The sequence below is a fragment of the Thalia democratica genome, chromosome 6 (genome assembly GCF_965202585.1).
Source record: "Thalia democratica chromosome 6, ktThaDemo2.hap1.1, whole genome shotgun sequence".
In the NCBI taxonomy this organism is placed as follows: domain Eukaryota; kingdom Metazoa; phylum Chordata; class Thaliacea; order Salpida; family Salpidae; genus Thalia; species Thalia democratica.
The window spans coordinates 56,524,482-56,596,570 of NC_139170.1; the positions used below are offsets into that span (position 1 = coordinate 56,524,482).

Here is a 72,089-nt window from a genome sequence, read left to right on the forward strand (position 1 = left end):
CGTTCATTCAAGAAGAAAAAATGCGTTAATTTTGCTAAAAGACTAAACTTGTTAGTAACGCTTCTATTTATTAAGAAAAACATCAACGCGTGTTTGATAATCGCAAGTTTAAAATACATGACCTTTTAATGTGAGTTTTTGTTTTGCTGCGCATAGCTGAACAAAAACTAAATTAGTTTTATTGCTCAACGCTAAAAACTCAAGTGCCGCTGAAAATAATTTAATTGCTTTGTAGAATTAGTCATCGCTCGGTTTGTCAGCGTAATTAATCGTGAACTTGTATTTTACGCAAACTTATAAGGTTGGCTTATTTTATTTACTGGCTCATTGTAAATAATGTTTCGCTGCTGATATCGCTTAAGATGACGTATATTTTTAAATGGTTTACTTTTGGACGAATTATTGTTTACAAGTAATGAACTTGAACTGTAATTATTTTTAGAAGGATTGATACAATCTGTATTGTCAATAACTTCAGAATTTTGATACGGTTCTCCGGGACGTTGTTTTTTTAGCTCGTTATTGACTATATGCGTTTCTGCACTTGTCATATTAACGGATTTTACGGTCGGCACGGGTAGCCTTTCCACAGTCGAAGGCTGCTTTGTTATGACGTCACAATAGGCTTCTGCGCTATTAACCTCGTTACTATCTTCAACCGGCGCGAAAGACGTCGACTGTTGTTCAGCATCAACCTGAACATCATCTGTCTTGCTAAAATTTTCTGACTCTGTTAACTCGTTTTCCGATTTTAGAGAAGTCTTAAGGTTACTAATATCGCCGCTAAGGTTCGTTAACTCGGTTGATTCTGAGTCGGAATCAGTTTGCTCAGATGTTTTAAACACACAGCCGACTGTCTTAACAAGAGGTGGATCTCCCCTCTCCTCCCTACCTCTTACTGTCGGGAGGAGGGGTGCCCGTTTTTTGGATTAAAGGAGCCCTGCCGAGTATGAAAATTTTGGTTGTTTGGGGGATGCCCCTGACTTGGTAAGTTGGTTTGATTATTAAACGGAGGCCCTTGACTTTGGAAGTTACTTGGACCATGGGTATACCCTGAATTATTATATCTATTGTTAACCTGAACGGGGTTCTGGTTAAAAACTTGGCCGTTTGGTGGTATTACATTCTGATACTGCATATGGTTCGGCTGAATGTTGCCGAACCCCATGTTATTGTTCGCTACGTTCTGATAGTTTATATTACTGTCGTAACGCGCGTTTTGATTATTATAATCGTTTTTGTTGATCGTATTCAACTTGATTACTTTGATTATGTCTATAAGGGCGACGCGAAGATTGCTGTACATGCAAATTTTTATTATTATTTTGTTTCTTTTTATGAAAATTCTGCGATCTTTGCTCATAATGAAATTCTTGAGCTTTTTCTAGAACCTCCGAGTGAGATCCAGAGTAAATCTGTTCAATTTTTACTAAAAAATCATCTATTTTAAGCGTAAAAGCTTCTTCAACTTTCTTTTTTAGTTCGATTGGACATATAGCTGACATAAAATACTTTATCATACTATCCTTATCAGCTTTAGACAACTTTTCAGCTAGGCACTTATCTGACTGGAAAGACGCCTGCCCTAAGGTACTCTGTTTAAATCGAAGTATGTGTGGCAAACTAGATTTTTTGCCAATAAGATAAGTTTTTAAATTAGAGTAGTTGAAATGACACTCGCTATTAGTTTCGCGAAAATTAATTATGTCATCTCGAGGCCAAATATGGATTAATAACTCAAGTTTCTCACGATCGCTATCGATATTAAACGACTTACAACGTGACTCAAATAATTCGAGTTCCGCGCGAGGTTCCGAAATATTTCGAAGTTGTCTAAATAGCTTAGCATTTTCTACTATCTTTCGGCGCAATCGATCTTGTTCAGTTTCAACACATCGAGCGCCATTTTCTAAATTATAAACATTGCTATTATCTGACAAGGATTCTGTCATTAGCGCACGTAACTCATTACGTAAAGCGTTTGTGCGACGATTTTGTTTTATCGTTGCTATTCTTAGCTCTAAATCTGTTTGGCTAAGGTTTTCTATATCGTCCTGCCTAAAACTAAGGTGCGGACTAGCTTGAACACTTTCAGCTGTGTTTCTTGGATAAAGCGAAGAGTGCGAATTTTCCACGCTCGCTGTATACAAATCGTGCGTATTTTGTGGACGCAAAGAGGCGTTATAGTCCTCCTTTGCTCCTGGTACGCTATTAATATTTTGTTGGTATGCAGAGGCATCTGTGCTCTGCATACCCGCTTCGCAATTCTGTCTTCTCGATAAGGTTTGCTTTTTGGTTATAAAAACGGGTTCGGACCCGGGGAGGACGCCACTGTGACGATCGCTCGGCCCTTCGGTACTTTCCCTAAACGGAGCCGGCGGTCGAGACTTCTCTGTTTCGCTAACAACGGGTTCAGGCGCGTTGGCTGACTCAGAGCGAGTAGTCATTTTGGCCAATTTCTTGGCAACTTGTTTGGAATTCATATCGCGCTACTTATCGATTAATATACCGCGAATGAATGGTCAAGTAGTATAAGTTAAAACAACAAAAACGTATAAACACAATTATTTATTAAAAGAACTCACAACATAAAATATAAAACACCAAATACACTCTATAATCGTAAGTAAATGAACACAAATATAATATAATACTAAACTAGCAAAAAGTAAACACTGACTTTTGTCTATTCGTCTATGCGATCATGAAGCGCATGCGATAAAAAGCGACGTAATCGTTCATGCGTAGTATATATAGTGCTTTAACAACCCCTTTTTCCCAATTCTCTCAATTTATAACAGAGCATGTCTGTTAGACTGCTACAATATAACATGATAAATTATGTATAAATAAATTATAGAAATAGATTATATATACTTTTTTCAATTATCTGAATAAGACTGAGTAAGCCTTATTAATTTAGACATTTGACTTTCAAGGTTTTAATTTATTTCAAAAACGCACAGCAATATTTTAGTAATGTTTTAATCGTTAAAGTGTTAAAAAAGTAATAGCTTACATGTTTAACTGACATGGAAATAGATAAAGATTATTTTTAAAGAACTACTAAGAAAATAATAAGGCAAAAATAAACGGAATTACTTTTATAGGACCTAGTTACAAAGTAATAGATGATTAAAGATATATAATTTTTAATTAAAGTTGTGTTATTTTAAAGTGGCTTAAAGTCAAACATCATTGGAAGCAGAAAAAAATAACAACTTTAAAGTGTCATTTAGTAGGAACTCAATGACTATAAACTCATTTACCTTTTTCTCGTTTCTTTCTGTCTAATGACAAGCACAGACTTAAGGAAGCCAATCTATAATTGTGCTATTTATTTACACAGTATAAACATTAAAAAAAGGCTTGAATAAAGTTAAGATTTAATTAAAACAAAAGTTTAAAACTTCAAGTGGTACTTGTGTTTTAAAACATTCTTACATCTTTATATATACATACAAAAATTTCATTTTTTAAACAATAAAAATCTATTGTACTGTATAAAATTGTTAAATTGTAGTTGTTAAATTACAACTATTTTAAATTCGCTGAACTTTTTTCTGGTGAAATTGAAAATTTAAAAATACTTTTTTAGGACTATCATTGTAGACAATTATGTTTTAGCTTGAAAAATTAGTAGACACTCTATAATTTCTTATATGTAGACAATCTTATAATTTTACTCAATCTTTTTGCATAGGCTATTTAAAATTCACAAAATAAAAGATGTCACAAACAAAATGGCTTATTGATAATACAAAGCAGAGTAAAAACAATTCCTTAAATAATAAAATATGAAAACTTTATAAATGTTGGTTTCATATTTATTATAAAAATCATGCTCAAGTAAGTGTGTGGCAAATTTTCTCAAAGAACTTTGTGAACTATCGTTTAAAGTTTTTTACGTCATTAATATATATTGGTCTTAATTGCTGCTCGTAACATGCTTTAAACTTTTTTGAGATATACAGGGTTACTCAAAGCAGTTTTCATTTTATAAAAATCTCAGACCAGTTTGTCTTTTTTGATTTTAAATGAGACTTAGTTGATAAAATTTCAATGTTTTGTTTTTAATATCCAACTTAAATAAAAATAATTCTTATAAATTATTGAATTTGTACATAATTTTTTATTTTTTTGTTTAGTTTAATAAATAAATAAATTATTCTCACGTTGTTGATTAATCAACTTTTTTTAGCAGAGGTTGCCACGGATCAAGCTGAGAAAAGTTTGCTGACTTTTTACTGACACTTTCCTGACTAGATTATTCTAGAAAAAAACACAAGTAATTTAATAATCTAAGTATAAAAGTTTATTATTAACTAATTACTATATTACTTTAAATGTTTTTATGTTTATTTCATTTCCTTATAATGACAAGGACATAATAAAATAAATTAATCTGTAGCTGCCCTATATAATTAAACAATACAATTCTATTTCTAGAAAACGACTTGTAAAAAGTTAGGTATAATAAAACTAGATTATAAGTGTCAATTTGTACAAAAGATATTTTATTATTTTTTGTACATCCTTATGTCTTTATAACTAGGTTAAAAAATTTTGATAAAAAAAATCTCTACACAATATAAAGCTATTAAGTTCTAGTTAGCACTTATATCTACTTTAAATACACTGAACTTAGTCCATTGAAAACAAAAAAATTAAAAATATATTTTAGAACTCTGTCCGTGTAATATATGCTGTATTAGATAAAAAAAATAAATTAAAAACTACAATTTTATTTAGTCTTTGGTATAATTTACTTAGAAAAAATTACAAATAAAAGTTGTAGTGAAATGATGTTTCTGACAAAATGGCTTATAACAAATATGCAGTTGCAACAATTCCTACAGCAACTAGTGATGAAGACTGAATAAATGTTGGTTTTATTAAAACTTTAAACATTATTCTCGAGTAATTTTATGGTGGTTTACCTGTAGAAACTATATTTTGAAGTTTAGAACCTTGCTAAATATATTTCGGTTTTAAGTGCTGCCCGTACCATGCTTTTATGTTATGTTGTTTGTGCCCTAGAAAGGTTGCAAAAAAATAAATATCTCGCCCGCAATAAAAATTTTGAGTTTTTACTAAATATTCTGGAAATTATATAACAAGGCAAAAGGACTAAATTTTTATGTACATATATTATGAACAGATCAGAATAATCTGTATTTTGGCCTATTATTAGAAAAAAAAAGCAAGATTTGCAGCAGATATATTCCTTTTAAATTATAAAGTCTTAAATAAAACTTTATACTCTAATTAAAACATTTTTGGTATAATAGTTGGATTTAGTTAATGAACACGTTAGATAAAACATGATATAACAAAAAACTTTTATAAAATAATTCTATGACATTTCTTATACCTTAAATTAATGTTATATAAATATACTATAAAATATTAATGATATATAACAAACTAAAAATAGTAAAATAACTTAAAAAATCTTCAATCTTTTAGTTTATTTAATACAAAGAAAAATTAAGTATTTTGATTGCAATAAAAATCAAATGCTTTGTTCTTCCATTTGCCAGTTTTTTATTTGTTTAATTTTCGTTTGTTGTTATTATTACTGAGTGAAATAAAATGAAAACATTAAAAAACTCAGTGATTCTATTTAAATTAAAAAAAAGTAGTATCTATTAATTTTAAATAATATTTCATTTTAATTTTGTAATTTGACCAATTATTTTTTAGTGTTTAATTTTTTTTCTGTTCAAAATAATCTTGTAATATTTTAGATGCTCGTAGTTTTGCCTTTTTAAAATTTGATATAGATCTCGAATAATCAACTACTTTTTGAATTTATTATTTTTTTTACTATTAATCTCTGTAAACCGTCATTAAAGTTAAATAAAACGTAATTAAATGGTGACTTTTTCAACAATGTCTTGAAAAAACTACCACACAATAACTCGATAATAATGTTTTAAGTTAAGATAAAACCAATATTTTTTAACTGTTTAGAACTGATTGTTTTAGGAATTGTTTTTACTCTGCTTTAAATTATTTATAAGCCATTTTGTCAAAAAGTTTATATTTTTACAACTTTTATTTGTGAACTTTTGAAAGTATGAGTAAAGTTACAAGTTTTTACTTTATTATTGTTTTTTAATCTAAAACAGCATTGTCTACAGGGACAAAGTTCTCCTTTATTTTTAAGCTTTTTTGTTTTTATCTGGACTTAGTATAATTATTTTAAAATAGGTTTAAGTACTAATTAGAATTTAAGAGCTTCAAATTGTACAATGTTTTAATAATTGTTTATAAAACTAAACTTTTGAATGAAGTTAGAAATAAAAAAGGACGTCTTGAGTCACAAAATTAATAATTTGTTAAAAACGCAGTTTTAATATTTAAATTTTTGTTTTACTTGAACCTTAACTTTATTTTTTTAGAACTTTTAAATAAATAATGTTTATACTGTACAAATATAAATGGCAGCTAAATATTGGTTGCTTTAGTCTGTGCTTGTCATTATCTAGAATAAAGCACAATATAAAAAAATCAAATTTATTTTTTGAAAAAAATGTTTTTTGAAATAATTTTTTTTTATTATGGTTTATTAGTTATAGTTAATGACAGCCTAATCATAAAGAATAAATAACAAAAAAAAAACTAAAATATTGTAGTGTGATGTTGATATGATGCACCTATTCTAAATTTCTAATGTATTCTTACTTTTTAAATGTTCTATTTTCTGCTTCTAGTGATATACAACTTTAAACCACTAACTAAAAGTAGAAGTCTTTAGAAAAATTTTACATGTTTTATTTTTAGTATTTAGCAATAATACTTATTAAAGCAGATTCTATTTTACCTTTTCTAAAATATTTTTAGCTTTAGTTATTTGTTTATATACATTTTGTTAGCTGGTCTATATATATTTTTTTATTTTTCAAACACTTAAAATTATCCATGACACTTTTGTTTGTAGGCTATAATGTTTTCCACATTTCCATATTTTTTTCAAATTAAAATACTATTAATATTTTGTTCCTTTATAGTTGCAAAATAATTTAGTACCATAAATAACAAATATTTTTAAAATAAATAAGCCTAACTCAGGCTTGTTTAGGAAACTTATGAAAATTTAGATATTTTTTTAATTTAGAATTCAATAAGTTTTTTTATATACAGGGTTGCTACTTTATCTGGTAAAACCTTGAATTTAAGAATTTAGGCAAAAAAAACCTGGAAATACCTGCAATTTGATAAATTTTGAAAAAAAAAACCTGGCATTTTGAACAAAAATAACTTAAAAACATGGAAAAACCTAGATTTTTAAACAGTTATTACACTTTAAGTAGTAAAATTTTGATTTTACAAAAAATTATCTACCATAAAGATAAAAAATTTTATCATCATCAAAAGTTTTTTAATTAAACATCAAGTTTAAAGTAGCTTTACAGTATATTTTCAATGTTTTTATACTATTTAACAAAGTTGCTTAAGTTTAAACTAAAAATATACTTAAAAACAAGTACTTATAAATATCTGGACGAAATTTTTAAAACATGGAGAAAATTTTCCAAAAGTCAGTGGCAATCCTGTATTAAGCATCTATCTTCATAAGTTTATTGGTAGAAAGACTTTATAAGAAATATTACGAAAATATTAGAATCTTCTTATATTTATAGTTAAAGGGCTTTAATAAAAATTAAATACAAAACTTATTAAGACAATTTTAAATTATTCTATACCAAACTTTTTTTAACTTATTTTTAAGATAACAAAATATCATAATGTTTTAAGGTATTTTAAATACAGTCCACTAAGGCAAAACTTATGCAGGTTAGTAATTGCTTGAACACAATTTTAACTCAAATAGAGTTGCATCAAGGTCAGAAAATCAAGAAAATCTGGAAAAGACAAAGGTTTGACATTGTTTGAAAAAATTTCAGATTTCGTCTATTTAAATTTACAAAATTCCCTATTTTCTATAGCCTTCAAGTGGCAAAAAATTAATTAAAAATCCTCTAAATAAAGACTAAACTGGATAATTTTACTTAAAAGTTTAAAATTACTTCTTTTTAATGCCAAAGTTTTTCTTTAATTTTATTGATCAGGAACCATACTTGAACAAATATTTTTGTACTTATTTTAGTATTGATGATCTGTGGCAAGACTTCTATAGTGATACTGAGATATATAATAAGTTATACAGGGTTGCTACAAGGTCAGGAAAATTCAGGAAAAACTAAAGAAAAATTACAAAAGTCAGGTGAAAAGGTTTTTTTTTGAAGTAGAAATAGTCTCATAATGTGCACTTTTAAAATTTTGCGTAAATTTTGAAAACCTAAAAAAAAATTATCAAAATCATTTGGCAATATTCAGTTTATATAAAATGTATATTGTCCAGACAAAATTACTTACTTGTGTTTTTTCTAGAATAATCTAGTTAGAAAAATGTCAGTAAAAAGTCAGCAAACTTTTCTTAGCTTGATCTGTGGCAATACTGCTAAAAAAGAGTGGGATTTCAAAATTTCCGCCAAATTTTAAAAGTACACATTTTAGAGACTATTTCTATTTAAAAAAAAAACATTTTCCCCTGACTTTTGTTATTTTTCTTTAGTTTTTTCCTGACTTTTCCTGACCTTGTAGCAACCCTGTATAACTTATTATATATTACAATTAAACTATGGAAGTCTTGCCACTGATCATCAATACTAAAAAACATACAGAAACTGCTTGTTCAAGTAGGGTTCCCGATCAATATATTAAAAGAAAAACTTTGCTGTTTTAAAAAGAATATTGTACTAATTTTTACAAGATAAAGGCATTATAAAGAAGTAATTTTAAATTTTTTAGTAAAATTTTCCAGTTTGGTCTTTATTGAGAGGATTTTTAATTAATTTTTTACCACTTGAAGGCTATGAAAAATAAGAAATTTTGTAAATTTAAATAGACGAAATCTGAAATTTTTACAAACAATGTCAAATTTTCTGTCTTTTCCTGATTTCCTGACCTTGTTGCAACCCTATTTTAGTTAAAATAGTTTTTATGCGATTACTAACCTGCATAAGTTTTGCCTTAGTGGATTGATTTTAAAATACCTTAAAACATTATGATATTTTGTTATCTTAAAAATAAATTTAAAAAGTTTTGTATCAAAATATTTAAATTGTCTTAATAAGTTTTCTATTTAATTTTTTTTGAAACCCTGTAACTATTAATATAAAGAGATCTTTTCTGCGTAATATTTTTTATAAAGTTTTTCTACCAATAAACTAATGAAAATAGATGCTTTATACAGGGGTGCCATTGACTGTTCGCAAATTTTCTCCGTGTTTTTAAAAATTCGTCCAGGTATTTATAAGTACTTGTTTTTAGGTATATTTTTAGTTTAAACTCAAGTTTAAGAAACAACTGTGTTAAATAGTATAAAAACATTGAAAATATAATGTAAATTTTATCAAAATCATTTGGCAATCCTCAGTTTATATAAAATGTATATTGTCAAGACAAGATTACTTACTTGTGTTTTTTCTAGAATAATCTAGTCAGAAAAATGTCAGTAAAAAGTCAGCAAACTTTTCTCAGCTTGATCTGTGTCAACCCTGCTGAAAAAAGAGTGGGATTACATCAAACTGACAATGACTTTTTACTATTATTTGACTAAGCTAAAAAAAAATTATAAAAATTTATGTACAAATCCAATTTTTACAAAGGATCTTATTAAGTTCAAAACTTACAAACACATGTGACAATATATAGGGTTGCCACTATTTGAATCAAAAACTGCCTTAAATCACCATGAGATTTTTATAATCCAAAATAATTAAATAAATTTTCATAAACATTAGATTATTTTCAAAAAAAGTTGGGTTTAAAAAAACGAAACATTTAATATTAATCAACTAAGTCTTATTTAAAATCAAAAAAGACAAAGTGTTTTATTTAAATTTAAAAAAAAAAGTAGTATATATATATATTTTAATTTTTTAATTTGACCAATTATTTTTTTGGGGTTTAAAATTTTTTCGTTCAAAATAATCATAAAATACTTTAGAAGTTTGTAGTTTTGTCTTTATAAGATTGATATAGATCTCGAATAATCAACTACTTTTTTGAATTTTATAATTTTTTACCATCCATCTCAGTAAACCGTCATTAAAGTTAAATAAAACATAATTCAATGATGACTTTTTCAATAGTGTCTTGATAAAACTACCACACAATAACTCGATAATGGTGTTTAAAGTTTAGATAAAATCTTTTTTTTTTTTACTGTTTAGAACTGATTGTTTTAGGATTTTTTTTTTACTCTGCTTCAAACTATTTAGAAGCTATTTTGTCAAAAAGATTATTTTACACATTTTTCTTTTGGTAAACTTGTGAAAGTATGAGTAAAGTTACAAGTTTTAACTTTAATATTGTTTTTCAATCTAAAACAGCATTGTCTACAGGGACAAAGTTCTAATTTTATTTATAGCCTTTTTTATTTTTATCTAGTCTAAGTATAGTAAATAGAAAATAGACTAAAGTACTATGTAGAACTTAACAACTTTAAATTGTACAATCTATTTATATTTGTTTATAAAACTTAACTTTTGAATGAAGTTATAAATTAAAAAAGGACGTTTTTAGTAAAAAAATTAATAATTTGTTCTAAATAAATGTTGAGATTTAAATTTTTGTTTTACTTGAACTTTTTTTTTTACTTAACCTAACTCAGGCTTGTTTAAAAAACTTAAGAAAATTTAGATATTTTTTACTAATTTGGAATTCAACAAGTTTCTTATATACAGGGTTGCTACTTTACCTGAATACCTAGAAAAACCCGAAATTTTAGAATTTAGGCAAAAATAAAACCTGGAAATACCTGCAATTTGAGAAATTGAAAAAAAAAACCTGGAATGTTTAACAAAAATCAGTTAAACACCTAGAAAAACCAAGAACTTTAAGCAGTAATTACATGTTAAGTAGAAACATTTTGATTTGACACGAAATATCTTCCATATAGATAAAAAAGTGTTATTATTATCAAAACATTTCTTATTAAACATCCCATTTAAAGTAGCTTAATAGTATCTTTTCAATGCTTTTATACTATTTAACACAGTTTTTACCTTAAACTTAAGTTTAAACTAAAAATAGACCCAAAAACAAATACTTTTAAATACCTGAAAGAAATTTTAAAAACCTGAAGAAAATTTGCCAAAAGTTAGTGGCAACCCTGTATATAGCATCTATCTTCAATAGTTTATTGGTAGAAAAACTTTTAAAAAGTAGCAAGCAGAAAGAATCTCTTATTATTTAAAGTTACAGGGTTTTAATGAAAAATAAATACAAAACTTATTAAGACAATTTTAAATATTTTGATACCAAACTTTTTTTAACCTATTTTTAACATAACAAAATATCATAACGTTTTAAGGTAATTTAAATTCAGTCCACTAAGGCAAAACTTATGCAGGTTAGTAATTGCTTAAAAACTATTTTAACTCAAATAGGGTTGCAACAAGGTCAGGAAATCAGGAAAAGACAGAAAATTTGACATTGTTTGTAAAAATTTCAGATTTCGTCTATTTAAATTTACAAAATTTCTTATTTTTCATAGCCTTCAAGTGGTAAAAAATTAATTAAAAATCCTCTCAATAAAGACCAAACTGGAAAATTTTACTAAAAAATTTAAAATTACTTCTTTATAATGCCTTTATCTTGTAAAAATTAGTACAATATCCTTTTTAAAACAGCAAAGTTTTTCTTTTAATATATTGATCAGGAACCCTACTTGAACAAGCAGTTTCTGTAAGTTTTTTAGTATTGATGATCAGTGGCAAGACTTCCATAGTTAAATTGTAATTTATAATAAGTTATACAGGGTTGCAACAAGGTCAGGAAAAGTCAGGAAAAAACTAAAGAAAAATAACAAAAGTCAGGGGAAAATGATTTTTTTTTTAAATAGAAATAGTCCCTAAAATGTGTACTTTTAAAATTTGGCGGAAATTTTGAAAACCTAAAGAAAATTTATCAAAATCATTTGGCAATCCTCAGTTTATATAAAATGTATATTGTCAAGACAAGATTACTTACTTGTGTTTTTCTACAATAATCTAGTCAGAAAAGTGTCAGTAAAAAGTCAGCAAACTTTTCTCAGCTTAATCTGTGTCAACCCTGCTAAAAAAAGAGGGATTAATCATCAAACTGAGAATGATTTTTTACTATTATTTGACTAAACTAAAAAAAATTGTAAAAATTTAAATTTAAGTACAAATCCAATTTTTACAAAGGATCTTTTTATATTAATAACTTACATACATATGTGATAATATACAGGGTTGCCAAAGTTTGAATCAAAAAAACTGCCCTAAATCACCATGAGATTTTATATATTTCGAAAAAAAAGAGAAATAAAATTTAGATTTAAAAAGAATTAATTTTTTTAACAAAGTTGGATATAAAATAACAAATCATTGAAACTTATTCAGCTAAGTCTCATTTAAAATCTTAAAAGACAAACTGGTCTGAGATTTTTATAAAAATTAAAACTGCTTTGGTCACCCTGTATATCTAAAAACTTTTGAAGTATTCTCAAAACAACAAAAAAAGTAGTTTTTTCTATAACTTGAAGCTTATTAAGGTGTTTTTTTTCAATATACTTCTACCATTAAGTTTAAAGTTTGTATATATTTTTTTGCTTATCAGAACACAAAACTTAGCTTTTAACATCTAGTTTAGAATCATTTTGTTGAACTTATTTTATACAGTTTTAGTTCAGCTACAAATTCTCTTTTACTAAATTAAAAACTTTTGAGATTTGGTAACTCATACTTAGAGAACACAAACGAATTCTTATTGAATGGAGATCTAAAACTATAAGTAAATAGAATCACTTTAAACGTTTGTTCTTATTTTTTATATATCAAGCATCGAATTTTTTAGAGATGTTTCTTTTGTAATTAAATACAATTTATTAAAACTGATTTTTACAGCACTAAGGAAAAAAAATGCTTTGTCAAAAAAAAGTCGTTTTTTTAAACAATTGTGTTTTCTAGTAAAGTTTGAATATGTAGTTCCAAAAAAAAATAATAGGCTGCAATAATTTAAAATAAATAACATTGAAAATAAAGAAAAAAAGAGTATATTTTTTTAGTAAATAGTATTTTATTGCTGTTTTATTTTGCTCTTTCAATAATAAAACTTTTGCACTCTCTTACTTAAAATGGCAGTATCTAAAAGGTTAGTTTAAAATTTTATTTTATTGAAAAGTAACTGTTAGCTTTGTTAAATAATATTAGTAAGAACAACATGTCAAAAAGTGCTTTATCAACTTTTTTTAACAGGTCAATATAAACTATGAAAATTGAAACTGATATATCTTTTAAATATGGTTATACCAAACTCGATCCCGGATCAGAGGAATTCAAATTTCTAAGGAAATATTTCGACACAACATCAAAAGTACAAGTCGAACTATACAAAGTAAATGAACGTGATCATGAAAAAGTCAGTGGAAGAAGCAACAATTTAATGTTGTTTCACGGTACAAATGAAAAAGGCGCAACCGGTATTTTGAAAGAAGGTTTCAAAAACTCTGAAAGAGGAAAACTTGGAAATGGAGTGTACATGACAAACTGTTCAGCAATAGCATGTTTTTATTCTATAGAGAGGACTCCCCTTCCCCACGATAACATTGAGTACTACATATTTGTTAACGAAGTCCTTGAATCAGAAAAGCTTCAAACATTTCAATTTCCTACCAAAGTTATGCAAATTGTTAGCACTAAACCTAAAAACAACTTTGAAAAACATACCTACGAGTCGTGTTCACAGCCAGCTGAAAAAGACTACAAAGTAGACCTTTTAGGAAGAAGATACGTTAATACTCAAGAAAAAAATGCTAAAGATGTGTATATCGCTGAAGCAAGTATCGTAATACCAAGATATCTGATTGTACTTGAAAAAAATTAACTATAAGAGTTTTTGGGAACAATTTAAACTGCGTTTTTTTCACATTTGTTTCTGCCTATAGTTAATTTTTAAATTTAACTGGTTGTTTTGTTTCGACAACAATAAAATATTTCTATAAACGTTGTATAGTTTTTTTTTTCTGTTATACTACCATTAGGAAAACTAAAAGTTAAAGATTTTTAAGGATGCTTATTATTATTATTTTTGTAAAACTATGACTTAATTTTTTTTTTTTTACATTAATTAATAATAAAGCAATCTACACGAAAGCTTATATTTGAAAAAAATAAACTTGATAATTAAAACTTTTTTTTTACTTACTAACTAAAGTAGCAAATACCAAAAATTAAATTTTCTCCCCTAATTGACTACACGACTCGGTAAACTATATATTTAAGGAACTATACTACATACCTAGTTTAAATTATACAGTGAATTGAAGACTCTTATTTTTTTATACTTTACGTAGAAAAAAAAAGTTAAACAGCATTATTTCTTAAAAATATTTTTTTCTTCTTTTATTTGTAAGCTGCTTTTATTTCTTATTTATTAGCTACAACGCAACAAAAAAAAACATTTATTAGTTATATATAATTAATGTAAGAAACTAAAAATAACGCGTTGAACCTATAAGGTGAGAGTTATTATTAATTAGGTTTGAATTATAAAAACGCACTAGATTTATAACTAGTGCATATATTTTTATATTTGAGGTTCTAAGTTGAACAAAAATACTTCTCAACTTAATTAAAAATAAGGAGACAGATATACAAGATTAATTATTCAAGACTTTTATTTGCAAAACAAAGTTTTGCCCTTCAAGGAATCTTCAGTTTGGATTTAAATCTGAAAAATAACAGTTAAACAAAAATCGCTTTTATAACAATTATGGTACTCAATTTTTTAGCAAGAACAAAATTATATTTACCTAGTATTATTTTTAAATCGGTAAGTTTTGCATCTTAAATACTTTTAAAAAACTAATCCTAAAAATTTTTTCCTACATATAAATAATTTTAAAAAGTAACATTGTAAGATAATTTAAAAACTAAAATGCATATTAAATGTGTTAATAAAAAGTAGCTTTATATTTTATCACCTACCACAAAATTTTAATATGAAGAATAATATTTCAAAAAGCTGTACTTTTTCAACGCTTCCAAATTTACGATACAACTTTATTACTTAAATCATAGGTTGGTTAAGTGTTTAAGATGTTAGAATCGTTGTTTTATAAAGTAAAAGTATAGTTTTTTATCGATGTAAAAAAAAGTAAAGTGATTAATCAAAATGGAAGCTGCATTGGGTTTTGGTTAATTAATTGTTTAGAATATTTCATTAGTAATTTTATTTTGCCTATGCACTTTTTTAAATATATATCAAGTTGTTTGGTCCTAAGTTCGATGTTATCTAAACCACTTATTTCTACGTGTTTAAAATATTTGGTCCTCAAAATATTTTGTCCTAGAACCTGGTGCACAAAGAACCTTTCGGTATTCGGATCGCACGCCACGGATACCTTTTAACGTCTTTTCAAGGACAAGTTTTATCTATAACTTAGTTAAAATTATAAAAAAGCAATTTGTGCTTTCGTTGATGATATAAGAGATAAATTTAGACTTCTACTTAACAAGACTTCGAATTAAAAATTATTGGTTTGATTTATAATTTTTAAGTTTTAAGATTTTGTTTTATATTTTTCTTTTAAACTCGAGTTAGGTAAAATTTGATAAAAACGCTCATTTTTTCTAAGTGGCACACACTAAAAGTCAAGCCTCAATCAAGATATTTTTTTAATTAAATACAAAGGAACGTTCTCTAGAATAAAAAAAAGATTTTATTTAGCTTTTAAGATAAGAAAAATAATTGGGTTTAAAGTTTGCATTTTTTTTTAATTCTAGAAAAATGTTACAAAACTAACTTCACACTCGTATTTAAGTAGCACAAGTATGCTTGAAATTTTTATTTCATAAATGTAGAAATGCGTTTATATGTAAAACATAATAAGGTCATAAAAATGACCAATCTTCTCAAGTTGCAATCAATACCTTCCTACCTAACCCACCTTACCCAAACATATGAAATACAAAACATTAACCAATAAGAAGCGACCTTAGAAGTGCAACCGAGACTGTAAAATATTGTTTAAACATAGTAGTTTCTAAACAAACAATGTGTAGTTCTAGTTCTTAATAGATTGGTAAATTTAGGTACTTTATTTATAAAAACGTTTAACAATAGTTACTATAAAAATAAAGTAATTATAAAAAGATACCAAAAAACCAATCTAAGGTATTTTTACTGCCTTTAACAATTGCATAATGTATAACTTCTTTTATGAGTAAAAGGTCTTAAATAAATTTAAACTTTAGGTTGAAAAAAGTTAAAAACTGTATTATTATAGAGTATATAATAACTTATATTCTTTTAATGTTATAACTTCCTTATTTTTTAATTACTAAAATGAAAAGTATTTTGTATTTTGTAATAGTTAAAAAATTTACTATATTGTTTAAAGTAATAAAGTTCTAAATAAGGCTTAAGTAAAATTTTAATTAAATTAATTTAGACCATGCTTAATAAAAAATAATAATGTTATTGTTTATATTTTGTACTAATAGACACCAGTGGCGTACCGTGTTACTTTGGTCAGGGGATGCGCAATTTTTTTTTGTCAAAAATCCCATAGCTTAAGGCTGTTGTAATTAGCTATAAAACGATCTTATAACTTAAACTTCAACTGGGGACTAAAACCATTTTGGTTTCAAAATATATAAACAGCTAGTTTAGTATACTGACGTAAAAAAATATCGAAGATATCTATTGTATCAAATATTTTTGTAGTATGAGGTTTTATGTAATCGATTCATTAACTAAATCCAACTGTAACTCAAAAAAAAACAGTTCAATTAGTGAATAAAGTTTTATTTGAAAATGATTATTTCAAAGAAAGCTTGTCGGCAACAAATATAATTCTATTTTTATCCTCATAATAATTGATTGTTCTGATTATTTTATGAGATGTACATGAGATGTCATTTTGCTCTTTTATATGAAGTCAAAAATATCTATCAAAAGTACCATAATTTTATATTCTTGCAGAATTTATCTTTCATGGGCCACAAACAAAATAAAATAAAAGCATGATACGGGCAGCAAGATTTTTAAACCGAGATATATTTAGTAAGGTTCAAAATAATTGCAACATTTTTACGATAAAACTGCCACACAGTTACTCGAGCATAGTTTTGAAGTTAATTTATATTCAACATTTATTAAGTCTTCATAACTGATTGTTTTAGGAATTGATATCACCCTGTATCATGTTAGTTATAAGCTATTTTGTAAAACACATCTTTTTATGACCATTTTTAACTTGTGAACTTTTCAAAGTAAATTATGCCAGAGTTACAGTAAAATTAAAAACCTTTATTTATTTTTTTCCTCTAAAACAGCATTGTCTACAAAAACAGAGTTCCAAAATAGATTTTTTGGTTTTTAATTTTACGTTAATTAAGTTGAGTTTATTTTGAGTAGATTTTAAGTAGAACTTAATATATAACAACAGATTTTTTTACTGTTTACTGAATAAAGTATTACAATGTAGTTTTAAAAGTAAATGAATGTTCTAACTTAAAATATTAATAATTGGTTTTCGGTACAATTTAAAACTTGCATATTTTTTTACTTAAAACTTAACTTTTAAAAAAATTTTGATAAGAAGAATGTCTATACTATGTAATCTATATAGGGTAGTAACAGTTTGGTATGCTGAAGTATGTGCTTGTGATTAGATAGAAAGAAAGCACAAAACAAACTAGTTTACTGAATTACTTAAAAATATATTAGTTGATGAAAATAATATTTCTAAGATACTATATTAGTTCATAGTCAATGACAAACTACTCAATAAAAATTTTTTTTTTAAATAAATTTAGCTTGATGTTGATATGATGCTCTAATTTTTCTATATTCTACTTCTAGTGATGTATAATTTAAAGCCACAAATTTAAATAAAATTTTAATCAGAAATTTGTTTTTGTTTTTTTCTAGTATTTCAGAATTAGACTTCTTAAAGTGGAATTCATTATGCTTTTTCTGCAACTATTTTAGCTTTAATAGTTTATGTGTCTAAATGTTTTCAGCTTCATTGTTTAAAATTATAAAAAAAAAATTATAAATAATTTAGATTATCCATGTCATTTCAACTTGTAGGCTGTAATGTTTTTCACATTTTAACATTTTCTCTAAACTGAAAATAGTATTAAAGTTGTGTTGCTTTAAAGTATAGATACTATAATGGCAAATTTTTTGAAAGAAATCAGGCTTACTCAGACTTTTTTTAGAAATCTGAAGAACTTTTTAATTTAATTATGAATTTAGACTTCATAAACTTACTTTTACAGCTGCTTTCTTCAATATACTAAAAATAAACTACCTTATATAGTTTAGTTGAAATATTTTTTTATATATTTTTTAACTTTGGTATATTAACCTTTGGTAGAAAAACTTTATATAAACTTACAGGCAGAAAAATCTCTTTACATTTTAGTTACAGAGTTTTTATTGAAAATTATCTAAGTCAGACCAAAACAAGAAAATTTTTCTATGTTTTCCTATAAAAATTATGTAATTTCCAATGCCTTAATCTGGTAAAAATTATTAAAATATCTTTTATAAAACTTCTTTATTTTATTTTTCCATATAAAACAACTATCTTACTTAAACAAGCAGTTTTCGTATGCTTTTTAGTATTAATAATCTGTAGCATGGATTCCTTGCTAAGGACACTTCAATAGTGTAACTATTGTATTTTACACAAAAGTTTACAAAGTATTGTTCAGAATATAAGTGTTTTTGTTTAGGTATAAATAAAAATCTTTTTAGTTAAGCACTAAGTTTAAAAGTACAAACTTTACAAAAGCAATAAAAAATCTTTTAATTAGAAAAGTTGATTAAAAAATAACAAAATATAGAAACTAATTTAACTAAACCTCAGTTTAAACTTTACAACAACTGCCTGATATTTAAGAAAATATTAAAACTTCCTCTAGTCACCCTGTGTTAAAAATAAATTCATAAAACCCTAAGTTTCCCTGATATATTTTTATAATTTAAAGGTTCCCTAAGTTTTCGTGAGTACTCTGAGTGTGTGACAATCCAAAAAATAGCTATAAAAAGTTGAAATAATTTAAATAAGAAAAAATTCAAAAATTTAAGGGTATAAAGACTTTTTATTATAATTATAGTTTTACAATTAAATTCAAAAAAAAATATTTTTTGCTCTATCTGAACACAAAACTATGCTTTTAACATCTACTTTAGAATTATTTTGCTGAACTTTTACTTTATACAGTTTTAATTTAGCTGCAAGTTTTCTTTTACCACATTAAAAATTTCATATAACCTTTTGAGATATGTTAGTTCATAGTCGGATAGTACCTCAGGAAATAGGTTTTGACAACACTATAGAAAAGTCTTTTTTTTGGTATGTATTTTCATTTGAAGTTTAAGTATTTCATACCACAAAAATTTAATATCTTATAAAGATTAAGCTGCAAAATTTAAATAAAATTAATTACAAGATGAAGAAGAATTATAGTTTTAAGTAAAATAGTATTTTAATGCTGTTTTAGTTTGCTACTTTAAGAATAAAAAAAATTGCACTCTCAGACTTTAAAAAGTGCCAGTTAAAATTTTAATCTGTAAATTTAAGTTTATTTTTTTAGTAACTATAAGTTTTGTTAAAAAATTTAAAATAATTGCAACATAAATAAAGTGCTTTATCTGCCCCTCCTCTTGTCCCTCACTATTTTGTATAAAATTTTATATAGCACTTGAGTTTGTTAGTTTTTTTCTAAAACCTTATTGTTTTTTTGTTTAAATTTTAAATTCAATAGTTTTTTAGGTTTTCAACATTTTTTTGATAAAAATCATTTTATAGGAACTTAACATTAATAAGTTCAGTTAACGAAGCTTAAATTAAGACTAACCTGGCCTAAATTAATTTAACTCAAGAGAGAAAAGTTTTTAGTGACTTAGGGTAGCAAGTTTGTTAGAATGTGTTTATAGTTTTTGTTTTGCATGAAATAAACCACTTTAAAATAGTTCGTTTTATTTGCAAGTTTTATAATGTTTAAACAAATAACAAAATTCTATTACAATTCCAACTAAAATATTTTCATGTAAATTGTTGAAAGAAAAATGTCTGATCAAATAGGAATAGATGTTTTGTTAACAAAACTAAGTCTTACAAAAATTAAAACTAATTATTATTTTTTAGAGATGTTTTTTTTGTTTGAGACAAAACATTTTATCAACAATACAACTACGAAAACATAAGACTCCTTACTTTTCTAATTATGAATGTATTAATGAAAAAAAAAATCAAAAACATAATTTTAAACAGGTATATTTAAATATGTATGTAACAAAAAGCAAGTTTTTTAAATATATTTGTACAAAACTCAGTCCCACATCAACAAAGTTCAAGTTTTTAAAGGAAACTTTCAACACAACACTAAGTGGGACAAACAGACAGGAAATTACCAGTTTTCAAATTTTCAAACTTGTTGAAAACAACCCGAATAAAGTCGTAAATGAGAAAAGGAACAATTTAATGTTATTTCATGGTACAAGTGAAAAAGGCGCAATCGGTGTTTTGAAAAAAGGTTTCAGAAATTCTTCTAAAGGATGGTTTGGTAAGGGAGTGTACATGACAGATTGTTCGGATGTTGCATTTGAATACAGCGACAACTTATCAAGTCGTTATTGTTGTATATTTGTAAATGAGGTTCTTGAATCAGAAAAGCTTCAAAAACTTGAATTTGATTACAACGATTTAGAAGAAAGAGGATGGGAATGGAATGTCAGTACTAAACCTAATCATCAATTTGAAAAACATATATTTAAATCGAGTACACAGCCATCTAGAGAAGACAACAAAACGGATAATCATGGAAGACTGTACAGAAATACTCCTTTTTGTGAAGATAATGAACTTGATGAATATCTTGCAGAAGCAAGTCTCACAATACCGAGATATCTATTTGTACTTAGTTTAAAATAAATGTAAATAGTTGTTAAAATGCATAAATGAAAATTTGTTTTAGTTTTGCTTTTTTTATACAACTAAAAACATAAATTTTTTTTGAAAAATGCAAGTTTTAAAAGTGATAGATTTTGATACTTGATTTCCATTTAACATAAAGTATTTTGTAGACTAAAACGTTTGTCTAAATAAAAGTCCTAAATAACCAAAAAGTAGTTTTTTTTTTTTGATAACTTTTAATTAGCAGAAGGTAATAAAAGTTTAATCAAATGAAAAGGCAAACAAAAAACGCATGGTCTAAGGGCTTAAGGTACAAAAATCTTTTCGTACATTGTTAATGAAGCTAACATCAAAAACCTTTCGGTTATCGAGTCGTGTATTGTTAGTTGAACTATGATATAAAAACCTGGATTTATATAAAGATCGAACTCTTGGTATTCGAGCAGAACATCATTGTTTTACTATATTTACTAATTGTATCTATTATTCCTCACGCAACCTTCAAACTTTTTATTTCTTATTTTTAAAGTCTTTGCTTTAATTTTTGTACTTCTAAAAAATTAATTTTAGAGTGTAATTTGTTTGTGATTTAAATTAAATATCCAACTTCACACTAGATGTATTTGAGTTCAGGATAAACACCAAAAATAAAGGTCTTAAACGTATTTGAGGGTTTGTTTTCGAGAAATCTTTTCGTAAAAGAATATTAATTTTTAACTTTTTTAAAGAGCCGTTTTCAAAAATAGTTTTGGAAATGTTATTTATATGGTTCACTGCTTGAAGTCATTATAACAACTATGATGTCTGTCATTGTAACTTAAGTTAAAATTTTATATTTTTGTAGTATACTTTAGATGTGGGTTTTAATACTAGCAAGAATATGCAAAAAGTAATAGTTTCCATTTTTGTAAAGTAAATGTTAATAATTGACTAAAATTAAAATTACTGTAGCTTTGTTAAGATGAGCTCAAAATTATTTAACAATATTATACTCTAGAATTGATAGTTGTAACACATTATTAAAAACCCTAATAAAAACAGTCGATCATTATACTAAAAGCTTAAACAAATGAAATTACATTAACTTTCGGGATTTATTATTTTAGTAAATTTAGCAACTCTGATTAAAATTAAATTTAGCCATCTTGAACAAATTTTTTTGCTTAGTTTTTTTTTTTTTTTTTTTTATCAATTATCATCTCTTTAAACTAGGCGAAAAAATTTAAAGCGAAAAGAAAAAAAAGATGAAAAATACTATTTAAGTAAATAAATTTTAATATCTTATTAAGTAATTTAAAGTGGTTATATTTATCATTTGTCAATTTTCACATTGTTTTATTTAAATATAAAACGAATAATTGTCTTTGTAATCTTCTTCCGTACACATTTACTAGTAGCTTTATACATTTGTTTGTATAGACTATTACTTAAATTTCATTAAAAAAACTAACGTTTTAGTTTGTGCTTGTTAATTTATAAATTATCTAACTTAGTAGCTATACATGATTAATATAATTGTTAACAAATTTTTTGATAAAATAGAATCTAAAAATATTTAAACTTCGAAAATAATTTTTAATTTTTCTATAACTAAACTACTCTATTAAATAGTTTTAGTGAGTTTAATAAATAAGCATATATTTATAGATACATAAATAATGTTGTTTAAAGTAGACAAATGATACACCATTCTAAAAGAAGCTCATAGATTTTATTTAATTTTTAATTTTTTAGAAGTCATCATGTATAACAATTTTGTTCAAGAAAACAACGAAAGTGTAACGATTTTATATATATTAAGTTTTCTAAATTTACTGTCATATGTAATTTTCACGTTAATAGTTTGATTTTTAATCTATTTTTCTTTAATAGTACAAGTTTGTAAAAACAAAATCATTTGGTCAATTAACAGTTAAATTTGAGTCAGATAAGTAAGTATTGTTTAGCAAAATATAAGTGAGGTCCTTACCTTCTACGCATCAGATCGTTTGATCAAAAAAATTCTAAGCATCTAGATCTTCTTCTTTTTATCTCACTTAATAAACTTATATAAACTTGTTGTTTATGGAATGAGAAAAAAAGCGCTCAAAGAATTTGGTTCTTGAACCTGGTGCACGAAAAAATCTAACTGTTATCCAGTCGCACACCAGGCATGGTAAAATTTGAAAACCACTAATTACAGCTGTGTTATTGCTATAGTAACCAGAAAGCTCAAGTAACAAAATATAGCTATTTTTTTTCTCATGTTTTACATTGGATAAACTTACATAAGCTAATCTTTATTACTTTTGTTCTTTTGTTGTTATGAACATATTAAAATGTTAAATGACACATGTTTTAATTTACAATGAACTAAGAGAACTTTAACACCCTGATTGTAAAACTGAAATAGTTTATAATAACATTTTTACATATTACCTTAATATTTTTTTTATCAACAAAAAATGAAGTTCTTCTTAAACTATTTTTGGCTTAAAGTTTAAAAAAAAGAATAGAAACATTTTTAAATATAAAATAATTTTTTTGTAACTTAACCTTTTATTCATTATTTTTTTTATAACTATTATAGTTTTTTGTATAATTTTTTAATTAAGTAAAATATTTAAGTTTTTTGAGGTACATCAGACTTAAATCTTATAATATCTTTATTAATCAATAAAAATTGAAACAACATTTTTAGAGAAATAACTTAATGTCTTCCTTACAGTATAAAAAAATAAATTTTGTTGTGTGCATGCTTCGTCCACAAATAAGAGTTGTAAATTATAGGTTGAAAATGGTTATATAAAAAAAAAATATAAAGTATTAATTAGTGGCTATAAAATAAATCACAGGTTTAAATGATTAACTTAAAATGATTTTAGCTTTAAATAATTTTGATATCTTCAGATTGAGAAAACCTATCTTAAGATTAAAAGTTAATAATTATATCACATTTTAAAAGTTTATTTACATTTGAGATTAAATGTCCTACTGTCGGGGATTTTTCGATAGTGATATATTTAATTTGCGAGGCTTGTTACCATGTCTGTCGCACACCAATTCGATACATTAAAACGTCTTGTCCAGGACATAATAAATAGTTTTAATTTGATTACTCGGCTGTTAAGCTCAACTTTGTTTCGTACATTGCTTTACTTATATATTTAATTTTTCTTTTCTCAGGTTTAATATTTTGTGGTCTTAAGTTTTTTTTTTATCACAAGCCATTGAAAAATGAAAACTGGTTTTTAATGCTCAATCAAATTATTATAAGATAAATTTTGTCCAAACTTAATTTTTGTTTAGTCAAAATAGTTTTTGAGCAAAAGTTAACTAATCATATGAAAACAAGAGGTAAACCAAATTTATTAGTTTACTTAAAAATGTACTAGTTTTCCTTCAATTTCTAATAACATATAAAACATGAAAGTTTTTGGAAACTTTATTTCTAATCATAGTGTTTTGTTTCAAAAAAGCCAAAATGTTCAATTTAGCGTGTGCTACCAAAAATGGAAATACAAATGAGAAATGTGAAAAAAAGCTTTTGCACTCAGCACTAAACTTTTTTACAAATAAAACTTATGGTACTGTTTGTTGTTAGCACTTCCTGAAAAGACAACAAAAAGTTTTTGTATTAAAAATAAAATAAATCTGTTATTTTTAATTGTTTGTAGCCACATAGAGTTGATATGAATTGATCATAAACAAAAGCTAATTTTATATGTGGTTTAAAATATGTGGTTTCATGGATAAATTTTAAAAGATTACTAATGTTACACGTGTAAGTCTTTTTCTGAAACAATAGTTCAAAGTGTAACTGTCCATACTTTTACAAAACAATATATAGGTTACATCAAAACAAGTTTATCTGTATATTTGTGTATGTGTTGACCACTGAGTTTAAATTCTGCAAATTGCAGCTCAGAGAGTTTTCCAAGCAGTCATCAGGACTTTTGTGCTTGACAAATTGAATGTATCTCTTGAAGTGTTTTTATTAAACTTTGTCTTAAAACAGTGGCTTAGTGGCATAATTGCTATCTATTTAGGAAACATTGTTAGGCTACAATTTTGAAGGCCAAAACTAAGTAAATAAGTAAACAAAATAAGTAAGAAAAAATTTGTAATTTCTTTCTCAAATCAATTTTGGAACTTTATTTGTTACTGTTGAAATAAACTATCCAAAAGTAAAGTTTTAGTTTTTACAAGAGTTTATGTAGTACTAAGAGAAAATCCTTGAAAATTAAAGAATCAGTTGTTATAGGAAGGTATTAAACTGTTGAACTTATTTTGAAAATAAAAAAGATTTACAGTTGAACTCTAAAAAAAGTAATTTATTTAAAAATTTTACAATACAAACTAACATAAACTAGACACATCCTTATTATATTTTTTTAATTTTTTCTTTTCCCAACTTGGAAATTTTTTTTAGCTTTATGAGCTAATAAATACAATTTAAGTACATAATGTTGACACTTCAAAAAAAATTTGTAAATTCAGAAAAGTTTAAGTTGAAGCTTGGTTAATTATATGGAAAATGTGGTATATTTACATAATAAAAAATAATGCAAACCTAGACAATTTTTAAGTAATTATTGAATGTTAATAAATTAATACCTATTTGAAAACAGTTAAATAACCAGTCTTGAAATGTTTAAAAAAAGCTTAGCAATAACAAATTAAAATAAATTACTTAAGAAACTTGTTTATGAAATTATGAAACATTAAGTAAGCAAGTATTAAGTAAAACTAATTGAAATAAATTTGGTTTATAAAAGTTATAATTTAAAAGAACTATACTAGACATGAAAGTATTATACTTGGCACTTTAAAAAAGTCATGTTATTAGTGTTTAAAAAACAATTCTATAATAATCCTTTAAAAATTTATATGAATAGTTAATGTTTTGATGTATATAAATGGTTTATGCTGTATTAATCATTTTTAAAAAATTTAGTTTAAGGTAAGATTGATGAGTAAATGGTTTTATTTAATGCTTGTTGTGAGAAATACCTACTAAATATATTTACTTCAATTAAATCTAGTGTTTGATTTTGTTTTTAACTTATAAAAGTTCAGATCATAGTATTTTTATTTGTTTGTGTAACTTAATTCAAACAATTTAGTCACAATAAAGTTTGTATTTAGTTTGCGCCTTCCATAAGGAACCTATTGTTGCCTCCAACTTAGACCAGCTATATCTCAAAAATTATTATGATTTTTTTAAATCTGTATAAATCACTTTGTAGCTTAGTAAAAACTATATAAAATAAAATCAAAAACCAAAAAAGGGTGTTTACCCCCCCCCCCTATGCCCTTAATAAACATTTTTTTACGGAAGTAAAACTTTATAAAATTCTTCATAAAATAAATTGTAGATTTATATATATAATATGAAGAAAGTAGTAACATTGAAATTTTTAAGCCAGTATTTGTATTAAATACAGTACAGATGTATTTTTATGTATACAACTTATATTATGAAAGAAAAGGGAAACGCTAACTTGAGAAAAAACCCAGTTTACTTGTTGTAATAGAATTTAAAAAATATAAAACTTGAAAAACTATATCAATGCAGATTATTAAATAATATGAAGAAAGTAGTAACATTGAGAGGTGGTAGCCCATGGGGTTTCCGAATTGTTGGTGGATACGACCACAGGACCAAGCTGGTTATTTCAAAGGTTTGTTTATTTTTTATTTTCCTAATAACAGTTTCTATTATGTTACCCTTTTTCAAAATTTTTTCCTTAAAACACCTTCTATTTAAAATAAAGTAAGTATTTATTTTAAAAAAATAATATGTAGTTTTACATTATTAAGGACTTACTTAAACAACTTTTTTAGCTAACAATACTAAAATTCTATAAATTAGACATCAATTAAACTACCTGATTAAACATATCAGTAAAACTTGTTTGTGGTTAAATTAAATTTAACAGTAATAAGTACTTATATTATTCAGACAATATTATTATAACTTTAAACATTATTTAAGGGAATGTGTGGGGATAATGTTGTTTTTTTTCTTAAAAAAGTTCAAAATGTGAAATGCAAGCTAACGTTTATAGAAAAAAAGTTATAAACTCTCTATAGTCAAAGGTTTTAATACAAATAAATGGATATCATGCTTGTTTTACTAAAAAGATAATTATTTTTCACAATAACTTAAAAAAAAATAATTGCAGACAACATTTGGTGGCAAGGCAGATGTGGCTGGTTTGAAGGCTACAGATGAAATATTGTCTATTAACAATGAAGATGCAAGCATGATGACCCACGATCAAGCTAAAAACGCTGTGAAGAATGCTGGAACCATGCTTATTATTGAAGTTGAGAGGTTAGAATGTATATTGAGAGTATAAATACATAAGTACATATAATTGTTATTGTATTATCTTTCAAATTTGAATAAGTTGATGCAACTTTTTATTTTGATTAGATAAATAATGTAATTTTGTTTATACTTTTATCAACTAAAACTAAATTTTTAATAAATGGTTTACAAAAAAAAATCTTTTTTAATTCTATATTTAAGTTGAGAGCATGAAACCATTTAAAATTAAGCTTATAACATAACTCATAATTTTATTTCTTCTTGCATAAAATGTTTAGCTATTAGTAATAATAAATGTTTTAGGTTGAAATAATAAATTATAATTTTTACAACAGAAAATGTTTTGTAGCTTAAGATTAAAACATATTTTAAAAGTGTTTGGGTTTGAATTAATTAGACCAAAATAAAGCTATTTTTTTTCTCATAGTTTTAGTTTGAAACAATTAAATACTTAAAACAAGCTATTTGTTTTGAAGATAAAATACTTATTGTAAGATATGTTTTTAAAAACAGAAAATTTTCACATAAGTTTTACAAGTTATTTTGACATGTACATAAAAATGATGAATTGTACTGATCAATCAAAATTGTATAACTTGTACACATTTAAAATACAGTCAGTTATACTTTAAATTAAAAACATTTGGTTTCATCATATTATAAACCAAGTACATATTAGTGTTTTAAACACTTTGAACAAAGTGATAGCAAAAAATCACAGAAAGAATAAAAATAACTTATGATTCAAACAACAAACACATTTCAAAGTTAAAGTTTTGTCAAATAAGTAGTGTTACAACTTATAATTTCAAAAGGTGGCCACATACTTGCTTTCAAAACTTTCATTATTTTCTAACAAACATTTTGAACTACACACAAGTTATTTATATCAAAAATTGTATAAAATACGTTACATTATAACAAAAGTTCTAACAAACAAATTAACTTAGTATTGTGTAATTATAGTTCAAAAACGTGCATATTTAATTTCAAAATTGTCTTCAATAAAATGTTTGTAGTTGGGTTTTTATACAGCATAATTTCCTCAAAATTGCAAATTAAGTCATTTAAAACTAAAAGCAGCATGAAAACACCAAACTTTGTGTTTTATTGTTGAAAAAAAAAACTGTATATAGAAAACATACACTTGATAATAAAACTGTTTTAATTTTAAATTTTCTCAAACTGAAGCTTGTTAGTCTATGTTTGTGTAGCATGTTATTAAATGTCAGACTAAATGCCAGACTGTTTGCTATTTACATGTCAGCAAGTCTGCTACACACATTTTCACATGTACAAAAATGTTTTATGTTTGTTCAAGTAATCTTAAGATTGTGAATAGAGTTTGCAGTTTAATAAAAACTTGAATAAATTGAAATTGAAAACTTTTTACTTGTGAAATTTTCCAGCCTTTTTGTGACAGGTCTTATTTATATTAATCAATCATTGTTTTATAGAACTTTGGTAACACTTATTATGTGCGCATACTATTGCAATGATACAAAAAATATTCAAAATATTTTAGCATAAAAATATTTTTTGAGTTGTGTCAATAAATAAATAAGTAGGCCTTATTTTTAAGTTTTTTGCTACACACAAAATAATTTAAATTCTAGAAAAGAAAACAGTTCGAACAAATTTTTTTAAGAATTTTTTTAAAGTCATTAAAATGATTATGTTCAAAAAACTTTGAATACAAGGATTTGATATTTTTTGTCCAAATGTAAGACATTAAAGTTGTCATGTTTACATACTTTTTTAACATGAAATGTTCTTGTTACATTTCAAGAACTTGTTGCAAACTGTTGATAGCATACACACATGATTAATTCTAAAAACTTGCTCATAGGAAATATATTTTATGGAAAATATTGTTATGACAATTTATTTTTTCAATTTTTTTTGGTTTAACAATTAAAATAAAAATAATTAAAAACTAAAACAAAAATAAATCAGTCAATACTTATTTTTCAAACATGAACACAGCAAGCACAATCTTCCCATGACAAAGCTGACATCAAACATGAGCAACGTCACAATCAAAAATGATGGCACAAAACCAACTGACGTCATTGACCTTCCCCCACCACCATCGGATCTTCTTGACAACTTGCCACCTCCACCCCAAAATTTTCCTGATCCTCCGACACCGACAGTTGCTTCGATTCCCCCTCCCCCACCTCCCCCTATTGCTGTTGCTCCTAAGGTAAAACAAAATAATAGTTTACAATTATAATAAAGAATTATAAAATAAATTAAGTTGTAAGAGTGAATTAAACAGATTCATTTTCAAATGTATTTATATTAGTGACAAGTAATATGATCTGTTTTTTTTTGGTTTAAAACATAAAGTAAAACTAATCAAAAGTTAAAGCACTCAAATACTATCCTTATGTAAAAATCCTCACAAAGAATTGAACATTTAACTTCTTTTTTAAGGTTGCAACTTCAAATTTTGTCAGTGCCATTCCATTCAAGCCCAAGAAACCCCAAGAAAACTCAACACCCTCCAAATACGTCGCATCCTACAAGCCACCCACTGTTGCCAAGCAAACCAGCCCAACTGTTGCCAAGGAAAACGCTGCACCTGTCAAACCCGTTCAATCATCTGCTGCCCCGTACAAGCCCCCGTCGTGGCCCAGGAACAAGGGACCCACCCCCTCATTGGCTGATCTGATCATGCAGGATGACGTAAACAAGGGAAAATCCCCTGTTGTGGCACCACTTGCTGCTGATAGTGTTAACAAACAGGGTGGTGACAATTCTCCAGTTGCCAAATCTTCACCAGTTGCTAGTTCACCCGTAGTGAAGTCACCTGCAGTGAAGTCACCTCCTGCTGCTTACAAATCTCCAGCTGCTCCAGTGAAGAGTCCGCTTGCTACTGCTAATAATACTGCTGCTGCCGTTAGTTTGGTTTATAAATTCTAAAAAATATATATCTGTTCACATAATCTAAAATAATTAAAGTCTTGTTATATATATTTCTTATGTTATTTGATAAGATTTTTATTAAAAAATTCACCTGTTAATAATGGTGATGCTGCTGCTATTGCTTTATTGAGTACTTCATTAATTTGAATGAAGAGTGTTAAGAAATTAAAACTTAATTTATATAGTAGTAATGTAAAATTTTTAAAAGTTTTTTGTTTTAATTAATTAAATTGAATGAAGAATGTTAAGAAATTGATAATAATTAAGTTTAATTTATAAGTAGTAATGTAAAATTTTTAAAAGATTATTGTTTTAATTAATTAAATTGAATGAAGAATGTTAAGTGTTAAAAATGCTTCAAGTGTTAGTTTTAAGTTAAAATTATATAAACAACGCATACAGATAGATTTTAATTTAAAATAATATAAAAGTATGTTCCTGTTTCAATACTTTGTTTATATCTTAAAATATTTATTATAATACTTATTAAGCTCTGCTGCTTTTAAAACTTTATTACTACTATAAGTAATAAAAATGTTTCATGAACTAACTAGTGAAGTAAAAGTATGTTTGAAGTAATTTCTGTTCTTTAAAAGTGTTTGAAACTTTATTTTATAACTAAATTTATTCTTGGAATTGATGCTTTGAAAAAGTATAAAGTGTTATAATTTAACATTTTTTCACTGTATTAAGCTTTCAAAATGAAGAATTTGTAACATAAGAATAGAGTGTATGGAAAATAATAAGCTCATATTTGATTAAATTAAAGGAAAAAAAGGTTTAAAAGTACCTTATAAAGTTAAATTACGGCATTATGTCGTAATTTGTATTAGTCATATATAGTATTACTTTAAAAGTTTATCTAATTACTCATCATCTAGGTATGCCTTACTTGAGTAAACCTAACATTAAACTCATTAAAACCACTTTTAAGCATTGAATTGTTTTAATTAAAATATAAAAAAACATTTATTTTTATAAAATAAAGGTTAGATTTCATTGTCACAACTTTAATATGTGAAATAAAATCTATTTAAATTAAGTTAGATAATGAAAATATATTTTGACACAATGATTTAATAATACGCCTTATGACATGAGAAAGCAAGGTTATAAAGCTAATGTTACAAACTTAACTCTTCGAAAGTGATATTAACTTAGTTTAAAATAACTAATTTTATTTCGCCATAACAGATTGTACACAAGTATTTAATTTATGTTAATAAAAAGCTAATTTATGTTTGTGCTTATGGTTATAACTTGTTTAAACTAATTTCAATAACTTGCATAACAAATTAAAACCTTTAAGCTTTATAGTTTAATTAAAATTAACCTAAAGCATCAAATACCTCAATAAAAACTTGCATAACAAGTTATCAATTTAAACTATATAGTTTAATTTAAATTAATGTAAAGCCATCGAATACTTTAATAACAATTCTAACCATGTAAATTTATCTGATTTGATTTCTAAAAACTTATTTTGAAAACCATTAGAGAGCTAGTCATAAGTTTCTCAATTACTTGGTATGTCAACTTGAACTTGATTGATCACACTATTATTTTTATATAAATTACTTACCAACCGTCTAGACATGCTTATTACGTCATTAATAATTCAATATGTCAAAAAGTATTTAATTTAGTACATGTTAATTGAAGTTTTTATAAAACAGATGGAGAACAATAAAACTAATATTTTTAACAAACATTGATTTACCTGGTATATATATAGTACATAAAACTTTCTGATTTCTAAAACTTAGCTACCTTAAAACCTTTATAATTATGCAGTTGTTACGAAAACCAGTGGATATATTTCAATATTTTTACAGTATATATTCAGATACAATGTTCATTTTACAATTTCAAAGTTTTTTCAAACTTCTAAAAGTTTTTTGTTAGTGTGTTATAAAAATTATAAGATATTTTAATCCTAATGAGTAAAACATACAAAATTTCCTTAAGACCCACTATCTATATTTTATTCGAGCAACAAAGCTATCTAACTCGTTTAACTTAAAAAAAATCAAAATTTTTCTTCTAATCTTAAAAACAAATATGAAGTAACTCCATCTAAAATAAACTTCCATTAGCAACCGAACTCTAATTACAACTGAAACAACGAACTTTTAATCTAATTAATAGCGGTCTGTTTTCTTTTATCACAAGCAAAATGTCTGGGGAATAAAAGCTTCTGTATAAAATGTTACTACAGCCCATTGTATAGTGAATTCTGTCAACAATGGGTTATTGTCGCAGTGGAATGTTTTTTGGAGATTAAAATATTGATTTATTACTGTTATGTAACCTTATCTGAATACTGAATACTTTAATGCATATTTAAGGTTGCTGAACGGAAATAATGAAGCTAGATAAGATGTATTCGGATAGCTAAATAACCATTTGTACTAAGTACATAGTTTTCATCTCCTTAAACTGTTTTTAAACAGTTATTAAAAAGTTTACAAAGCCTTAAAAATGTTTTGTACAAACTACTTTATGTTTTTACTTGCGTTAAAAAAATTAAATATAAACATAGAAATTTTATATCACTGTTTGTGAGCTAATTTGGATTTAAATATTTTTACACATCATTCAACATACATTTTCATTGTCCTTTAAACTAAATGTTATAAAAGATTAAAAATGTTCTCGAAAAAGTTTTCTTTTACATAAATTCTTATTAAGTTTTTGGCACAAAGTTATAAACTAAGTTTAATTGCATATTTAAACTTGTGTTTTGTATTTGAAATTAAAACTTTAAATAACCTGGCATGCAATTAATCAAGGTTCATGAAATTTGTAAGAAAATGAACTAATTATTGTGCCAATTTATTTTTAGTATATTTTATTTAATGAAATGAGCATAGGAAATGATTATTATTTTATTTACGTCATAAATTGTACTTTTAAATGACAAATCACATGCACTGATTAATTTTCGTATTTAATAAAATATATGCAGCTGGTTTGTGTTAGAAAAATAATTGAAAATTTTTTAAACAACGAACGTGCACTATTAAATATTCCAATTAATTGTCTTTTTTTGCTTTGATAGTTATACGCTGGATGTACTATGATATTTTTTATTTTATTTTTAGTTATTTAAAGTTTCACATTTAAAAGCAAAATATATAAGTTTTGTTTGATGATTTAGACTTTGTGTTTATAAACTAATCTAGTAGGTTTATTTTGGCGAAATTAAATTAAAATGTTAACATTTTTTGTACAAATGCTTAAAAAGTAGTTATTTGTTTTATTTAAGGCATATTTTAAACTAGTACATATCACTTGAATTGTGAAAAAGCTGTAGTTTTATCATTAAAAAGATACTAATTTAAAAATACATTAACAGAAACCGAGGAGCGATTCACCACCAGATTTTGTTGCTACTGTGAGTTTCATTGTTTGTTTGTAATAAAAAAAATATTGTACGATAGTTTTTTGTAGAACTAAAGTGTATTTGTGAAAAGTAAGTTTTTGAGCTGAATTATGAAATATATTTTCATGTAAAACATGCTGTCATATGATATTTAGATTTGTTGCTTTATGACATGAAAATCTTTAAAAAAACATTGTTCTTCATGAAAAACATTTGTTGTGTTATGTTTTTATTATTATTTTTAAAACTTATAAAGTGTTAATAGTTAAGATAAAAAACATTAAAATTTTTATTTTAAAATAATTTTTAAAAAATATTTCAAGATCGGTTTTAAGTAACCAGATATTTTTAAATAAATTCTAGCTCATATTCAAAAAGAATCAAGTCATCAACATTAAAATAAAAACAACACTTTCATGTAAAACATGCTGTCACATGGCATTTAGATTTATTGCTTTATGACATAAAAATGTTTTCTGAAAAGACATAAGTGTTTTACATTAGAATGTATTTGATGCTGTGTTTATGTTTATATAGCTTGAAAAACTTATAGAACGTAAATAGTTAAGATAAAAAACACAAAAGTTAGTTATTCCAAAATGTTTTATTTAAGATTAGTTACAAGTAACCAGATGTTTTTTAGTTAAATTCTAACTTCTGCTCAAAAAAAAAATTTCAACATTTAGTATATAAACCATATTTTATGTAATATATGTTGTCATATAACATCAAGATTTAATATTTTATTACATAGTTTACAAGAAAATTTTCTCATGAAAAGCAAAAACTATTTTACCTGAAAATGTTTGATGTTTTGTTTTGAGAGTTTTTCTTAAAATCTTAAAATTGTACATTAAAACAACAAACATAATTTTGAAAGCTTTTCCGTGTTGAATTTAACATGTTAAAATCACATGATAACATAAAAATAAACAAAAGTTTTGTTTATTTTCTGCACTAATATACTTCAGCCGACTTTATAAATAAAAAAGTTTGTTTATAAATTGATATAATAAAATGTGGGTGTGATTAAATTTAAACTTTCTATACCACCATTCCAAAACAGTTTCAATAATTAGTTACGAAGTTTAACATAGTGTGTTGCATAAATTTAATAATTAAAATAAAGTACACTGTTATTTGAATTACTTACATGAAATACATGAAATTAAAGCACAAAAGCTTCAAAAAATTACGTCAATCAAATTATCTGACCATTGACGTAATAATAAAATACAACTTGTGCATTTCAATGACGTATCTTCGAAGTAAAAAAAAAAGTACTACACAACTTCTTTTAATGATATTTTCATTAAAATTTACATGATTTTTTTTTGTTACTATATGTTTAAACAGCCCGCAGCATTAATTTTGTAGTAAGCCAGGTCCGTCATTTACAAAAGGCTTCTAAATAATTGTTAAGTTTCTATGGTAAAAATACTATTATAAATTACTTTATGCAAAATCGCTATTAAATCATGCGAATTACTTGATTTTTATTACTTTAATAATTGTAAATGAAATTTACACAGACTTTTCGTTTGTATCATAAGTTGTTTGTTTATATTGTTTATTATCACCACTGTAATAATCAGTGCTTTCTTATTATACAACTACTCATTTTATTACACCTCAAATATAAATTTACATAACTACACAACAAAAAATCCCCTTTCATGAAAACATTTGCCTCATTAATTATGAAACGGCTTTCGCATGTTGTGGCTTTCATTTTACTTGTTTCGTTGTGACGTCATAATACGATATTGGTATTTCTGCGCACGAACTGTCTTCATTTGCTTGTATCTTCTGCACAGCTACCAGCTTTTATTTGAAAATTGTTACTAGTTTTATATATCAAAAATGCTGCCTAGGTTCTTGTCTCAAAGATTTCCAGTTAGTTTTTTTGTTGTAGTTTTTTGCTGAAGTTTTTAAAGTACAAAATTTCTTAGGTTTTTGACAGAATATTGGTTGATTTATTTTTAAACTTAATTTAGTTTGGCTGTAAGTTAAGTTGCTTTTTGTGTTTTCGTTGTTTTTGTTTTGTTATTTTTTTCTGTTTTTAGTTCCTAAAAATTAGTATTACGTATAATACTCACTAAGTAGCTAAAAGCAGATAGTTTTATATCTACATTTTATATAACTTGAAACACTAAAATCTGCTAAGTGTGAAGACCAAAACTTTAGTCTAAAATAAATGATTAACTGTCATCAAATAAATATTGTCTGTGATTTACTTTTTTAAACTAACGGATACAGGTAAATCCAATTTTTTTTTAAATAAGATTAATTAACTATATGTTGTTTGTTTTTCTGTTTTTCATATCATGTATTTTTTTAATGTTATACTTTGTCATACCGATGTTTCAAAATTGTAAAATTGATGATGAGTGCTTAAATAGTTATACTAATAACTAATAGTTTCTAATAGTTATACTGAAAATTCTCTCTAATGTAAAAAATGTTTTGTTTTACTGATATTTATTAATAAAACAGCCAAACAGTGGTAAACGTGATGACGATGTACCTTCACAAAATAAATTTCCATCAAAATCTGCTAAAGATAAAGTTATATGTGCTGAGTGCCTGCAAGAAATTACGTTAGTTATTAATATGAATTTTTAATTACTTAAATAAAGTAATGATATTTATTAAAATATATTTAAAAAGTTATATACAAAAAACATTTCCTACAATGTTTCTAATTATGCAAGTTTTTATTGCTGAAGTAGTTATTTGTAAGAATATAAGCTGAACTCTGAAAGTTTATTTTATATATTTAATGATAATTTGTATCGGTAAGTTTATTTAATAACAATCTTTTGTATAAGTAGGTCCATAAATTTTAGTATGAATACTAAACCAAATAAAGTTATGTTATTTTAAACTTTTATTTTTAGCATATTTTAAGTCAATCCACTTTAGTTAGTAATGAAGTTCAAGTACATTTCAAGTAGTGCTCAAATTATTTATTCATAAATTTTTCTCTAAAACAATTTTCAAAAACTTCTCATGCTACTAATTTAAACTTGAATAAACAAACAAAGAATTATTTATCGTATAAATAATTAATACAATTTCTGTAACATGATGGACACTAATTTTTATTATAGATAAGTTATTTATGACCTCAAAGTAGAACAGTAGTTTTTAACTTAATATTTAATTAAATGCAAAATAAATATTAATTCCAAAGAAATAAAACATTATGGTATTGTATAGCTAAGTCAACATTTCTAAATTATTTACAAAACTCTTTTAACTTTGAAATAAAATAGTATACTTTAAACCTGTCTGTTTGTATTATTAGTATTAAGAATAAGCTATACTCACTCTCAGACTTGGTTGAATTTTTTATTAAAGACTACATTTTTTATTTTTATATAGTTAATTTTTTTTATTAAATAGACTAGTCTTGAATCATAAAATTAATCTTAAGCAGGGTTTCCCAAACTTTTTTTCAAACGGCCCCCTTTAGATAAATTAAATAGCTATGTTCTTCATCAAGATTACTCAAAAATCAACCATTTAAAACAGCTAAGACCTTTTTTTGCTTATTATCTGCCACTCCAGAATATCTAGTATAAGTTTCAAGTTATGACCTCATGCCTTTTAGATTTAGTGCTCATGGCCCTTTGAGTATCTGTCATGGCCCCCAAGGGAGCCACTTGGCCCACTTTGGGAAACCCTGGTATAAAGTATATAAGATTTTGATCAGACCTTGTATACTTAAATTTAAAATTTACTCCTGGGTGTATTTTATGTGGTGCAGGTAATAATTTGTTTAAAAACTAAATACTCTAATAAATCCCTATAGTGAAGTAAACAAATCACCTATGAACAAAGCATGTATACCAGAATGTTTCATGTTAAATATACAATGGAAAAAAAAACATAATAAACAGTGGTGTATATGTATCAGCAATTAACAAAACATGTTTCACTTAATATATAAAAATAACACTTAATTATATAATTTATATATGCACTAAACAATATATATCATGATGTAATATATAATTTCACATTATATATTTCAAATAAGAAACATTAAATTAATAAAAATAAGCACACTAAAATTGTTTTAACATAATATATCTTTACAGTGGTGCATATGTATCAGCAATGAACGAGACGTACATGTTCGATTAATTTAAAATAAACACGAAAAAATTAATTAATGTTTTTCCACAGTGGCGCATATGTTAGCGCAATGAACAAGACATACTTACCATTATTACACCCAAGTTTTTCTGATTATATTATCTACAAATAAATAATGTAAATGATTTTCCACAGTGGAGCATACGTATCAGCTATGAACAAAACATACATGCCGGAATGCTTCACCTTAAATACTTACAACTATAAACATCAAACTAGTAAAAATAAACACACTAAAATTATTTTAACATAATATATTTACACAGTGGCGCTTATGTATCAGCTATGAATAAGACGTACATGCCAGATTGTTTTAAAACAAAATGAAATTAATTAACATAATATAATTAAACAGTGGCGCATACGTCTCAGCTATGAACAAGACATACATACCATTATTTCACCCAAGTTTTTCTGATTAATTACTACTACTGATTTATAGTATAAATATATTTCCACAGAGGAGCATATGTAAGTGCTATGAACAAGACGTACATAACATAATTTCACCCATATATAAACTATTTAAACATAATATATCTTAACAGAGGCGCATACGTGTCAGCTATGAACAAGACTTACATGCCGGATTGCTTCACATTGTATATTACCAAATATAAACATAAAATTAGTAAAAAAAAATATTTTAACATAATATATCTTTACAGTGGAGCATACGTATCAGCTATGAACAAGACGTACATAACATTATTTCACCCAAGTATTTCTTATTATTTACAAACAAATAATAAATTTTTCCACAGAGGAGCATACGTATCAGCAATGAACAAGACGTACATGCCGGAATGCTTCACATTATATAACATTAAATAATTAAAAACAAATAACCTTACATGTTACAAATAGACAAAATAAAACTAATTAACATTATATAATTTCACAGAGGCGCTTACGTATCAGCAATGAACAAGACGTACATAACATAATTACACGCAAGTATTTCTAATTATTTACTACAAATAAATTAAATAAATAATTCCACAGAGGAGCATACGTATCAGCTATGAACAAGACATACTTACCATAATTTCACCCAAATATTTCTGATTAATTACTACAAACAAATGATATATATAACTCTTACAGAGGCGCATATGTCTCAGCAATAAACAAGACTTTCATGCCGGATTGATTCACATTGTATATTACAAACTAGAAACATTAAACTAGTAAAAATAAACACAATTAAATTAATTAACATAATATTTTTATACAGTGGTGCATACGTATCAGCTATGAACAAATCGTACATAACATAATTTCACCTAAGTATTTCTACAAATAAATAATATAAATATTTTTTCCACAGTGGTGCATATGTAAGTGCTATGAACAAAACTTACATAACATTATTACACCCAAGTATTTCTTGTTATTTACTACAAATAGATAATATAAATAACTCTTACAGTGGCGCATATGTATCAGCTATAAACAAGACTTACATGCCGGAATGCTTCACATTAGATATTACCAACTATAAACATTAAACTAGTAAAAATAAACAAAAATTATTTTAACACAATATATCTTTACAGTGGAGCTTACGTATCTGCTATTAACAAGACGTATTTCTGATTAATTATTAAAATAAAATAATATAAATAACTCTTACAGTGGCGCATACGTATCAGCTATGAATAAGACGTACCATTATCCCACCTAAGTATAAACTAATTAACATAATACATCTTTACAGTGGTGCATATGTTAGTGCTATGAACAAGACGTACATGCCGGAGTGCTTCACCTGCCACGCGTGCAACAAGCTGCTGCAAGACTGCGGCTTCGTCAACGAGGGAAGCAGGAGGTTGTGCGAAACCTGCTACAAGGGAAGTTACGCCAAGCAGTGCAAAAAGTGCGGGGTGGATATTGAAGGGGTTGGTGTTTGTTTCTTGTTTTATATATAAATGTTATTTTTTTGAAGGTAATTGAGTATTATAAAGTTCAACTAGTTGTAACTTGAAAGTTTTGGATATTGAAAGGGTTTGTTTTCGTTATTAACTGTATATATTTATTATAATAATTTAATATAGTGTGAAGGTAAATGAGTGTTTTAAAGTCTTTTTAAATTCTAGTTCAATTAGTTTTAACTTGAAAATTTCAAGGTTTTTTGATAAATTCCTTATAATTTAGTGAAATGCTGATATGTTTAAACTGATTAAAGTTTGGATTACTAGATAAATTAGTTATAGATATTTAAAAAGCTAAAATAGTAATTTGGTCAGACTTGAACGGTTTGCAAATTGCTAAAAACAGAAAAAAAAAGAGGTTTTTTGAAGTTCAAATGTAAAGAATTTTTCATAAGTTGTATAAGTACTAAAATCTTACTGTATATTAAATTTAATTTCACTCTTAAACTTAAAAGGACTTGAAGGTTTCAGATTGGAATTAAATAAAGTTTGACACTAGAAAAACCTTTGATCTCAAGATGTTTAAATCTTCAAAAATATAAATTAAGTCAATTTCTACTCCTTGTATTTTACTCAATAAATAACACTTTTTGTCTTTAATAAGCTTCGAAATGGGTTTTGAAGTTGCTAAAATTAAAAAAAAAAACGATCTAAAGTTCAAAACAAAAAAAAAATTAAATTATTGTATGATTACTAAAAAGTTGCAATGTCTTTTTTATTTCACTTTTAACATTCGAAAGGGTTAAGTTTGAAAAAACTAAAAAGTTTTATCCTAGAATTTAATAAAGTACGACCCTAGGAAAAAACCTTTAACATTACAAAATGTAGACTTTGAAAACTTCAGAAAAAAAAATAAATTAAGTCAATGGCAATTTTTATTATTGACTCATTAAAGAGCACTTTTCTTCTTTTAAAATGAATTTTGATTTATTTTCATAATGTGTGTCATACATTTAAATTATTGAATTACATCATTTGTTTTCCAAATGTATTGCGACATAAACTAATTGATTGTCAATCGAAATAGTTCTATTGCTCATTGTAAGCCAATTGAAAAGCACAAAGAGTTTAGGAACTTTAATATTTGAAAATACTTGGACGTAATTCTGCACGATTAGTTTAAGTAACTTTACTTGTTTTAGGTTTGTATATGTATTTACATCACATTGATAAAACATTTTTTTTACAAAAAAAAAATATACTAAAATTATTTTTAAAACGAACTCAGATTTATTTATATGTCATTAGTAATACTAAAATCATTAATAGTAGTATTAAAATTTTAAAGTTTTACCAATTTAAAAAACACTTGATAAACAAAAGTAAAATAAAAATAATTGATTTTGATTGAAATATTTTAAAGTAGAAATAACCCTTATAGTTCTCATAAGCTCAAGTACGCAAAAGTTATTTTTACTGTTTATTGAGTGCGACAAATTAGAATAAATTTATGACGAATACACCATGACGTAATAACTGCAACAGTAAAAGCTTGAAATTTTTCTCCACACTCAAATCGAGTGTTATTGTGGCGAATTTTTGCGACATTAGTTTTCTTTGTGAAGTGGCGTGTTCTTTCATTCGGGTGTTTTTTCTCAAAAAAGTGTAAATTTTTTGCAGCTTCAAAGAAATTTTAAATGCGTGTGAAATTTTCCATTAAATTTTGTTGGTCTTGTTTTGACACCTTAATGTGCTGTTTAGTTTTTAATGTGTCTCTCTGTAATGACGGAATGGAAATAAATTGAGCCGTTATAATAGTTCTAAATCCTTAATAGTTCTAAAAAAGTTTAATATTTAACCAAATTAAAATACACTTGATAAATTAAAGTAAAACTTATCATAATTGATTTTGGTTGAAAATTTTAAAGTAGAAATAACACTTAAAGTTCTCACAAGCTCAAGTACGCAAAAGTTATTTTTACTGCTTTTTCAATCGCGACAAATTAGAATAAATTTATGACGAATACATCATGACGTAATAACTGCAACAGTAAAAAGCTTGAATTTTTTCTCCACACTAAAATCGAGTGTTATTGTGGCGAATTTTTGCGACGTTAGTTTTCTTTGTGAAGTGGCGTGTTCTTTCATTCGAGTGTTTTTTCTGAAAAAAGTGTAAATTTTTCGCTGCTTCAAAGAAATTTTAAGTGCGTGTGAAATTTTCCATTAAATTTTGTTGGTTTTGTTTTGACACCTTAATGTGCTATGATATTTTTTAATGTGTCTCTCTGTTATGATGGAATTGAAATAAATTGACCCGGTATATCATGTTAGTGCGACATCAGTGACACTTTAGTTTTGAATAAAGAGCAATTACCATCAAATTAAATTAGGTGCTTTTTAATGGATATTTTACTTTAATATTTCATAATAAAATGTTTTCTTTAAAAACCTATTTCTGGAAAAAATCTAAAAATACTTTTAAAAATAGATTGTTAAAATTTTTCTTATATTTAGGTGTTTAAAATATAAAATAAATACATTTGATACATAAAAACATTAGATTTCAAAGAAAAAGTTATAACAATGCTTTTTTTTTACAAACTAAAATTTTAAACTAGGAACCAACAATTTACTCAAATTAGCTCCACATAATTAGCCTCAGTCGGAAACACTATATTTTAATCCCGTATAATCCATGCGTAATACCACGAGTTTAAAGTGCTCAATTAACCACAAGAAGAAAGAGAAAATATAACTTAATCCCATAATCCACACACAACACAAAAAAAAATTAAAAGTTTTTCATTCAAGCACTTGTCTCTTATCGAGGTTTTGTTCATTACAACTTTTTCGTGCGATTTTAATCAAAATGAGATTTTCGAAATTCTCCCCACAAATGCAGTGAGAACAACGACACTTCCATATATGGTTATGTTAGATCGCTTTTGTTACGTCATAAAGCATTTCGTGCCGATTCGGCAGGTTTCGCTTCAAAATTAGAAGTGATACCAACTAAAAAGTGTTTGTAAAATATAATTTTGTCTTGCAGAAAAAATGTGTATAGCTTGAATTATGTCTACTCTAAATTAGTTCACGTTAGTATTCAACGCTAAATTTAAATTAAAATATTTTTATGAAATTAATTTTTATTGATTGTATGTGAAAGTTAGCATTTTTATAACTAGATTTGTTTATACATTCAAATCTTTGTAAAAAAATGCAAATTAAACTTAAATTCTTTTAAACTATTGTTGTTTAAATTGCATTGTTTTGAACCATATTCAATATTTACTTTGTTATTAGAAAAAAAATTGTTGTAGTAGTCAAACATTTCTTGAGTAAATAAAAATTCAAATAAACACATTTGAGCAATTTAAACATGACTTCTGAAGCATATTTTTAAACACTTTACAATGTTTGGATAAAAAGAAACGTTTGTTTACCTTTAATTAAAATTTTTGAAGTTTGGAATTTCCAAATGTTGTTTCACATGAAAACGCTGTTTTGATTCGTTGTAAAACATTTTTTGACATTTTTATGTTTTACGTAAAACAGCTTGTAAAATTTTTAGTATTGTTTACGTTTATATAACGCTTAAAAATTCATAATTTTTTATCTGTTTACACAAAGGTTTTTGCGTAGTTTTTAAATTTGTTTTCATAACTAAAACAGACTTAATGAGAAAGTACATAAAATTAAACTTGATAAAATTTGCTTGATAGACATATTTTAATTGCTTATGCAAAAATATAATATACCTTATAAGGCTGTATAAAAAAATACCTGTTTCTTTTTTACTTGTGTAATATATATAGATAACTACAATTTACTGTAAATTATATCACGTTTAATCAAAAATTTTAAACTTATTAAGTGAGATTTACCCTTTAAGTAACACTGAAAAGTAAGTTCAGTTTTGTGTTATTAATTAATGATAGCTTTAAGTTTTAAATACTAGCTAAGTTTTATTTAAAAATCAAAAAGGTAAATCACAAAAATAAAAAACCAAGTTTAATATTTTAAGCATAAAACTTAATTTTTCTTATATAATTTTGTTGCTGTTTTTAAAAGTTTGCTTTTCATTGAATAAAACTTGACTGAAGACGCGTATTGAACGCAGAAACAGTTGTTCAAAGCAAAAGTTTATTTTGTGTATATTATTTCAATTTTTATTTTAATTCTATACATGTATATCTTTTTTGATGAAAGTTTTTCATGTACAAAATTGAATTTTTGCTTTTAAACAAATGTTATTAAGATAAATTTTGTAATAAGGCGAATTTTAACGTGTGTTTTGGAATTTGAGTGACATTTTTTAATAAATATATATTTTTTGTTTACTTATAAGGACAGCAGTTTACGCTAATGAGTGTTTCTAAAATTTTAAAGTATTTAATTAAATTTTCAAGCTTTTTGGAATACAACTTAATCTTAAAGTTTTTGATTTTTGTTAGCCATGGTCTGTTAAAACAATTGAACCATCTTTCAGGTTGATTGTGTCAGGGTTTATTTTATTATTTTGAACATTTTCTAATTAAGTAATTTTTCTTGGTTATCTTCAATTAAAAAAAGTCATGTTTTATAATAGTTTTACTAAAATGGAACTATAAACAACTAAAAATAGTTATAATAGTGTTATTAGTTTGATAGCTGTATTATAAACTGGCTGTGTTTCTTAAAACTATTTTGAGATATTTTAACTACCGATGTTTACCTACAGCTTAAATTTTTGCACACATTTTTATTTAATACTTATTTGTAAACATTTTAATAAATAATTATATTTACACATTTTAATTAGTACTTATTTGTACACGTTTTAATTGATACTTATTTGCACACATTTTTAATCAATCTTCTTTGTACACATTTTAATTAATACTTATATGTATACATTTTAATTAGTAATTATTTGTACACATTTTTAATCAATCTTCTTTGTACACATTTTAATTAATACTTATATGTACACATTTTAATTAGTAATTATTTGTACACGTTTTAATTAATACTTATATGTACACATTTTAATTAGTAATTATTTGTACACGTTTTAATTAATACTTATTTGTACACATTTTAACTAATACTTATATGTACACATTTTAATTAGTAATTATTTGTACACGTTTTAATTAGTACTTATTTGTACACATTTTTAATTACTACTTATTTATCACAGGATGCAGTTCGTGCATTAGACGAACATTGGTGCGTCGGTTGCTTCAATTGCACATCATGTTGTGTTAATTTCGATAAAACTGGTTTCATTGTAAATGACGGCATGCCCTACTGTCAAAAATGTTAGTTTGTTTATTATAAATATAATTAATATTCAATTGCACTTCATGTTGTGTTAACTTCGATAAAACTGGTTTCATTGTTAATGATGGCATGCCATACTGTCAAAAATGTTAGTTTGTTTATTATAAATATAATTAATATTCAATTGCACTTCATGTGGTGTTAATTTCGACAAAACTGGTTTCATTGTGAATGATGGCATGCCCTACTGTCAAAAATGTTAGTTTGTTTATTATAAATATAATTAATATTCAATTGCACAAGTTGTGGTGTTAACTTCGATAAAACTGGTTTCATTGTGAATGATGGCATGCCATACTGTCAAAAGTGTTAGTTTGTTTATTATAAATATAATTAATATTCAATTGCACAAGTTGTGGTGTTAATTTCGATAAAACTGGTTTCATTGTCAATGATGGCATGCCCTACTGTCAAAAATGTTAGTTTGTTTATTATAAATATAATTAATATTCAATTGCACTTCATGTGGGGTTAACTTCGATAAAACTGGTTTCATTGTGAATGATGGCATGCCCTACTGTCAAAAATGTTAGTTTGTTTATTATAAATATAATTAATATTCAACTGCACTTCATGTGGTGTTAATTTCGATAAAACTGGTTTCATTGTCAATGACGGCATGCCATACTGTCAAAAATGTTAGTTTGTTTATTATAAATATAATTAATATTCAATTGCACAAGTTGTGGTGTTAATTTCGATAAAACTGGTTTCATTGTGAATGATGGCATGCCCTACTGTCAAAAATGTTAGTTTGTTTATTATAAATATAATTAATATTCAATTGCACTTCATGTGGTGTTAATTTCGATAAAACTGGTTTCATTGTGAATGACGGCATGCCATACTGTCAAAAATGTTAGTTTGTTTATTATAAATATAATTAATATTCAATTGCACAAGTTGTGGTGTTAATTTCGATAAAACCGGTTTCATTGTCAATGACGGCATGCCATACTGTCAAAAATGTTAGTTTGTTTATTATAAATATAATTAATATTCAATTGCACAAGTTGTGGTGTTAATTTCGATAAAACTGGTTTCATTGTCAATGATGGCATGCCCTACTGTCAAAAGTGTTAGTTTGTTTATTATAAATATAATTAATATTCAATTGCACAAGTTGTGGTGTTAATTTCGATAAAACTGGTTTCATTGTCAATGATGGCATGCCCTACTGTCAAAAATGTTAGTTTGTTTATTATAAATATAATTAATATTCAATTGCACAAGTTGTGGTGTTAATTTCGATAAAACTGGTTTCATTGTCAATGATGGCATGCCATACTGTCAAAAATGTTAGTTTGTTTATTATGAATATAATTAATATTCAATTGCACAAGTTGTGGTGTTAATTTCGATAAAACTGGTTTCATTGTGAATGATGGCATGCCCTACTGTCAAAAATGTTAGTTTGTTTATTATAAATATAATTAATATTCAATTGCACTTCATGCGGTGTTAACTTCGATAAAACTGGTTTCATTGTGAATGATGGCATGCCATACTGTCAAAAGTGTTAGTTTGTTTATTATAAATATAATTAATATTCAATTGCACAAGTTGTGGTGTTAACTTCGATAAAACTGGTTTCATTGTCAATGATGGCATGCCCTACTGTCAAAAATGTTAGTTTGTTTATTATAAATATAATTAATATTCAATTGCACTTCATGTTGTGTTAATTTCGATAAAACTGGTTTCATTGTGAATGATGGCATGCCATACTGTCAAAAATGTTAGTTTGTTTATTATAAATATAATTAATATTCAATTGCACTTCATGTTGTGTTAATTTCGATAAAACTGGTTTCATTGTGAATGATGGCATGCCCTACTGTCAAAAATGTTAGTTTGTTTATTATAAATATAATTAATATTCAATTGCACAAGTTGTGGTGTTAATTTCGATAAAACCGGTTTCATTGTGAATGATGGTATGCCCTACTGTCAAAAATGTTAGTTTGTTTATTATAAATATAATTAATATTCAATTGCACAAGTTGTAGTGTTAATTTCGATAAAACTGGTTTCATTGTGAATGACTTCATGCCCTACTGTCGAAAATGTTAGTTTGTTTATTATAAATATAATTAATATTCAATTGCACAAGTTGTGGTGTTAATTTCGATAAAACTGGTTTCATTGTCAATGATGACATGCCCTACTGTCAAAAATGTTAGTTTGTTTATTATAAATATAATTAATATTCAATTGCACTTCATGCGGTGTTAACTTCGATAAAACCGGTTTCATTGTCAATGACGGCATGCCCTACTGTCAAAAATGTTAGTTTGTTTATTATAAATATAATTAATATTCAATTGCACAAGTTGTGGTGTTAATTTCGATAAAACCGGTTTCATTGTGAATGACGGCATGCCATACTGTCAAAAATGTTAGTTTGTTTATTATAAATATAATTAATATAAATATTAATGAAATCATATATCAATGTGTTATGTTGTTTTAAATAAATATATCTGTCAAGAAGTGTTGGTTTGTTTAAACTGTTTGTTAGTAATAAATATCTGAAAGAAGTTTTTATAACTTAAAAGGATATAAGATAAGAATTGACAAAGAAAACAAACAATATAGAGCTTATTATTAACACTAGCTTGTATATTAAAGTTAAGTATTTCAGCTTTTAAAAGCTTGTATAAGCTTGTTGCCTGTTGTTTTGTTATCCTTAAAATCAAATGAAAAATTTCTTTAAAGCTAGCTGTTTGGTTTACATAGGGTAAAGCGTAAGTAAAACGTATTTTTGTTTAACTGCTGTTTTTTTTGGTGAGAATTGATACTAAAACTGCATTTACTATATTTTAGAAATTGTAAAGGCAACAATATAGTTGCATAAAATTTACTGAATTAGTAAATTAACAACGTTATTATTGTTATAGCAAACCTTATGTAAAAAATTATAAAAAATATTCAGTTTTGATAGGTATTTAAGTTAGTATACTTCAAACTTAAGAAGCATAGTATAGGTGTTTTAAAGTTGTTTGTTTTTATAGTTTATGTTGTAATCTATTTTTAAACTATATGCCCTTTAATACCTTATAAAGTCGTAAAATTATAGTGTTGTTTGTTCGCTAAATTTAAGTTAAAAAATTCATAAATTCCACGATCTATAATTACTTTATAATTGGAAATACCAAGATATAATTTGATTAAATTACACACGTATTTTGAAATATCTTGATAAGAAGTTAACATCATTTTTTTATAAACATACCATTGTTAAAACATTTTGAAAGATTAAATCAGTATGTAGATTTGTTTTAAATTTTGTTTAAAAAAATAAAAAGTTAATAGTTATAACAAAAATAAAACAAAATTTTATATTAACTAGAACCAAATAAGTTTTATAAAATTCAACAAAAGTACACTAACTTAGACTATTTATGTGAAATCATTTATTTTATGAAATAATTAAATTTATTACAACCGGTTTTTATATAAACTGCGGTTACTTTGTTAACTATGTGAAAATAAAACCACATAAACTTGAATAAACAAACTTAAAGCACAAAAAACAAAGGATATAAGATAAGAATTGACAAAGAAAACAAACAATATAGAGCTTATTATTAACACTAGCTTGTATATTAAAGTTAAGTATTTCAGCTTTTAAAAGCTTGTATAAGCTTGTTGCCTATTGTTTTGTTATCCTTAAAAACAATTGTGTTTTTATACAATTTATATTGAGAATTATTATCAGCTTTGTGATTATAATGCTATAGCAACCAATTAAGATATAAAAATAAACTTAGATTGAACTGACACGATTGAATTTTTCTCTCTTTTTTATTGGAAGTACATTTTTATACAGGAAATGTTTTTATGAGTGTATGTTTTTAAGTACTTATTGCCAAGTTTTCTAGCTTATCTTACCAAAAGTACGAAAATACCTTTTAAAAAGCTATAACTTTATAAAAATGTATTTTAAGTCAACAAACATAAATACTTATGTAGGTAATAAAAAATATTAAACAAGTGCAAAACATTTTTTTTTGAAAACAAAAACATATTTTTGTTTTCTACATAAAACAATAATAATCTAAGTAAAGTCTGAATGTACATGTGTACAATGTTTTTTGGAAAACCATGTTTTATCAGATCATAATAAGGTTATTTAAAAAAATAAATAAAAGTTATATACATAAAGGAATAACGAATCTAAGTAAAGGTCAATGTATGTACACAATTTTTTTTTGAAAAACCATGTTTTATCAGATTATAATTAGGTAAACATAAAAAATATAAAATAGGTTACATTAAAAATAAAAGTATATAAAATATAACTATAAAAACATGGTATATAATATGTTTAAAACATTTAGGTTTAAATCAAAATGATTATGTTTGGATTCCCTTTTTAAGAATAAGATGTGTTATAATTTTATAAATGTTTGCTACATACAGGGTTGCCACTTTACCTGGAAACCTGAAAAACCTTGAAAAACCTGGAATTCGACAATTTAGGCAAAAATAACCTGGAAAAACCTGGAATTTGAGAAATTTTGAAAAAAACCTGGAATTTTGATCAAAGAACCTGGAAAAACCTGGAATTTTAAATAATTTTAACATTTTCAGTACTAAAATTTCAATTTGACACAAAAAAAATATCATATAAACAAGATTTTTTTGACATCATCAAAAAAATTTTTATTAAAAAACACATTTAAGTAACTTTACAGCATCTTTTAAATGTTTTTGTACTATTTAACACAGTTTTTTTTATAGAAATTAACTTAAAACTAAAAATAGACCCAAAAATGTTTATTTTTAAAAACCTGGAAAATTTTTTGAAAAAACGAGTGGCAACCCTGTACGTACATAGGTATTTTGATTAGGTGCAATACTTTTTAAAGACATACAAATTTCAAACTGTAAACAGCAGTATTCATAACTAGAAGTAAGTTTTGATATAGAAACATTATTATCACTATTTTTTTTACTATTATCTGTTGTGTATTTTCCATATTAATTAAAATAATTCATAAATTAAAGTTTATGTAAATTTAATTAAAGTTTACATGTATGATAAAATGCTATGTGTAATAACAATAGTTGTTTCTAAATACTTAGAATAAATATAAATAATTTGAAAAAAAAATTATGCACATCAACGACCAAATATTCAGTATCATATGCAACGGTTGTTTTATATTAATTGAAACAAATTGTTTACAGGCTACGATAGAATATTCAGTATATTGTGCAATGGTTGTCTTATACTAGTTAATACAAATTGTATACAGGTTACGATAGAATGTTCAGCATCTTATGCAACGGTTGTGGATGTTCCATAGGAGCTGGTGGTGACTACGTTCAAACTGAAGGCAAAAATTATTGTCACCTCTGCTTCAAATGTCATGTCAGTTGTTTGTTTTAATTGAGTATTATTTATATATTTAAGAAATAATATCACCTTTGCATCAAATATTATTATGTTAGTTTGTTTGTTTTAATACATGTTATTTATATATTTTTTATTAGAAATATAAAATTTGTTTTATAGTTAAGTAGTATATTTTTTAAAGCTAGATGTGAAAGCTTAAAACTTGTTTAAATTTTTTAAATTTATTTTATTTCAAAAGAATTAAAAACTACATATTTCCTTATAGCTTTTTCGGTTTTTTGTATAATTTTTTTTTAACAGAAATGTTCAAGGGAATTGAGAAGCAATCAGTTCTACTTCAGCCACGGATCGCTTCTATGCGCTAACTGCCCTTAATCGTGACGTCATGTGTGATTATTACGTCATAACATCAAAGTTATGATGTAATTCTTGGTTGATATGTCACATAATTGGATATTACTATTTTCTTACTGTAATGATTTAAAGAAAACACGGTCGAAAATTTCTTTGCATTCCTTTTTAAAACGAAAACTTTTTATCAGAGAACCTTTTAAAAAACTTGCATATCATGATTTGTATGAGTTTGGTATGGCACATTTTCAATGTTTTCAAGTGATTAAATTGAGAATGACATCATGATTGTTTCGTTGTTTAATTTTTGACGTCACTTTTGATAAAATTTAATATTGTGGCCTTTAGTTTAAGATGTTTTTTATTTTCTCGATCAGTAATAAGTATCTAGTTTTATTAATTTTGTATGAATTTTTCAGTCGTTCTTACTAATAAAATAATTGGGCTGTATTCTGTTAATAACGAATTTTTGATGAGTCGTTTTTCTAAGGTAATAAACGTTCTTGCTATTTTGTATTATGAACTTTTGAGTATACCACTATTTAATTTAAAAATCTAAAAGATTATAACTAAAGAGTTTAAATCAAGATTAATGTTTCATTAATAAAGATTTATTAAAGAAGAAAAAAGCTGCTGGGCAAAATGTAAAAGATTTCAAAATTGACTAAGAACAATCTTGACTTAAATATAACTTATACAAGTTTTAAAGAATTTTTCTTACAAATCATTAGTTAATTCATCTAAAATAAGAAATTACACAATTTTTTTTACTATAGTTAAATTACAAATGCTTTATTTAAATCTATCTTATTTATTTCGGACTATATTGGACAACAGCTAATGATCCGATACCATTTATACATTTAAGTAATCAGACTAATCAATCCTTATAGTCTTTATAAGTAATTTTTATGTTTAAAACTAAAATAAGTTTTTGAATACATAACTTTTTTGGGTAAGGTTCAACAAACCTGGTCTACAATATTTTTAGATGCTAAAAAAATTTAAACGAGCTTTTTTTTAACACTTTTAATTGTGCGCTTAACTTGTAAATCAGTAATGTCTATCAAAAAACCTGTACATTGCAGTTTTATTTTTATAAAAACCTCTTTTTAAATTTCTTAGCCATCTAAAACTTTTTTTAAAGTCAGGCCCCAAGGACTTCTTAGATGTAAATATTGCTCGCCGACTAGGAAAATTACCTAAGGCAGGGCATATACTTGTCAGATTTTCTTAACTAGTAAAACGAGTAAAGTTTTTTTACTGTAAATCTATGGGGTGCAAAAAAGTTAAAGTTTTATTAATTATTGAAAATTTTATGTTTGGATAAATATTATTCTACCAGCACAATCTTACTAATTTATTCTACATGACGATTTTTTATTTTCAAAATTTAAACTGCTTTTTTGAGATTTTTGTTGTAAAACGTTACAATACACACTTATTTTTAGTAATTACTTTTTTTAAAAATTATATTTAGCCATCATATTTTTTAATCATAACAAAATAAAAATTTTATATATTTTTAAAAATTTAATTGGACTTGGCTCCTCAATAGATTTTATAAGTTTTTATAAGTATTTTACCGAATCTATGTAGAAAAGTGTAAAATAATCTTTCAAGGTAGTTAATAAAAAATGTTAACCATGACTCATTTTAAAGTAATTCCAATTTTATAGAGCTGAACCAACATTTTTTGATGTAACTGAAACAAACTATAGTCAAAAGTACTTTTTAATTAAAAAAGGCACCTTAGTGTAACCAACTCAGGCAACATAAAAAAGAAAAAACATTCAGAAAGATCTAAAATGTAATGTTTGTAAGCATATTTTCAGACACTTAAACTAAATAAAAAGTTAAATAAAAAAATTATACTTTTTTTAAACTCACAAGTTTAATATTACTAGACTAATTTAGTTCACTATTATACTTTGAATGTTAACTGTTTTTTGTTTAATTTCAAAGTTACCTTGTGTGTTATTTATATGGCTAGAGTATACTTACTTGATAAATACATTTTCAATTGGTTTTACTGCAAGTGTTAGTCCATTTAACTTTTTTTTTTGTAATGCCTTATTTGAGCTTAGTTAGGAGTAAAACAACATTTTATGAGGAACAAATGAGAACTAATAAAAAAATACGGAATATTTTTGAAAATAAATCTATTGCAGACTATAGTGTTGTAAGGACAGTCCTCCACCTGTCCTTTTTATAAAGCATATTCTCAAAAATGTTTACCGTCTAATTAAAAAATTACATTTTCTTATCATTAAAAGTGTAATTTAAGCACATAATTAAAGTTTTCCGAGCAAATGGAAACTTTTCCGAAAGAAAACGATTTCTCTCGAAAGTTCAGCACAAAACGACAAGTTTATCTGAATTGCCGCTTTAGTTTTTACTACGCATAAGCTTTAAGCCACGAAGGCTTTTTATTTTCGAGTACTTTAAGCGTTTTTTTCGAATACAGAGCTTCAATTACGCCGACTTAGATACGTCGAAAGTCACTAAAAAGTGCTAAAACTTATATATCTAATATCGCCGTTCGGGGTAACAAGTCGAGCAATTTGACGGTCATCTTAAAATTTAGCACGTACATCAGTATATTCTTTGGCCAATTGCACTGTGTATCAAGTATTCCCATCGAGTATAGCCAACTTCTGAGGTAGTAAATTTGTTTTTGTATTTTTTTAAACTGTTTAAAGATAGTTAGTATTATCTTTACGTATTTGAGTGTGCTGTAAGTAATTGTTTTTTTTTTGTGTCTTGTTAGTGTTTTTTAGAACTTTATAATAGATTTGTTAGTGTGTGTTACTGTTTAAAATTTGCTATAACGTAAGTATATAACCTATACTAGTATTTATAGTTTATAATAGTAATAACTATTTGTTGTTTGAAAGTTACTTAACATATATTTGTTTGAATTAAAATTAGTTTTCTAATTAAGTTTTCTTAATAAATACAATGATCTATTAGTAGCTGGCCCAAGAAGCAAAAAAAAATCAGGATTTGAAGAAAAGTTAGGCCAAATTGGTCAGTAAGGACATTTTTTTCGATCTGAAGAGTGGCAATCTTTTTAAAATCGCAAATTTTATGTTTTATATGTCATTAAAAAAAATTATGTATATTAATTTTATGAGATTTATCTAAGATAAAAATTTTAGATTATGACTGAAAGTAACTTTTTAAATTATTTTTCTATAAACTCAGGCCGACTTAGACTAGCCTGACGTACGCAGGCTAATCTAAGGTCATTCAGAGGATGGAAACAATGTAAGTTATAATGGTTAGCTAAACTTAAAAGTTAAGAAAAAAAAGGTTTGGCTCCTTCTTTTAATTTAGAATTTTGAAACTCTTTAACTCAAAACTAAAAAATCTATTGCAAGGAATTTTTAAATTTTCAAAAAAAAATTTTTCTAATTAAAAACAAAACCTCTTTTTGGTTATAATTTTTTATTTTTACACCTTTGAAAACATTTTTAAAATAAAGCTTTTAATTTTTTTTTAATTTCTTTAGAAGTTTATCTCTTCAAAATGTTAACATAAAACTGATGTCATTCAAACAATAAAAAAAAACGTCCCTCAGGCTCTAAAGTATAATTAGGTAAATTTTTCAACAGGGATTTTTGACACTCATGTTTACCAAGCCTCTTGCCAACCCTAAACATGGTATTATGTAGCTTAAACTGTTGAGGGTATAGGAGGTAAAGTATTCTAAAAATTAAAAATACTTCTTCCCTAAAAAAGCTTAAAGCATAAATTATGTTATTGTACAGAGTTTCTAAAAACCAGGAAACCCTTGAAATATTTAGAAATTTACAGTTGAGCCAATAAACATGGAATACGAAAGTTAAATATAAAACCCTCCTATTTAAAAAATTAATCCCTAAGATTACTGGAATTTTAAATAATTGCTAAATTTAAACTAGCAAAACTTGTACAAGATACAATAAGTTTACGTTTAAACAGTATTTTTTTTTTGTAAAAAACATTTAAAATCAGTATTTTTACAATACTTGTAAATTATTTAAAACCTCAACTTAAGTTTTATACTAAAAACAGATATATTACTTTTAAAACATTTAACAATATGAAACTTTCAAATACTGGAATTTTGTATAAATATTTATTTTAGCCATTTTTCTTACTAATTTAAGCTTGATTTCGAGTTTTTTAGAGTTTACTTGAGGAAAAAAAGAACGATTTTGACTCGTATAATAATTTAGTTGTTAACTAGGTGATGAATGCTAAGCAATACATTAATCCTAATTTGATATAATGTTTAAGTTGCTACGCCAACTAAATAAAAAAAGTTGTTTCAACCTAAACAGTCAAGCTAAAGTTAACAATGTTTTTGAAATGAGTATATTTTGTTAATTTTCAGCTACTTATAATCTGCGGTTTTTTTAGTAAAATAGTGATAAAATGAATTTATCTGGCTATTTGAAAAAATGTTTTATAGTTTAAACTTACAATATGACTTACTGTTTAGTACTTATTCTTTACTCGTTCCCAAACAATGTTATTTTATCACTATGTTTTAATAATTGAAGACGTCGAACAACTTTTACCAGAAAAAATAGTCTTGACATACAGGATGCTGAGTCTAGCCTGTGGTTATTATAGAGTAAAGTTTTACAATAAAAATAATTATAAAATTACTCGAGCATAATAATCTAAGTTTAAACTGACATGAGTTTGTTAAAATTTCAGTTTACTACATAGTTCTGTCTTTAATGCAGAAAAATCCTAATTGGTAACTAGGTTTAGCTGATTTCTAGTATTGTACAAAAATTTAAAACAATTAGTTTTATATATATTTCCTAAAGTTTTTATTAAAAAAGATTTTATTTTATAACCTAAATAGTTTACTTTTTGATTAGATATTAAATATAATCCCTGGTTGACCTAATGACTTTAAACATTATGGTCTTATTTATTTTCATATGAAGACTAATAAAAAGCAAGTGTCTATTCTTAAATTTTGATAAGTTTAAAAACAATACAAAAATAAAGTTAATATAATTTAACTACATTGAAAGAATTGTTTTTTGAAAATTTTTAAAAAAAGTTTAGTTGGTCAAAACCTCTGCAGGTTTAAATTTTATTTACACCACTGAAGTAAAAAAAATCAAAATTGTTTAGTTAATTGCTTTAAAGTTATTAAAAAAGTAGATTTTATCTAAGATATTATTTGATATTGTTTACTTTTTATGTATTTTTTTTAATGACTATTTTAATCCTACTGCAGATTTTGGATTTATACTAGTTCAGTTTTAATGTTTAATTAGTTTATAGTTTATGTTAAGTGAATTTGTAAAAAAAAATATTCAGAAACCAATTCTTAAAACCTTTTTTTTTTAGTACAGTTAGTATATTATAGTATAGAAAAGGATTTAATAAAGCAGATTAAAGTATATTTAAGTGATTTTATAAAATAAAAGCTTAGAGTTTATAACAAAAACATTTTTTTAACATTTAAAATATAGTTGAAAGTAATAAAGAAATTAAGGTGAAAATTTGTAGCTATAATGCTAACATTGTAATTATAGAGTAGTACTAGAAATTATTGCTACCAGTTTTAATAAGTATATTGAATATTAGTTACTAATATTTAGAATGTTTCAAATTTTTCACTTTTCTTGCTAGTAAATAACTTCTTACAACTTTCCAAGTTTTAAAAACAAAGAAACTTGTCAGACGCAAGTATAGAAAAGTTTAATTAAACTTTTAGTTTAACTTTCTACTTTTTCTAGAGGAGTTGTTTGACTTGAAGTTTTAAATTTTGAAAGAAATAGTGGTTGCAACTAATGTTTGGGTATCAGGTTTAGAATTAAATTTAATCAAATACTTTTACTATTCTAAGTACCATTAAAACTCAAGCTTATTTATGGCTTAATTCTAAATTTAGGATAATTTAGATTTAAAAAAAATATTATGAATATTTTTTGTACTTGAAAATTTATTTTTTTTCTTTATATCAAGTATAATTTTGCTGTTTTCTAGAATATTTATTAAAATTTTAACTTTAAATAAATTTTAATAACTCTGATTTTGTAGACATTTCTAAATTTAAGTATGTTTATAGCATTAACATGAATTTAAAATAGTTTTATTTAGACTTCAAAGAGAGACAGCCCTTAAAAATTTAATTTTAAATGACATTATCATTTAAATAAAAACCCTGTGAAAAAAAAAAAATCATTAGGTTGATTAAAAAAATTTTTGAGAATTAATTAATGACAAAAAATTAAGATATACCACTAAAAAAAGTATAATAAGCAGCTTACTACAAAGTTATTAATGACTTGAAAAAATTATACTGGCATATCAAATACATGCAATTAGACAGTAAAAACGTGCAATGTCTGTTGAAAGTTAAAACCTGTGATACCCAAGTTAAAAAAGTTAAAAGCCCCCTGTGATACCCAATAAATATGCACACAAAATTTATTTTTTTGCAACAAATTTCATATTTTAGGTATGCACTTTTTACAGCTTTTCCTACTTAACTACCCTAAAAATAGTATTATTAATTTTATACTTAAATGATTTTTTTATAAGTTTCTGTATAACATATCTAGTTTTAACACAACACATATGGTTATTGTAAAACTAGTTAATTTTAAACACTATCCTTATTTATCATAAGAGTAATTAGTTTTGAAAGTATAAGTAGTTGCTACTAAAGTGTGGGTATAAGGTTAAAAATAACATATTATAAATTACTTTAAGTTATTTTAACTTTTATTCAATCTCAGGGTTACTTGTGGTTTCATTCTAAATTCAGCATAGTCTGGTATTAAAATATTTTTATAAGATCCTTTTTTAATTTCAATCAAAAAAGTTTTTACTTCTAGATCAAAGTTTCCCAAACTCATTTTCTAAATCGCCCCCTTTTCAGAAATTTAAAAAACAATCGCCCCCCACGATTTTACAAAGTAGTTTTTCTCTTAAGTACAAACTTTTGAGCAAAAAAGTTGTGTTCGAATAGTAATTTAGTCTGGTACTTCTTATGCACGCACTTTTGGGCTGTGTTCAAAGTAGTTTACAGGGCTTGAGAAAATAAGTTACATTTGTTTTCTTATAAGGCCAGTAAAGTGTATTAAAATACTTAATTATTAAAAAGCCTTAGGTAATCTGTAATCAATACTGTTTAGATATGAATTGTTTTGAAACTAATAAAACTTTTAGGGTAGTGGTGGACAACTTTTGTAGTCAGCAATTCATATTTACTAAAAAATCTTTTCTAGTATCAACTCGTTAAAAAATGTATTTGCAGGCTGCATATTTTAAAAAAATAACATATATGAAAATTAAAAAAACTCGAGCAAAATCGTAATAAAACTATTTAGTATTATTGTGATCTAGGAAATACTATTGTGAACTGAAAACCAAATTGAAAGTGTATTTTAAAATATTAAGTATCAAAAGACTAAATTTTGTTTATTTTGCACAAGTAGTTTTCAAGTAACTTAGCGGGTCGAAATTTGACTGGATTTTAACCGTACGTTACCCATCTGAAATCTTAACTTAAATCTTACATTATAATAATCTCTCATATAACGAATTTCGTACATTTAGAAGTTAATACTAAGTAACTTATTTAAGCCGCAAAAAATACTTAAATTATTTTATAGATAGGCATATTCTAAAATTACTGTACCAGAGATTAAAAAACTATAAAAAAATGAAGAGTTTATTTGACATATAATACAATGAATATTAAAACACAATTTCTGATCTAGTTTGAGGAAGTTTGACCGACTGGTTGATTATCTCACATGAAAAGTGGTTTCATCAATAGCTTCAGTTAATGCAGTGAAATTATTAATTTCAATACTAAGATATATTATAAGCAGTTAGTTGTAAAATTAAAAACTTAATTTTAAACTTTTTCGACTATATGTTTTGTAGTACAATACCATTAAATAGTATTTGACTTGGAATAACCTTTAGGAAACTAAACCTTAATTTTAACATTTTCTTTTTTCTTAATTTAAATTCATAAAAATAAAATCAAAATTTTTACAGTTAATTCTGTGAACAGAGAGTAACCAATTAAAAAATTCTTTTAATTAGGTTAAAATTTTGTTTTGTAACTGTAGCAGTCTTTTTGATGGATTATATAATACTGTTTAAATTTATTTTTCTCTATTTATTAGCCTATAGTAATTTACTAAAAGAAAATAGTGAAAAACTAAAAGCTAGTGTTGAACTATTAGAATTAACAACACAATCTAATTGCTAATATATTAAAAGTTAAGATAAAATAAAAAACAGTTGTATTAATAGTTTAAAATTCCTTAATTTATAGATTTTTTAACAATAATAAATCAAGTTAGAAAATAAAATTGAGTTTAAGAATCTTTTTAAAGAAATATTTAAAGTAATTTAAACAGAGAACTCAAATCTATACTCTTTTAAAACCAAAAAAAAATTTTTGAAATAAAAACTTTAATGGTTATCAAGATTTTTTTATTTATACAGATTAAACATAACAAAAATATTTTAAATAAATTTCTTTCAAACAAATACTTTAATCACTATGCTATAAAAACTTTTAGTGTAATGTAAAACGACAAATATATACTATTAAATTAACCAGGTCAAAATAAAACTATTATCAGATTTAAAACATAAACCATTTTATAAATACAGTAGACTTCCGCTTGAGTTCGTTTTTGAACGAAATCAAAAAGTGCAAACTCAAAAACTATTGCCATTTTTTTACAAAATGATAAATTTAAATATGTTATATGCAATAAAGTTATGCATAAACATGAAACCAACTAAAACATAAAACAAACATTCATTAAAAAAGATCTATATAAGCTATTAAATATTATTTATTTTTTGTTTTATTAATACTTAGTTAGTAATATACTTTATTTAAGTTTAATTTTAGAAAATATAAATTTGCACATTTTTTTGGGTAAAATGTGCGAACTCAAGAGGAAGTCTACCGTAATTAATATTTATAAGGCATTATGCAAACCTGTTGTAGAATTAATAACTTAATAAAGTTTTTATTATAAAAATACTACTCAAATACAATACAAACCGGGTAAAATAAGAAGTATTTTAAAAGATCAAATAAAATAAAAAAACTTTCATAAAATAATGTCTGCTACTGAAGTCTAATAAAATGTGAAGGAAGAGGTTCATGACTGCTTGCAAGTTTTTCTAATCAGATTCTCAATCAGTAAAATAAAGTCTCCTGTACAAATAACTAGACTAGATCTTTTGCTCAAGATGTTGCTAACTGAACTGAAAGCTTTCTCAACAACATAGCTAGAAGAAAAACTATAAACAACAATCTAAACTCCTTTCATACGATTGGATACTTTTGCCTTAGTTTTTGTTGAGTCCAAAAGCTTTCATATCGTTCTTTGGAAAAATTTACTTTAAGTTCAAGGTCAGTTCGTAAGTCTAAATGGTTTCCTGTAAGTCGTTTACTTCAAAAAGATCTGCCTCGAAGGGATCCATATTTTTATCTATATGATAGCTTTTTTGTGAAAAATCGAAATTTTACTACTTAATATGTTGAAATTGTTAAAAATTCCAGATTTTTATGTATTTTTTTGCCTTAAGTGTCAAAATCCAGGTTTTTTCAGGTTTCTAGGTAAATTGGCAACCCTATATAGTTTTTTTTCTTAGTCTAACTTAGTGACTTTTCAAAAAACAATTGGAAATAACATGAGGTGATATAGCTATCAGCTCATGATATTTCCAATAAAAATAAAAGTATACAGGGTTGCCAGTTTACCTAGAAATTTAATAACATATAACATAGATTTTTACCAACCATTTATGATCCCAAATAACATATATGTCAGGTTACAAACTAGTTAGAGGGATTTCGATCGTCTATGATCTATGTAATTGTTAAATAAGAAATTATATGAATGAAAATATATAACTTACTTGAAAGTAGAAGTCATAAGAACTTGATTTTTTTCTCTATATTTTTAATAAACAATATATTTTTTTTCGTTTAAGTTTTACCTCATGGTCAAATATTTAACAGCAAACTAAAATTAGCAAAATAGCAATTTAAAAGTAAAAATTTTATGACAGCCCAAAATTTTAAAATCGCCCCCTTTTCGCCCCCTTACTAGTTATCGCCCACCCTTTCGCCCCCTTACCAATTATCGCCCCCAAACTTACTAAAATCGCCCCCAGGGGGGCGATATCGCCCACTTTGGGAAACCCTGTTCTAGATACTATGTAAGCCTATGCTGTTTTTAGCATTTTCATAAAGTATTTTAGTTCTAATAACTCTACCACAAAAAACTACCACTTTTTACTTAGAAGCTATAAGAACAATAATTTGCGATATTAAATTAGTTAAACTTTTTACTGAACTTGTACCACAAAAAGATTAAGGCTGAGAACCTAAAATTAATATCAAAAGTAGCTTACCACAAGATTACTAAAATTATATTATATTAGTAAAAACATTTTATAAAAAAGATAGTAAAGACTTTCTTTATTATACAAAGTGTTTTGTTAAAAGTGCAATGTTTGTTACTTTCCTCAAATACTTAACATTTTAAGCGTGTGATACCCACAAAAAAGTTTAAAGCCCCTGGTGACAGGCAACTTAAAAGTACTGAAAATTTAACTTTTTACTTTAACTTAATTATCTCAGATTTAACCTTTTTCATAATTTTCTTCTTTTCAACTGTTCTAAAAGTTGTATAACTAATTATCAAATAAATCAATAGTTAGTTTCTGTGTAACATTTCTAAGTTAACAAAATACAAATAAACTAACTGTGAAAACGGTTAACTTTAAATAATATCCTTTGTATCATAAAAGTGACTAAATAAATACCTGGTAAGTAACAAAGTTATTAATAACATGCCTAAAATATTGTTATAAAGTTGCTACAGTTTATTATTAATCTAATTTAAGTAGACTTTAAGCATTTTCTAGTGTTAAAAGATTTTATTTTGAAATGAGTTTAGTAAGTTTTAAATATATTTTTTTTTAAATTGTCCGTAGTTTTAAAAACATTAACTAAATACAATATCTGAATTATTTTTATTATTATTATTTTTTAGAATGTTTAAGTTAATCAAGAATAAAATGAACTTTGTTTTTCAGTTTTTAAACTTAAATTTATATAAAACTTGTAGTCATGTACAAATTAATAAATAAGTTCAAGAGAAACGCACAAAAAAAAATTGAAGAAAATATTGCAAAACCTTCAAAACTGAGTTCTCAAAAAGGTAAGAATTAAACAAAAACTTTATAATTTTGAATGCCTTATTATCAAAATTTTTTTTTTAGATTGTAACTAGTAGTATAGAAATATTTAACCGACAAATTTTAAACTAAATAGGTAAAAATTGTTTTTATAAAATGCTTTAAAGCAATTTTAAGTTGGATGTTCTAATAGTTTAGATCAGGGTTTCCCAAAAAGGCCATGACAGATACTCAGGGGGCCAAGAGCAGCAAATAGGTTAGAGGGGTTCAAGAGGTCAGAATTTGAAACTTACACTAGATATTCCTGAGTTGCAGATGAATACAAAAAAAAAAAAACAAATAAAGGTCTTTGCTGTATTTTCTGGTAGCTTAAAAACTTACACTAGATATTCTTGAGTTGTAGATAAAGTTCAAAAAAAAATCCTTGGTGTTTTTTATCGTAGTTTATGACTAATCTTGTTGAAGGGGGCCATGGCTTTTTCAATTTCTTAAAAGCAAGGCATATGCAAAAAAAAAAATTGGAAAACTCTGGTTTAGATAATACTGATTAATAAATTTTATTTCTAACACAAACTCAAAATAAAAATTCAGAGTCTTTAACTAAACTAGGTAAAAATTAGATAACTAATAATTTTTTTTTAATTTAAAAGACTAAATAATTCTACAGTGAGCAGTTAATTGAGTGATCAAAAAGATAGTAAAAAAGATATTTTTAATTTCAACCCTTTGTGTTTTAAAATTATTTTTTACGTTAAATTTCGTCAATATAGTAATAAAAATTATTAGTAGTTGTTTGAGCCTCTTAACAATCTATTAAAAACTTATTTCTTGTTATAAAAACATTAACTTAGGTTTATAATGACTCATAGAATAACTTGAAATTTATGGTGTTTTACTAGAAAAGTTAAGTTTAAATAAGTATTTAAACAATTATTTGTACCAGAGATAATATCAAGTAACAGATTTTTAATTTTCACTAGATAAAACGAAGATTGAACAAAACAAATTAGCAGTAGCTTTTAAACTAAATAAGCTGATGTTAAATGAAGAAGAAATTTTAAAGATATCCAATTTCATAAAAGACAAGTTAAAAGTTGAAAATGTTCTTACTTTTTACAATTTAGCTAAATTATACAAACAAGGTGCTAGCTTTTTGTCATGTTTGGTTTATATAGAACGTTGTTTTTCAATGGTTGTTGAAACTGAAAACTTCTTACACTTGAGTTTCAATCTAGTTAAAAAATTGCTTGGTAGTTCTGAACTAAATATTCACTCAGAAGTTAAAATATGTAACGCAGTAATTACTTGGTTGAAATACAACACTGAAGAACGTATCAAATATGCAGAACAACTGTTACTAAAAGTACGACTTCCTTTGTTATCAGAACATGCATTGAAACATGTTCTACATACAACTTTGTCAATCACCAATAATAGAAAAGAAAACAACGAATGTTATAAAATAATAAGCAAAGTTTTGTTAGACAAGAACAAAATACTTCATGACAAGTCAAGTTACAATTATACAACTAGATATTGTAACCAAAATGATTTTAGCATCCTAGTTTGTGGTGGTTACGATAGTGAAAGTTTAACATATGTACCAAGTGTACATTTAATTTACGGTGACAATATAACTAATGTAAAACTTCTCCCCCCAATGAGAAATGAGAGAGAACATTTAGAAGCTGTAGTTTTGAAAGGACAAGTTTATGTATTTGGTCGTTACTTTACGTTCAAGAACTTAAAGTTTATTGTAGAAAAATATTCACTTTCTACTAACAAATGGTGTAACGTTACTGAAATGTTTGATAATCGTATGCACTTTAGTGCTTGTGCATTTATGGACAATATCTTTATTGTTGGAGGTTGTTATCATAATTTCGGTACAGCAGTAAATTCTTGTTTACAATTTGAAACAAAACACAACTGTTGGAAAGTAGTTTCCGGAATGATTGAGGGGAGAAAGTATTCAGCTTGTACACTTTTTCAAGGAAATATTGTTGTTTCAGGTGGAATTGATAATGATACTACAAAATTGAACACAGTAGAATCATATGATGCATTTGCTAAAAAATGGACATCAATGCCTAATATGGTAAATTCTCACTATCTTCATAGTTTTGTCAATGTAAAAGAAAAATTGTTAGTTATTGACAGTGGGGATAATAAATGTGAAATGTATGACAACGTTTGTAAGAAATTTGTATGTTTCAAGCATCAACCATTTATTTACTATAATAAATGTGTGGCATTAGGTAATAAGATTTTAGTATTTCAAGAGTTCAGATCATCAGTTATTTGTTATGATGTTGATAAAGATGAGTGGACTGAAGAATCATGTGAAGTAACAAAAAATCTTAGAGAATTTTCTTGTGTAAAAATACCATTTTGCTAACTTTTGTGTTAATATAAACTATTTTGTTGGACATAGACGATATGGAAAATCTAGAAAATCTCCTAAAAAACTTTCTTATTAAAGTAGTTATTTGTGTGTCTAAATCTAAAACACTACTTTTTACTTTACTTCACAACTTCGAAGTTTTTATATCTTGCTCTTTATACATTTTGTACACCTGCTTTAGCAACGTCGACGGGGCGCATAACTCGATTTGAGTTGTTAACGTGCCACACTCATAAGCCTACGCATACTGTAGCAGACAAGCTGTCCTCCAGCAACAACTTCCAGTTTGTGTCAATTTGGACATTGAACTCAAGGCATGAGCAAACGCATTCGGTGGCATAAACTTATTATTTTTATCTTTCATCTCTTTATTTAAATACTGATCTTTTTATTTCGAGCGCTCTACATCCCTACGTTCTGAACCAGTAAACTGTACGAGCAACCAATTGTTACAGCGCAACTAAAATTGTGAACTGCAAAAAGTCTCTAAAGTAGTGAACTTTTCTTATTGTGTCTTTCATTTTATTGTATAATAAACCATATACATATATTTGTTAGTCTATATTTAAATGATCTTATAAGTAAATAAACAGGGTAATAGCTCTTAAACCCTCTCGCACTCGGTCACAGACTGAGGTAGTAACTAAAGACAAAGATGGCCCAGAAGCTGTTGCGAAAGTGGCTTATGTCGAAACTGCCAAACCTGTTACAGAGGTGGTTTCACATAAATTTAGAAACCCAAGTAGCCCGGAATACATCAAATTAAGCATTTTTAACAGACTACAACAATAATTTATGTATTGATGAAAACACATTAATATATAAATTTCAAATTGAGTAGTATATTTTTCTTTAAATCAATTATGGTAAACTTTCATTATTTTTCTTTTTTTTTAAATTTTGAATTAAATAAAAATATATTGGTAGTTTATAAATGAAAATTCTAATAATTTACTTTAACAACTCAAATTTTTTGTATGTAGGGGCGACCAGTATTTTGCAGGTAAATTGTGAAAAATTTATCCTTCAATGCACAAGCAGTTTTAAATCATTTGATTTACAAAAGTTACTCAAAAAGTTTCATGTTAAATAAATGATTACTAAGTATCCAGGTTTATTATTTTGTCCTTTTCTATGATAAAATGATACACTAATAAAATATATTTGTACAAAACCACATTAATTGATTTGCAAGTTTACTTGAGGTTAAAAGTTTATTTAAAACATACAAAAATTTATAAATTTTCAATTTTTATTTCATATTGGCTATCATAGGCTAAAGTTTTACTTAAGTATTACAGTCTGAATAAATACTAAAAAAGTATTATTATTACTGAATTATTTTATTAAAGAAATAACATATTCTTTATCATAAAACTAATTAAAAACTATTCAAAACTGGTTGTAAGTCGTGTTTAATGCTACTGTATAAAAACATGTTTTTGTTTTAGTTTAAGTTCATGTTTTTAATAATTATTTCAAGTTTTTTCAAGTCAACTATGTAAAATTTATAAGTTTTATGCAAGATAAAGAGTCAATCAAATATTTTAATTGATTCACTGAAGTATTTCAAAGCGGTTTAGTAGGACAAAATAAAGTATAAATAATATAATTTAAACACATGGATGATAAAATTAGTTAAATAATATAAGTTATGTTTTGTTAAGACATTAAGTAGAGTAACTTAAAACAAAGTTATTTTTGATTTTTAGAATCTGGTGCTTAAATGTATGAGAGGTATAATATAAAACAACAAATACAAAAAAAAAAGTAAGAGTTAGTTTTTTAATAAGATTTCTAAATATACTTTTTTAAGTCTCTTTATTTGTATTTTAACATAAACCGCTGGCCTAATTGCCATAACTTTTTAAGCATGGAGGTTAAAAAATTTTTTTCAAAAGTATAATATAGCAAGTACTTATATAACAGTACAGTTGGTAACAAATTTTAACTTTTTTTTCGTTTTAAGTTTAACTAAGCACTTGTTTTCTAGAATACCAAACTTAATTCCATTTACTTTTCTTTAAAGTTAAATCTAACTGCAAAATAGTCAATTCTATTTTTATTTATTAAATAAATATAAACTTTAATCATCAGCGAATTCAATAAAAAAAAAAGCACTTTACTTAACATAGATGCAAAACTTATACAAAAAAACAAAAAACAGTACGACGGAATAGTTTGCATTACAAAAATTCAGTACAAGAATCGTATTTTTTTTAAAGCGTTTAGATTTATGATACATATGTACCAGTATTTTTAAAATCGTACTTTTATAATAAATTTTTTAAAAGCTACTCAAGTCGGCTCTGTAGAAGGTGTTCAAGTTTGAACAACAACCTTTATATATATATATATATATATATATAAACTAAAAAAACTAAAAATAACAAAGTTAATTTTAAAATTCAATGGGAAATATTAACAAGAACGAAAAATAAATATATTTTTAAAAACGGATGTAATGCGGAAAAAATCTAAATTTTACAAGTGAGTAAATCAGAATCTCTAAACAAAAGAAACAAATTACAAACTGGCTGCATACATTACCATAAACAATTTATCTAAAAACTATGTTAATAATTTTGTCTAAAATCAACTATCTATTATTACGTAATATCTAATTTTGTATAATTTTATTGCTGTACTTACAAGTTTGCTTTTCATTGAATAAAACTTGGCTGAAGACGCGTATTAAACGGAGAAACAGCTGTCCCAAGCAAAAGTTTATTTTGTGTATTTTAATTTTATATATATATATGTATATATATATAAAATAAGGTAAATATTCAAACTTGAACACCTTTTACTGAGCCGACTTGAAGGGCTTTTAAATAATTTATCGAAATGACGATTTAAAAATGCTGGAACATATGTTTCATAAAGACAAAAAAGATTGTCTCTAATTTTCAGCCAGTTCAAATTTGAAATAAAAAGCACTTTGGTAAACAAAGATTTAAAAGTTTGCAAAAAAACAAAAACAATATGACGTAAGAATTGAACATTGTACATTACAAATGTTTAGTACAAAAATCAATCTACCATCTAACTAATCAAACAACTAAAATTAACGAAAACAACAGTTAATTGACTATAAAATACTTCAAAATTTGTTATATTTTAAAAGGAGCTTTTTCATCTGTCGACAAGACGATATGAATTTACTCCTTCTATTAAACAACCCTCCTTTTTTAACGCATACATAACGGCTGTTGATTCTTTTAAGCACAGCCTACAAACAGGGTTGTTACCATCTGCTATTGGCTGTGCTCTTTTTATCACCTACTAAGTTAATTTAAAATTAATGTTTTTGCGCTTAAGGCCGCAAACATACTTCGAAAGTACAGTTTCATTTTCGTATACACCACCTTTAAAGGATTTCTTTATGATTAGCATACCGAAATCTGAGTTGATGGAGCATAAATCGATGTAAAACTTCTTACAAAAAATAATTACCTAAATTACCAAAAATAATTAATCAACGTTTAAATAAAAGATCAAGCTCGAAGAAAACTTTTTAAAGACAAAGCAAGATTGCGAACTAATAATGAAAAATGTGGTTGTAATGATAAACTTAATTTTAAAACAACGGAACAAAAAAACAAAACGAACAATAAAAGTAAAAGAAAGCGAAATATAATTTGGTATGATCCCCCATTCTGTAATTCAGTTAAAACAAACATCGGCAGAGAGTTTATAAATCTAGTAAAAAAAAATTTCAACAAAAATAACCCATTATCAAAGATATTTTACAAACATAATATGCGTATCAGTTATTCATGTATGGCGAATTTGGAGAGATTAATTAAGTCACATAATCAAAGGATTTTAAACAAAAGTAATTTAATCAAAAATCAGTGTAATTGCGCTGGTGGCTGTAAATATAGTTTGAAGGGGGCAATTGCCGGTCAGAGAACATTATTTACAAGGCAACAGTTAACTCTGACCTTGGAAAGAAGTTCTACATCGGTTTATGCTCCACTCAATTTAGATTTCGGTATGCTAACCATAAAAAATCCTTTAGAGGTGTTGTATACGAAAATGAAACTGAGCTTTCGAAGTATGTTTGCGGCCTTAAGCGCAAAAACATTGATTTTAAATTAAATTGGGAGGTGATAAAAAGAGCACAGCCAATAGCAGATGGTAACAACCCTGTTTGTAGGCTGTGCATAAAAGAATCAACAGCCGTTATGTACGCGTTAAAAAAGGAGGGTTGTTTAAATAGAAGAAGTGAATTCATATCGTCTTGTCGACATATGAAAAAGCTCCTTATAAAATATAACAAATTTTGAAGTATTTTAAAGTCAATTAACTGTTGTTTTCGTTAATTATAGTTGTTTGATTAGTTAGATGGTAGATCGAATTTTGTACTGAGTATTTGTAATGTACAATGTTCAATTCTTACGTCATATTGTTTTTGTTTTTTTGCAAACTTTTACATCTTTGTTTACCAAAGTGCTTTTTATTTTAAATTTGAACTGGCTGAAGATTAGAGACAATCTTTTTTGTCTTTATGAAACATATGTTCCAGCATTTTTAAAGTCGTCATTTCAATAAATTATAAATATATATATATATACATATATATATATAGAAATAACAGACACAAAATAAACTTTTGCTTGGTACAGCTGTTTCTGCGTTTAATACGCGTCCTCAGCCAAGTTTTATTCAATGAAAAGCAAACTTGTAAGTACAGCAATAAAATTATACAAAATTAGGTATTATGTAATAATAGATAGTTGATTTTAGACAAAATTATTAACAGAGTTTTTAGATAAATTGCTTTCTATAATGTATGCAGCCAGTTTGTAATTCGTTTCTTTTGTTTAGAGATTCAGATTTCTTAACTTTTAAAATTTAGATTTTTTCCGCATTGCACAATTTACATCTGTTTTATAAACTGTATTTATTTTTCGTTCTTGTTAATATTTCCCACTGAATTTTAAAATTAACTTCGTTATTTTTTAGTTTCCAAATGTACTGCGATAAAGTTGTCGTATTTTTATGTTTTTCGTGTTTGAAGCTGTACTTGTGCTTTGTGTAGCGATTCTTGAACGATAGTCCAGTCGAGCCTACATAAAACTTGGTCTGGTTATCAGTTATGACTGTCGCTTTATATATAACATTTTCCATCAGGCAACTTCCATTTACCGGGCATTCTTGTTTTTTGCAGTCACACATTCGCCTCTCTTTGTACTGCGTGTCTAACATCTTTCGATTGTGTGCGATTATAAGTTGTTTCATGTTTGGCATGCAGGAGTAGGACACTTTTAGTGTCTTCCTGTTAAAAACTTTACAATATGGATGGTTTTCAGTAAAGTTATTGTCCACAATCTCTAGGAAGCGCTTCCCAACCCGTGTTGCCACACTTTTGCAAAATGGAGCGTTGAAATATAAAATATTTCTTCTCTTTCTTTTCTTGTTGTTACCCTTCTCGTTTTTGTGGCTATGGGCTAACTCGTGATCGTACCCACTTGCTCTTATAGCTTCTTGGTATTGTTGGGTTGTTTCCTTAAAAATGCTTTGACTGCTAGAAATCTTCTGGAGGCGGTTGTTCACTGCGACCGGTATGTGTTTTAACACATGCTCTGGATGGTTTGACTTGCTATTCACATAAACCGTATACGCATTTGGTTTTCTATACGGCTTATGGCTTTCATTTTGAAGATCTAATGTTACATCTAAGAAGTCTGTTACAAACAGATTGGCTTCGATGGTGACATCAAAACCAATGTTTTTAAAGACTTTTCTTAGATGTTTGACTTTTCTCTCCATATCTGGTCCCGGTAGGATGTCCACCACTGCTAAACCATCGTCACGGTATATACCAAAATTACCATCTCTAAAGATCTTTTCCTTCTTCAAATTATCTAAAATGTATAGGCCAACCAGTTCGCAAATTTCTGCGCCATGAAAGCTTCCCATTGAAAGTACATGTGTATATATATATATACATGTGTATGTTTTACGCTGAAACTCGCTGTATTGATGAGTATGTGGCATCATAACTGCCCGAATACGAGTAAGAACTATTCCTAGCGGTTACAAGTATTTTTAACTTAGATTTCTCAAGCGCCTAGTTTTAACGAACTAAGGTTAATGAAGTAAATGCTTTTAAAAAGCTAGAGTAACTTTAACTACATTTATAAAGTCTTTATTTTGAAAGAAAAACGACTTCAAACAAGTATTGGAATATTTTTTTTTAATGTGTTATTAATATTAAAAATTGTATTTTGTCTACATTTGTGGCTTATGTTAGTTTTTTTTTTTAACATTTTTGTTCCGATAATCTATTTCTTACTTTTTTTAACTAGTATTTTATATATTTTATTAAGTTTACACGTATTTTTCTTTGAACAATTAACTTTGTGAGTATTTATTGTGTTCACAAAAATAAATTTTGTCAAGTTTAAAAAAAAATGTACTAAAAAATGTTGCATGAAAAAAAGTGTTTTTAATTGCCATTGATTGGTATTTATGATCGTAATATATTTTTCAATACATATAAATTAACTGTTTTCCAATTTTTTGAACAAGATACTATGCATAAACTTAGAAGTTTTAGCATAAATCATGACAAATAAGACCAAAAAAAGCAATAGTTTTTAGTAAATAAATAAAACCGGTAGTTAAACTAAATATTTTAATTAAAAACAATTTATACATTTTTATTTAAATTTTCTAGTCTTTAATAAAAAAAATAATAACGATACTTCAGTCTTTAGCCACTATAATTAGAAATAAGTTCTACAACATTTTCATAAACTTTGTTATATAAAAAACTCGAAATATAAGAACTTCAAAATCAAATTTTGTTTTTTAAATTAAAAACGTATACGTTTTATTAAGTTTGTAGTAGAACATTAAAGTTTTATCATAATAAATATATTTTTTTTTGTTGAAAAGTATCTTTAAACATTAAATAAGTTTAATAAATGTTATATTCATTAAATTTTTAAAATTTATGAAATTTGAATGAAGATGACAAAGTCTGTTTTTAGTAAACTATAAAAAACAACCCCAAAAAGATTAAATACAAGTCAAAAAGTATCACTGCAAAAATTTGTGAAAATTTACTTAAGTGTAATTAAACTTTGAATTTAAGTTAAATTAAAACATATAAAAACTTAGTTTATACAAATTTCATTTTACAACTAACTTAGTGTAATGATACATTAGTAATTAACATTCAAGCAAATTATCTTCTGGTTTAAACAGTATTTTTTTTATATACTTATTTTATTTAAATATTAAAGGCATATAAGTATTATTTAAATACAACTAAACTCTAAAACGTTATAAATCTACTATGACAAAAAAAGTAATTTTCAATTTTTAATTCGAAGTAGCTGGTTGTTAGTACTTTACTGGTAGAGTATAAATCTACTTAACTTCTTAAATTTAATTTTATCAAAGAAGCCCAAGCAAATCTGTTAACATATGTAAAGTTTCCGATCAAGCAACATTTTAAGCAAGTTTTTTTATACTCCTTTTCTTTTTCTTCTTTATTTACAAGGGTCGCACGCATAAGCTCCAGTAAACCGATGTAACACGCAGTTGGTTATAAGTGTGTTCACTCATAAAATTAATTGAGTTTACCAAGTAGTAATTACAATGTGTAAAAAAATAGTAAAAATTTACTCAAAATTAACAAAAACAAAAAAAATTAAATGTGGGAAAAAGGATTTTTAAATAAATGTTTTTGTGTAGGTTTTATACAGTTCATTTTCTTGTTATTTTAAAAAACGTTAACCTCTATGACTACTCTAAATGTATATGTATT

General features: G+C 25.6%; 2 protein-coding genes across 2 annotated transcripts; both read left to right on the plus strand.

The window, feature by feature from the left end:
• Window positions 1-26,538: 26,538 nt before the first annotated feature.
• LOC145837969 (PDZ and LIM domain protein 7-like) lies at window positions 26,539-51,202 on the plus strand. The gene is made up of 10 exons (XM_082945473.1): window positions 26,539-26,640; window positions 27,145-27,296; window positions 29,280-29,499; window positions 29,733-30,197; window positions 33,583-33,621; window positions 36,106-36,209; window positions 39,494-39,674; window positions 44,830-44,950; window positions 50,237-50,352; window positions 50,638-51,202. Exons 1-10 carry the CDS (start codon window positions 26,548-26,550, stop codon window positions 50,710-50,712), a joined length of 1,566 nt encoding a protein of 521 aa, XP_082801599.1. The 5' UTR covers window positions 26,539-26,547; the 3' UTR covers window positions 50,713-51,202.
• An 11,886-nt stretch (window positions 51,203-63,088) lies between these two features.
• LOC145839248 (kelch-like protein 25) lies at window positions 63,089-65,095 on the plus strand. The gene is made up of 3 exons (XM_082946847.1): window positions 63,089-64,094; window positions 64,485-64,587; window positions 64,897-65,095. Exons 1-3 carry the CDS (start codon window positions 63,089-63,091, stop codon window positions 65,093-65,095), a joined length of 1,308 nt encoding a protein of 435 aa, XP_082802973.1.
• Window positions 65,096-72,089: the final 6,994 nt, after the last annotated feature.

Excerpts from the sequence above, each read along its gene's own strand:
- LOC145837969 (XM_082945473.1), top strand. The coding sequence starts at position 26,548 with ATGAAGAAAGTAGTAACATTGAGAGGTGGTAGCCCATGGGGTTTCCGA. Across the intron at positions 29,500-29,732 it reads CTATTGCTGTTGCTCCTAAG|GTTGCAACTTCAAATTTTGT; the intron begins GTAAAACAAAAT and ends TTCTTTTTTAAG. Across the intron at positions 50,353-50,637 it reads ACCTCTGCTTCAAATGTCAT|AAATGTTCAAGGGAATTGAG; the intron begins GTCAGTTGTTTG and ends TTTTTTTAACAG.
- LOC145839248 (XM_082946847.1), top strand. The coding sequence starts at position 63,089 with ATGGTTGTTGAAACTGAAAACTTCTTACACTTGAGTTTCAATCTAGTT. Across the intron at positions 64,095-64,484 it reads TGAAATGTATGACAACGTTT|CAACGTCGACGGGGCGCATA; the intron begins GTAAGAAATTTG and ends CACCTGCTTTAG. Across the intron at positions 64,588-64,896 it reads TCCTCCAGCAACAACTTCCA|GGTAATAGCTCTTAAACCCT; the intron begins GTTTGTGTCAAT and ends GTAAATAAACAG.